Genomic DNA, 72,089 nt, shown 5'->3' with positions numbered 1-72,089 from the left:
GTGGGAGGGGGAGGGGGAGATAAGAAATGATAGGAGAAGGCAGGAGGCTACCCAGACGGAATATAAGGTGTAGTTCCTCCAACCTGATGGCATGAACATTGACTTCTCTAGCTTCTGCGAATGCCCCCCACCCGTACCCCATCTGTTATTTATTTATATACACACATTCTTTCTCTCTCTCTCTCTCTCTCTCCTTTTTCTCCCTCTGTCCATCTCATTATACCCCTTGCCCATCCTCTGGGTTTTTCTCCCCCTCCCCCTTTTCCTTCTCCCCGGACCTCCTGTCCCGTGATCATCTCATATCCCCTTTGCCAATCACCTGTCCAGCTCTTTGCTCCATCCCTTCCCCTCCTGTCTTCCCCTGTCATTCACCAGCAACTTTGATGTGTGTCCCTTCAGGTTAATGGTAAGGGTCCATGGCACAAAAACAGTTGGGAATCCCTGGATTAAATGTTACTTCCTGCAAGTTACAGACAATCCTTATTTGGAAATACACCATTGTTTTTCCATCATCTTTTCATCAAAATTCTGTAACCGTCCACCTCTATTTTGTATATTCGGTGCCAAGGGAATCCCCTTAACACAAAAACTGCAGTGGTTATTAAAAATGTGATTTATCACTATCTTTCCCAAAGGCATTTAGGGTTAGCCATTTAATACTGATTTTATGGCAATTACCCCATTTCAGGAATGATTGAGAAAGTACTATGTGAATACTTGAAATCTGAAATGAGTAAAGAAAGTGCTGGAAATTCTCAATCGGTCAAACAGCATTAGCTTATCCCTCTCCACAAATGCTGCCTTAGCTGCTGAGGATTGAAGACAACTTTTCTTGGGCTTCAATTGTTGCTTGTTTTTATTTGTCCTTGCAATTCCGTGTCCATAATTCAGATAATTTTAAGCACAATTAAAAATGAATAACATCACATCACATGTAGTGTGTATAAAATATTAATATGCATATTCTAACAATGGCTGGGCTGTTGTTTTAAAGGAGGTTCAAAACTAAAAATCAATTCAATCAAATGGAAAGATTAGCAATGAGAGTTTTATTTCCTTTCTTGGCACAGTGTAACTAAATATTAAAATATTGATTCTGAACTGGATACTGCATCTTCATAATGGAAAGTGGCATCTGCTGTAATTGTGCTTAAAAGCAATTAATCAGTTGCAATCTTTGTGCATTTAATAGCATGAATGACATTATTGTAATTTTACTGTCGATATTTCTTCCAACTGATGATTTCTGGCTGTCTTCAGTATAAATATTCATACTACCAAAAATAAAGACAGATTTATATAGCATCTTACCACAGCCTTTGTGAAATGTCTCAAATTGGTTCATGCAAATTACTCTTGAAATAGAGCCACTGCCGTTGAGGATGCTATCACAGCACCCAATTGACATACAGCAAAGATGGGAGCAAGAGCAAATTAAATAACTTCACCTCTTTTTGCCCACTTCATGGCAATCTTCATATATGGACTTTGGTAAGTTTCTTTACAATCTATTTTTTGTATAATTGCTGAATAGAAAATAAAAACCTCAGAAGAAATGTTTGTATTTCACTGACTAATATTTCAGCATCCTTAGGTTTTACTGCTTTAGTATCTCAACAAGGATAAGCTAGCCCTGCTTAATTTTTTTCTCATATTAAAAAGATGCTCAAATTCTAGCCAAATCTTTTTGGAGTATTGGTGCACAGTTTTGGTCACTTACCTGCAGAAAAGATGTAAATAAGGTTGAGAGAATACAGAGAAAATCTACAAGGATGTTGCTGGGACTGGAGGACCTGAGTTATAAGGAAAGATTGAATAGATTAGGACTTTATTCATTGGAATGTAGAAGATTGAGAGAGATTTGATAGAGGTATACAAAATTATGAGGTGTATAAGTAGGGTAAATGCAAGCAGGTTTTTTGCATTGAGGTTGGGTGAGATTACAACTAGAGGTCATGGGTGAAGGGTGAAAAGTGTGGAACGAGCTGCCAGCGCAAAGTGGTCCATGCAAGCCTGATTTGAACGTTTAAGAGAAGCTTAGATAGGTACATGGATGGAGGACGATGCAGGTCAATGAGAGTAGGCAGTTTAAATTGTTTTGTTTTGGCATGGACTAAATGGGCCGAAGGGCCTATTTGTGTGCTGTACTTTTCTATGACTCCGTTAAGTCTCTCCTTAGCCATCTGTGCTCTGAGGACTTCTCTTCCATCTCCATATCTTTTGTTGTCACTCTTCACTGCAGACTCTGATAAATCTAACCAGAACCTTTTACACAACTGAGACAATCTTAGAGATATTGGCCTAAGCACTTCTTCTCAAGAGCTGTTGTGTCCTTAACTTTATTAGTTTATAAAAATAGATGTGTCTGAATAGTTTTCACCGATAAGTCTGTGTCATCACTGGCGGGAAAGTCTGGAGCTGCGCTGTGTGCTGTCAGTGATTGTTCGCCTTAATACAACACGCTAATAGGCACCAAAGTCCTGAGCATTCATAACTGAGCAGCACTGCTGCAGAAATCACGGCATAGTACATCATGCATTAAATTCTGGTCCTTGCAATTGTTCAAACTGTGTTAGATATTTCAGTATTTGTGTTAATTACAGTGGAAGTCTGGCGCGTGCACGCACACACACAAACAAACACACACACACACACACACACACACACACACACACACACACACAAACACACACACACACACACACACACACACACACACACACACACAGAGAAATATTTACAGGAAATCCAATAGGAAAATGATCAGAAATAATGTGAGCATGATAGCACTAGATTAAAGGGATTGAATGCATGCAGTGTCTCAAAAATACAACGCTGTGAAATACAGAAACTGCTGTAAACACTCAGCAGGTCAGGCAGGGTGTGTGGAAAGAGAAACTGAGTTAATGTTTCAGATTGAGCATATTTCATCAGAATACAATTTGCGTGTTTTAATTAATTTCAGGGATTTTTTATTGTTAATTATTGGATAACTAGCCCCCTTAGATTTTTATTTCAGCCCAACAGATGCAAGCACAAAAGCATTGCTTTGTTACGCCTCTTGATACAGAGAATAATGCTATTCTACCAAGAAATCTCAACTTTAAGTTCTTTTCTATTATTACGGGCAAAAAAAATCTGCAGGAGCAACAGAAAATATTGGTGACAGAAATCAAACAGTCCATAAAAACATATAATTTGAAAGATTAGTAACAACATTTAATAGATTTATTTATTTTTATATGAGTAAATACATGCACTTTTATTTTAAAGAGAAGCCAATTGGGTACAGTATTTTCAATTATAATCAGAACTAGGTAATGTTGTTCATTTTCCATAGCACATTTAAAACTATTCCATCACACGTCACAGGATCATAGATCCCAGAAAAATACGTCTGTGCCATTGTGACCTTGAAAGACCAATTTGTCCCAATGACTTTCTTTATCCCATTCTTACATAGCTTTCTTTTTATATGAAAATATCAAATTCCTTGTCAAAAGTTTCTGTTTAATCTGATTTCTGATCTGCCAAATAAAATTACATCCTTTCCCTATCATCTTAAATTTGTGTTTGGTGCTTACTGATGTTCCAGTCTTAGTAAACAGTTCTATATTAAAAAATAAATAAACGGCTCCGTTAAGTCTGTCCTTAGCCACCTCTGCTCTGAGGACTTCTCTTCCATCTCCATATCTTTTGATGTCACTCTTCACTGTAGACTGTGATAAATCTCCTCTGTTCCCTCCACTGTAGTTATGGGCACAGTGTCACAGTGCAGCCTGTCCAGGAGAGTTCTACCTTGCATTCTGCATCTCTGTTTAAAGCCAAGACTATAATTAAATGCACGTGTTATAATAGCAACCTCCACAACTTGTCCGGTCATCTTCAAGTAATCTTGGACATGAATTCAGAAAAAGCTGAAAACACTCAGCAGGGAAGGCAGCATCTGCGGAAAGAGAAACAGAGTTAATGGTGCAGATCAAAGACCTTACATCAGAACAGTATTTTCTATTATTTCAAATTTTAAGTTTATGGCAATCTATTAATTTTCTTCAATAGGAATTGGTTGTTTATAATATATTTTAACCTATTCCATGAATACATCCTGTTCCTTCCTCCCTTCTTTATTACAACATGCAAAAACACCCCAAAAATTCTCCTTCTCTCTTTTTCAATTCCTCATTCTGCTTCCCCCCTCACCCTTTCTTTTCTCCTCTGCTGCACATCATCTCCTTCTGGTTCCCTTTCTTCCATTGTCCTCTGTCCTCTCCTGTCAGATACCTTGTTCTTCAGCCTTTATTTCTTCCACTTATCTCCTCCCAGCATCTTGCTTTATCATGCCTCCCCCACCCACCAACACACCTGCGCCCTCACCTGGTCTCTCGTATCACCTGTCAGCTTGTATTCCTTCCCATCCCTTTCCCCCACCGCCCCCACCTTCATAGTCTGTCTTCTTCCCCCTTCCTTCCCAGCCTTGACGAAAGGTTTCAGCCTAAAGGCCAATTTATACTCCTGCGTCAAATCGACGTCGTAGGTATGGCGTAGCCGTGTACCCTACACCGTACTCTTTGCCGTACCGCCGTAGCCTGACGCGCACTTACCCAAAAATGTAACTACGCGTTGCAGCAACACAGACCACAACAACTGTGATTGGTCCACTTGGTAGCGTCGCATTTCCTCCTACGCTGCAATAGCTTCCCATTGGGCGACTGAAGGGCAGGGAAGGAACTCTGGCTGCAATGCTTTCCATAAATCTTTACAGACTTCCGAAATTATGGAGGACCCTGTGCTTGACGCCAGTTTGTAGCTAGCTGCTACAGCCTGTTGACTTCCACCTGAAGCTAAAACTCGAATGGTGATTGCCAGTCTCTGAGTATACTGTGTGTACACTGATGCGAAATAAATGGTTGGAGATGATGAACCAAATCGTCAAATCTACCTGCCGTCATCTGAAAACATTTGAAATGCATTTCCTCGTCCATGTCTCTCAGTGACCGGACAAGCACAGAAAATTCACCCTCCTTCAGTTCAGTCACCATTGTTCGAAGTTTGAGTTTCTTCGTGTTGAGTTTCAACACGAAAAAACTCAACACAGTGGCATAGAAACCACACCGCTAACCAGTGTTTTGACGGTGAATTGCAGAGCGACGCAGACACACCAACGCACAAGTATAAATGCTCACAACGGCATAGCCCACTTGCGTAGGCTACGGCGTAAGCTGGTATGCACAAGATATATAGATCCCCTCCATGGATGCTACCTGACTTGTTGAGTTCCTCTGGCATTTTTATGTGTGTGGATCAAGATCTCTAGCATCTGCAGACTCTCTTGTGTTATTAGTAGTATAAGGTCTGCGTTGAATAAAAGTTGATAGTTCTGTGGTTTATATCCTGTCCGATGACTTTAAACTCAAGGAAGCTTTCTGAAATGCATGAATAGGTAACTATATGTGGTTAGCTCATGTTTGGAGCATTGTGCTCAGTTCAGGGCTCCACATTATAGGAAGGATATGGATGCTCTGGAGAAGATCAAAAAGTAGAGTTTCACCTGCATGTTGCAATATTGGATTGCTTTCTCAGGAATGTCAGAGACTGCAGTATTGTTGATGTAAAATTCTGTGCAGCCTAGATAGAGAAAATAATCATCATCATTTTCCAAGGGTATAAATGTCATATACTGGAGGGACTCAGCAGGCCAGGCAGCATCTATGAAAAAAAGTACAGTAGACTTTTCGGGCTGAAACGTCGACTGTACGTTTCTCCATTGATGCTGCCTGGCCTGCTGAGTTCCGCCAGCATTTTGTGTGCATTGCTCCGATTTCCAGCATCTGCAGAGTTTCTCTTGTTTGTGATATACTAGAGGGTATAGGTTTAAAGTGAACGAGTAAAGCTTAGATTTCGTTAGGCAGGTGTTTTTCATGCAGAGTACTGGCTGCCTTGAATATGTTGCTAGGTGAGGTGGTAGAAGCAGGTATGAAAGTGATGTTGAAGAGACATTTAGACAGGCACATGAATAGATGGGGAACAGAGGGATACAGACCATGTCCAGATTGGAGTCAGTGCTGTCCCTACCCCACACCTTGCCCCAAGTGTTTGTTCGGCATGGGACAAGCTCTGTTATGGTCGACTGCAGATTGGGCGGCATTCAATGGACCAGAGCCTCATGCCACAGTGTCGCCTGTTTACAGCCACCAGGAGAGGGGCGTCGGGACCGGTGTGCTCCACCGGGGGACGGTATGGCGTGGCCTCCAGGCTGGAGTCAGCGCTGACCACCCTCACCCAGTGTTCGTTTGACAGAAGACAAGCTGTATTGTGGTCGGCTACAGATTTCAGTGGTGTTGGATGGCTTGAGTGTGGACTCTTTTATTCAGTGGCTGTATCTTTCTAACTTATGTCAGCTATGTGTGCTTTGGGCTGTGTCTGACCATTGGTACTGTATTTTGTACCTTGACCCGGAGTAACGCTGTCTCGCTTGGCTGTATTCATGTATAGTTGAATGACAATGAAACTTGAATTGAATTGAATTGAAATGTGTGGCAGTGAAGCTTCGTGAGATAGGCAGGGCAGTCTTGATGGGCTGAAGGGTCTGTTCCTGTGCAGTAATGTTCTGTGTTGCTCTGCAAAGATGGGAGAATGTCACCCTTAATTAAAATAATGAAGTACATGCAGGAAAAAAAATAGCCTATTTCATTTATGCTGTCAGTTTGAAAAAAGCTTTTGAACTTTTTCTGACACATCAGCCTTCTCCCCTGCTAAATCTTTGATTATATCTTCTTCAAATGCATTCTTTTGGAAGCTCATTTGGATGTGAATCCACTGACTTTTCAGGAAGGTTGATTGGTGTGAAAATAGTTCTGCTCATTTCCCCTGTAGTTCATTTCACTGCTATTTTAAATCCATCAGTTCCATTTGCTGACCTACTTGCCTGAGGAAACCACTCTTCCCTATTATTTAAAACAAAACCCTTCAGAGTTTAGATTTTCTTCACTTTCTTGGTAAACTAATGAGTGTTCTCTCATGGACACCACTGATGAATTTGTATACGGTAATCAAAATCCTATTTTGGACTAGATTATACATTGTTAGGGCAAATTGCCACACTCACAACACGCTGGAGGAACTCAGCAGGTCGGACAGCATCTGTGGAAAAGATCGGTCGACGTTTCGGGCCGGAACCCTTCGTCAGGACCGAAATGTCAACCGATCTTTTCCACGGATGCTGCCCGACCTGCTGAGTTCCTCCAGTGTGTTGTGAGTGTTGCTTTGACTCCAGCATCTGCAGATTATTTTGTGCTTAGGGCAAATTGCTCTGGTCATTTACTATTGTTGCATTTTCCCAACGGCCTTCTATGTATGGTCCTGTCAATCAACCCTCCAAAAATATATTAAGCTCTATAAGCGTCTGGGACTCATGAGAGTGGGGAGAAACAGCCATGTACCTCATTGCCTAATTAATTTTAAATGTTTTTATGTACTCAAGCTTTGAATTTGTACAAATTTTGCAAAGATTGGTTTTACCTGTGGTAAATCACAAGAAGGATTACTTCTGAGTGAAATTACATGCATCACAGAATTGGCCTTGAGTAACTGTTGTGCAATTCACCTTTAAATGGCTGGCATTTCTCCGGATTGGTCATGTCAGGTTATCATGGATAATACAACATTCGTTCCCTCCAATGCCAAGGAAAACGGGAACATTTGAAGGTTATCGTAGAACTTCCCTGAGTGTGGAAAACTGGGAGTGCTGCTCAGTGGTTAGAAATGAAGTGGCAATTAAAGGGTCTACACAGCGGCACTGAAGTTGTGGACACAGTATTTGCCAGCTTCAGTTTTCAATAGCCGGTATTATGGAAAATGATTCAGTAATGATCTTAGCCTTTTTGTTCAATTCACTTTTGACTTGCATGCAGCAATTACTAATAGATTGATCAGCCCACACCTCACCGCGTGGAGTCGACCGGGCCAAGCCATTGTGTGGGTGGAAACTGAAATTCATGTTTTCCTTTATCTTCACGTCTTTTCTGCCACAGTTCTGTACCTGGCGGTGTGGAGATTCTTCACCCTTCACTTGCTTCTCAGTAACCAGTCCAGCAATGAAACAACAGTTACAAGTCCGATGCAGCCCTTAGTGGGAATCACACAGGTACAGCTTCAAGCACAGACAACTAAGTGCCACAGTACTGCTTTTTAACAGATTTACCCCCCAGTTTCATGAACTTAGAGTGTTAGCCTGGGCAGCAGCAATATATTTAGCACACTAAAAGAGGGTGAAAACTAATTTCTAGATTTCAAAGTCAAATCACAAAACAAAGTGACTTAAGGAGAGGAAATTAAAGACTGAATAGAAAGAAAGCAAAAACAAAGATGAGGGGAGGAGAGTCAAATCAGTGATTTTTTTCCATCAAAAATGGAAATCTCAAGAAATGAAACTAAACACTTGTAGAAATAAAGTTTAAATTCTGGAGTGGTCATTAAATGATAGTTGTGCCTCATCAGATTATTAACTGCATATGTAGACTAGATTGGACTAATTTTTTCTAATTACTTTACTCTACTGCTGCTAGATTATTACAGAAATGTCATGTCATCCAATGTACTGGGATGATCCTTAACATTCAGATTTGTATTTATTTATCACATATATATGGAAACGTACAGTGAAGTACATCATCTGCGTTAACAACCAACACACCCGAGGGCAGCCCACAAGTGTTGCCACACATTCTGGTACCAACTTAGCAACCTCATATGCTCAGCAGAATAACACAGAACTGTCATGGTCCTGTCCGTGAAGTCCACATTCCGGTTCACGGTCTGGTCCATGGACTCCGGACTCCGTGTCTTCCGGCTGTCCCTTGTTTCAGTTGGGCTTAATCATAGGCACCTAATGCTCATCTTGGGGCTGGGAATATAAGTGGCCCTGGGGTCAAGCATGGATGCTGGTTTGTCTTGTTAGTATCTCCTTGGAGTAACCTGCTGGTGGAAGGCTAGAGCAGCCACTTGTGATCTCTAGGCCTGGTTGGAGGACCACTGCTTCATGGAGCCTTGTTGTCTGTAGTTGGAGCAGTCATTGTGGTAGGGATTTGGCTGTTTCTGGGGCCAGCTGAGAGGCCGTCTGCTACTCCGAGCTAGATATGGATTCAGCTGTTTTCGTGGCCAGCAAAGGTTGCTGGCCACCCCGAGACTCGGAGCCACCCCGGTTTGAGCTCCCTTCCTGTCCTTGCCTCCGTAGAGTATGTCAGGCTGTCTTTGCCGTTACCCTACGGTGGGATCTGTCTTTTCCTGTCCTTGCCTCTGTTGTGTAAGCCAGGCTGTCCTTGCTGTTACCCTGCGGTTGGATCTGTCCCTTCCTGTCCTCACCTCTGTTCTGTAAACCAGGCTGTCTTTGCTGTTACCCTGAGGCTGGACTTTTCCCTTCCCCTCTCCATCTGAATACCTGACAGTTTCCTTGGCGGTTTACCCCAGTAGTCATCCCAGCCCCGCATCCTAGTAAGCATCCTGGCCCAACAGCCAAGGAAGGGGCTGGCCCTGCGAAAGCATCCTGGCCCTGCGTCCTAGGAACAGTCATGACCCTGTGCTCTAAGAAGGAGTCCTGGCTCTGTACTCAAGAGCCTAACCAACCTGAGCCTGTGTCCAGTCCTGTAGCCACGTTACATCCTCGCCTAGTTCCAGAGTCCGAGCCCGAGTCAAGACCCAGGTTTTGGGTCCTTGTCCAGTCTCTGGCTCAGAGTCCAAACCCAGGCTCTTAGTTCACAGTTCCTTGTCTGGGTCCTGCTTTCCTAGCCAAAGTCCTAGCCCAAGTCTGTTTTCCCGTCCCTAGCTCTAGTCCAGTCCAGTTCCCAGTACTTCAATGTCTGTGTCTTGCATTTGGGTCCACCTTCAGCGCCCTCCTTATGACGGGAACACAACAAAATAGAGTATATCAAGAAACAGAACAAGACCCTTTTCTCTCCCCCACTCTCCATAGTGAGTTGCTTTCGAAGTAGATAATGTCAAGCCTTATTTGTCCATTATAAGACCATAAGACCATAAGACAAAGGAGCAGAAGCAGGCCATTCGGCCCATCGAGTCTGCTCTGCCATTTTATCATGAGCTGATCCATTTTCTCCTATTTAGTCCCACTCCCCTGCCTTCTCACCATAACCTTTGATGCCCTGGCTACTCAGATACCTATCAATCTCTGCCTTAAATACACCCAATGACTTGGCCTCCACTGCTGCCCGTGGCAACAAATTCCATAGATTCACCACCCTCTGACTAAAAAAATTTCTTCGCATTTCTGTTCTGAAAGGGCGCCCTTCAATCCTTAAGTCATGCCCTCTCGTACTAGACTCCCCCATCATGGGAAACAACTTTGCCACATCCACTCTGTCCATGCCTTTTAACATTCAAAATGTTTCTATGAGGTCTCCCCTCATTCTTCTAAACTCCAAGGAATACAGTCCAAGAGCGGATAAACGTTCCTCATATGTTAACCCTCTCATTCCCGGAATCATTCTAGTGAATCTTCTCTGTACCCTCTCCAACTTCAGCACATCCTTTCTTAAATAAGGAGACCAAAACTGCCCACAGTACTCCAAGTGAGGTCTCACCAGTGCCTTATAGAGCCTCAACATCACATCCCTGCTCCTATACTCTATTCCTCTAGAAATGAATGCCAACATTGCATTCGCCTTCTTCACTACTGACTCAACCTGGAGGTTAACTTTAAGGGTATCCTGTACGAGGACTCCCAAGTCCCGTTGCATCTCAGAACTTGGAATTCTTTCCCTATTTAAATAATAGTCTGCCCCTTTATTTTTTCTGCCAAAGTGCATAACCATACACTTTCCAACATTGTACTTCATTTGCCACTTCTCTGCCCATTCTTCCAATCTATCCAAGTCTCTCTGCAGACTCTCCATTTCCTCAGCACTACCGGCCCCTCCACCTATCTTCATATCGTCAGCAAACTTAGCCACAAAGCCATCTATTCCATAATCTAAATCGTTGATGTACAATGTAAAAAGAAGCCGCCCCAACACTGATCCCTGTGGAACACCACTGGTAACCGGCAGCCAACCAGAATAGGATCCCTTTATTCCCACTCTCTGTTTCCTGCCAATCAGCCAATGCTCTATCCACGTATGTAACTTTCCCGTAATTCCATGGGCTCTTATCTTGTTAAGTAGCCTCATGTGTGGCACCTTGTCAAAGGCCTTCTGAAAATCCAAATATACAACATCGACTGCATCTTCCTTGTCTAGCCTACTGGTAATTTCCTCAAAAAATTGTAATAGGTTTGTCATGCAGGATTTTCCTTTAAGGAATCCATGCTGAGTTCTGCCTGTCTTGTCATATGCCTCCAGGTACTCTGTAACCTCATCCTTGACAATCGACTCCAACAACTTCCCAACTACGGATGTCAAGCTAACAGGTCTATAATTTCCTTTTTGCTTCCTTGCCCCCTTCTTAAATAGCGGAGTGACATTTGCAATCTTCCAGTCTTCTGGAACCATGCCAGAATCTATCGACTTTTGAAAGATCATCGTTAATGCCTCCGCAATCTCCACAGCTACTTCCTTCAGAACACGAGGGTGCATTCCATCAGGTCCAGGAGATTTATCGACCTTTAGCCTATTCAGCTTCCTGGGTACTTTCTCTGTCGTAATTGTGACTGCGCACACATCTCTTCCCTGCCACCCTTGAGTGTCTGGTATCCTGCTGTCTTCCTCAGTGAAGACTGATGCAAAATACTTGTTCAGTTCCTCTGCCATCTCCTCATCTCCCATTACAATTTCTCCAGCATCATTTTCTATCGGTCCTATACCTACTCTCACCTGTCTTTTACTCTTTATATACTTGAAAAAGCTTTTAGTATCCTCTTTGATATTATTTGCTTGCTTCCTTTCATAGTTAATCTTTTCTCTCTTAATGACCTTCTTGGTTTCCTTTTGTAAGGAATTATATTAGTGATGTAATGTCTTGTGGCAGGGAAGACTCCCTTTTTGAGCTACAATAAGGCTGAAAGAATCTGTGCTGCACCTACCTTGATATCTTTGATCAAACGGAAAAAAAAACTGCATAATTTGGTCAAGAGCAGCCGCCATGCCCTGCACAGTCCCTACCATTGAGTACATCTACGAGGAATACTGTCACAACAAAGGAGAATCCGTCATCAAGAACCCTCATCATCCAGACCATGCTCTCTTCTCACTGCTGCCATTGGGAAAGACGTACAGGACCCTTACGTCCAACAGCTCCAGATTCAGGAACTGTCAGTACACTTCAAACATCAGGTTTTGGAACCAGGGTGGATAGCTTCACTCACTTCAACACGAAACTGATCGCACAGCCAATGGACTCACTTTCAAGGACTCTACAAATCATGTTCTCAGTACTTATGCCTGTAATTAATTAATTAACTGATTGGTTGTTCTTCTCATTATCATATTTTTATTTTTCTCAGCTCAAGCTAGTAATACCTGAAGTATGGACATAGCTAGGAACTTTCAGACTATTCTAGTGGTGTTTAGTATTGTGGCTTTCTGAAGATTTTCATAAAGATTGCTGTGCATGTCTAATTGTTTAATGCTATTGTGCAGTGACTCTAGGATGATACCAACTGTATATATCACTATTGGGACAATATTCCATAATCTTTTAATTCACCATAGTTCTAGTGTTTTTCACTTCTTGATTTTTGTATGTTATGTGTGTTTGGAGTGGCTATATCTATTAAGTAAGTTATTCTTGCTTGTTTATCTTGTACTATTATATCTGGGTGGTTATTATAGATTATCCTATCTGTAATAATGGATTGGTTGTAATATAATTTGTGGGACTCTGACTCTAAAACTGGATCAAGCTTGTATTTATAGTAAGGTATGGTTTGTATTTTGGTGAATGATGTTTTCCACTTGATTGTACCTGCGTAAGTAATCAGATTGAATTAAACTGCTGCAGGCTGATTGTTTCTAGTTTCTCTTGGCATTTTCTGCATTTATTGTCTAGAATTTATTGGTCTGTTATTATGTATGTTTGATAATTTTATGTTAACCACCTGGTCCTGTATTGCCACAAGGAAGCCCTCAGTTTCTAGGATTATTATTATTATTATTATTGTTGTATTTTCAGTTTTCCTTCTTTTTCACATGAGGGGTTTGTCAGTCTTTGTGTGTAGCTTTCCATTGATTCATTGATCTAGTGTGAATGCCCACAAGAAAATAAATCTCATGGTAGTATATAGTAACATGCTTTGACAATAAATTTACATTGAACTTTGATTCTTGCAATTAAAAATACTAATCTGGAAGTACTGGAGTAAGGTGGAACTCTACAGGGATGCTCTAAGGACTGAAAAGGGTTTTCTCATATATATGTGAAAATAATGAGTAGAGTAGGAACAGAGGGGGTTTAGGGAAAAATAATTTGAGATATGACTTGGCAAAATGGTCAGTAAACCAATGAAAATAGGTTAATTGAAGAATAGAAGAACTAGAGGACACTTGATTGGAGAAGAACCAAGTCAAGTGAGTGTCTGGAGATTTGGAATTCATTGCCTGATAGGGTGGTTGGGGCAGAAAACATTAGCACGGTTAAGCTGTATGTGGGTGTGCATTTGATGTGTTGTCATCTACTGGGCTCTGCATTCCTTCAAGTAGGTCTTGGCTGGGAATGGCCCCCTTCTATACTATCCGTGCCTTTGATTCTATGAGGGCAGGACAGGATTTAGAGCTCCATCTTTGAGTCCAGAAACTCTGGAAGTCTAGGTTTCCGCAAATGTCTTCATCTCTTTGTTTCCTGGGCTCCTGGACTTCTTGGAGCTGTCTTCATCCCCAACCAAAAAACGTGTATTCCCACCTAAGAATGTAATTTTGTCCTGGGCAATTTTAGTGATTGAATTAAATCTGATCCACCCTTGAAGCAACTGTAGTCTTCCCCCTGCATCCTCTGCTTCTTCTGGTATGTCGTGAGAAATGTTTTTTTATTATACATGCGCTGGATAATTACCTAGCATTGAACTGCACTTGGTAGCTGAGAATATCCGCAATATAGTGGAAGAAATGTTCTTACAGTGATTGTTATAAGATGCTGTAAATCACCAATGTTTTCTGCAGTGACTACGTTTTATGGATGCAAGGTTTATGTGTGTCCTGGCCATACGTGACATGTATGTTATAACAACTAGAGGCAATTTGTACGTAATGTGTGCACTGCATCGGCTGGTTAAATGTCTTTACTGAGTTGGCGCCGGGCGCAGTGAGGGAACCACGACTGATTCGAATGGTTCGCTTTCCTTCTATTCCCTTCAGTTTTCTGATTGTGAATATGAACGTCAAAGGAGAACAATATATGGATTAAATATAGTATCTTCATCATTCAGTGCTTTGCAACATAATGATAGGCTCTAGTATTTAATAGCAGAATATCTTAATTAACCGAATGAAGGTAAGTCATTTTAATGAATAGCATTAGGAATACGAAAATCTACTCACTGTGCCCATCGCTACGGTAAATATCACAATTGGTATGAAGGATGCTTTGGTTGGCATCTAGTTAGTGGGCACTTTCGATCACAGTTTCTCAGTGACTCAGATGTTCATGTGATGGGCAGACCCAATAAATCTACCCCGCACTCAAGGCAGCGCGGAGGTTCAAGTGAGGATGTCAATAATAACGAGCTGACGGGACAGCTCCTCGCCAATAAGCTCTGATCACTTCTGATTGGGCTCTGAAAGGAACCCGTGAACTCGTCGGGAGGACTAGCAGACAGTGGGTGAGCCCGGCTGATCATTCCAGAGCTTCACTTTAATGCACTTCGCTAGTGCTCCATACATTAAAACCGAGCTGGCGACGTGTCACAGCCAGCGCCGCTGTTCAAATTGCAGCTCGGCTGCCAAATGTGACTGGGCTGACGCGGGTGGAAAGCGAGGACAAACCAGCACAAACATGTATTTTCTGAGATTTGGGAGCAACAGAACTGACTGCGGGAGACACTGAGCGCGTAACACGATGGGCACAGTGGAAGTCATCTTATCTTTCTTTGTAGTAGTTTTGATGATCGTGTCGTTGCTTTCCAACGTCCTGGTGCTGATCTGCTTCCTCTGCAGCGCAGAGATCCGCAAACAGGTTCCTGCGATGTTTATCATCAATCTGACCCTTAGCAACTTGTTGATGACGGTGCTAAACATGCCGTTGACTTTGGTGGGGATTATCAGCAAAGAGCAACCCGGAGTCGATACTGTGTGCCGAATAGTAGGCTTCCTGGAGACTTTCTTGGTCACGAATTCCATGTTGAGCATGGCTGCTCTCAGTACTGACAGATGGATTGCTGTCGTTTTCCCTCTAAGTTACAATTCCAAAATGCGCTACAAAGACGCTGCCATCATGCTGAGTTACACGTGGTTCCACTCCCTCTGCTTTCCCGTGGTGGCAGTCTGCCTCTCCTGGGTCGGATACAACCACCTGTACGCCTCCTGCACCCTCAGCCAAACCCGAACTGACGACCAGATCCAGTTTGTGGTTTTTACTGTAGTTTTTCACACCCTCAGTTTCCTGCTTTCGCTAGTGGTGCTGTGTTTCACCTATCTGAAAGTGCTGAAAGTGGCGCGATTTCACTGCAAGAGGATCGATGTAATCACCATGCAGACTCTAGTCTTACTGGTGGACATTCATCCAAGGTAGGCGACCTAGTGCGTGACACAGTCCCACCAGTTCCCGCTATTTTTGTGAATGTATATTTTGATAAATGCATAAATGGTTATTCATTAGATCTCATAAAATCATGTAAGATTCCTTCCCACATTTATAAGTAGGTGCGTTTTCTACCCGGTCTCCGGCGCATGACTGAGAGCCAGATAAGTGTTATATTTAAGGGTATCCATATTCTGAAAAGTTCGGGTTACCCCTAAATCTAACACACAGTACTTTACTCCGTTGTTTTTGTTTTCGGCAATACAGATGTCGGTAGCTGACGGTTCACTGGAAAAGGCATGTCAGAGAAACTTGCAGAAATGTTAAATATTTCTCCCAAGTCTACCGTGTTAATTGTATGGGATGTTTCTGTGTCAGCTGACGTAATCATGTAACCTCCGCACTCCTGATATTATCAGATTGTGAACAAGGTACAGTTTAACAGTCTGCACGTCGCATCCTGCGAAAGGATGAAAGGAAAAAGTGCATGACGCCCAGAAGCCCAAGTGTGCTCATGCAATATAAAATGATGACAGACCAATATTTAAAGACCTAATCTCTAATACGCCGATAGCACGGCTTCTTTCCACATGAATTACTCCATCCATGAGTATTTTTACTAGGAAGGGGAAGGGAAAGCTGATCATATTTCAAAATGCTTATCCTTCAAGTAATGTCGCTGAAAGAAATCCTTGATCATGCGGTGCTTTAGGAATTCTAAACCCCGATCCCCATATGCCACTGTAAGGAAAGTCGCTGCTCAGTAATGTGACTTACTCGAATATAATCTCAGTTGATGCCTTTGCTGAAATTCCACAGGGATATACCGAAACAAAGCCAATACGTTTCACTAATACTTTTCCCAGTAGCTATATAGTGTCTCCCTTCCACTTGATGCAGAACACGAAGATTTTTGAAAAATCCCTTTTTATTCCAGTGGGAATTCTTGATTTGGAATCTTGACCATGTGGTTTCCCACGGAGTGCTTTTAGTGCTAAGGAATCTTCAGTCAGCCTTTTCTTGGATAATAATCTAAGTATCATTCTGACAGAGTGCGGTACTTTTTGAGTATTTGTTCTCGCATCTTTCATCTGCCGATAATTCCTTGCATTTTTGGAATAGCCTTTAAAATCTCTTAGTACGTTCTCTTAATTTTCTGTTTCTTGGTTTGTAAAATCGAGCTTCAAGCACAAAACCATTTTATACGTAAAGGATTAGTTCTGAAGGAAGTATATTTCTTGCCCCGGAAAATGTCCATATTAGGAACAGCCAGCAAGAAAAATGTGTCTGAGTCTCTAAGCAAAAATGTTTTAGTTTTAAGATGAAATATTCTTAAATGATAGCAAACATTATGAACAGTTTTATCTAACTTTTCACCACAGTAAACTCTGAGCAGTGGAAAGTTACATTTTTATATTTATATTTTTTTTTCTGATAGAGCCCAGCTTTCCTATCACTTTGTCTCTTAAACTCTGCACCATGTACGCCTGCACATCCAATATGAAAAGGCTTCTCATTGTTGAACAACCATCAAACTTTAGCACTGTCCACAATGTTAAATTTTCCTCTGTTCAGACTTGTATGGATTAACTAATATTGATAAACATCCACGGTTGGTCACTTTCCTGTGGATGCAGTGCCATGTAATCATTTTTTATATCTAAACGTTAAATAAGAGTCCACAGGACCATAAGATGTAGGAGCAGAATTAGGCCGAATTAGCAGACTCTTCAAGTCTGCTCCACCATTTCATCTTGGCTGATCCATTTCCCTTTTAGCCCCAGTCTCCTGCCTTCTCTCTATAACCCTTTATGCCCTGACAAATCAAGAATTTATCAACCTCTGCCTTACATATACCCAGTGTCTTGGCCTCCACAGCCCATCTGTGGCAAAGAATTCCTCAGATTCACCATTCACTGGCTACGAAATGCCTCCTCATCTCCCGGAAAGTGCTTCAACGTAATCATGATATATGCTACCTCTACTTGAGTCCTTGTTAAATGTAATGGTCTTTGAGAAACAAATCTACAGTCATTGAATAACATCAGAAATTCTGCCAGTTAAATTAGATATAATGGCTCAAAGTTATAATAACAGTGAATACAGCCATTTATCCAAGGTTAAGGCATATCTCAAGATGCTTCACAGGACAGTTAACAAATAAAATTTAATGATGAGCCATCTGGGAGCATTTAAAAAGAGGAAGAAGAGGTGAAGTTGCAAGAAGAGTGAGGGAGGGAGGTGGACTGAGTAGATAAAGGTAGAGCCCTAGCGATGAAGTAATTAAAGTTAGGAATGATAAAGGTGAAGAGTGGAACAGGACAGAGGTCCCACAGGATCATAGAGGTGGAGGATATGGAGGAGCAATGCTTTGGAGGGAACGGAGAGCAAGGGACAGAATGCTAATGTTGAAACAACGCTGGATCAAAAAGCCCTGTTACTCAAGAGAACAAGTGCAATGGGTAAACTAGCTTTAGTGTGAAGTAGAGAGCAGGTAGCATAATCTAGAATGTGAGTAGATGCAACCGTCTGCCGCTTCTCAATTAATTTTCATAATTCATGACGTCAGATGTGGAACGCTGCCGATAATTACACACATTACAAATGCAGCTCTTTGGATAATGATGCACTTTTCCTTGTATGTAGTATGGATATGGCATTAAAGTGGCAAGTTCCATTTGCACTTCACAAGTGTCAGACAATGGCTGCATTCAACAAAATACAGTCTACACCTCTTATAACGAATAGCATTACAATCAATAAAACAGTGACCATTAATATCCAGGGGGAATGTCAGCGTTTATCATCAAAGTGACCAGGAAATTGATAGGAATTGCATCATCCAATTAACACTTCCTCAATTTGCTTTATGACCTTCATCACTCTGGGCAAAGGGAGGTCCACCCTATACGGATTGCTGCTTTTCACAAAGGAGGCTCACTACCACCTACTCAGAGCAGTAAGTACTGGGATGTCCAACGAGCACCCAACTTCCTTTACAGAATAACACAAGCCAAGAAGGGGCAGAGATGGATGATGATATGTAGGCACATCTGTGTGAAAATAAAATTGATGAAGGAGAAGTTACTGAGTTGAGCTTTACTTCAGTGTTACAAACAATGTCAAAATTGTGAAATCCTTAAGTCAATCTGATGGCCAGGGACAAGGACCTCTCGTTGTTTGAGTGATCGAAATTCCTTCTGCTGCATTTGAGGAGATCAGATAAACATCGCGATGTATCAGAGACAATGGGGGAGTCCAGAGAATTTCTATTGCAGAAAAGTTTGGTAGCGTTTATATTTGAAATAACTTATTAACATAATTGACATAAGCGTGGCAGAATGCTGTACTTTAGGACTAATTGTTGTGGAATATGCTATAGTCTATGACCAGTTATATTCTCTTCACAGAATGGAACATAGACCATTGCTAGTATCTTGATCTAAGCCACATTTGGTCCAACTTGTACCGCAGTAACTGTTGTAATTCTTTTAGGTTAAAGAAATGTTGGAACACTGAACGTTATGGTACAATTAAAGTCCTTTGGTCGTTTGTCTTGTGCTGCCCTTTTAACCTCCTCTAGGATCAATCTAACCCTTCCCTTCCACATAGCCCACCATTTATCTTTCATCCATGAGCCTATTATTACAGACTGTATGCACGGAGTAAGAATGACAATGAAGTAACAGGATTAAACGTTTTTACTGAGTCGCATTAGCCACTGTAGAGCTTACATCAACTGGGCCCACCTAGCCAAAAACATGCACACTTGAAAGCCTGTGGCAAAAGAGAGCGCCCCCTGCACGTAGGAACCCAATCGATTCACTGCGTGATCAATCGGTCGCAAGTGCACATGCCACATTCTCGCAATTGATCTGACATAGTTCAGCTCTCTAAAAGTTTCATAAGTGCTCCTAATGTATTTGCTTCTACCACCAGCCCTGGCAGGGCTTTCCACACACTATGTTTAATAAAAACACTTATCTCTGACATCCTCCCTATACTTTCCTCCATTCACCTTAAAGTTCTACCCCCTCATGTTCAGCATTTCACCCTGGGAAAAGTCTGGCTGTCCAGTCAATCTACTGAATGTCTCTTATCAGGAATTCTCCCAGAATGAAACATGAAAAATATATAGGCAATTGCATCTGCAAATAATCATATAACAGGGAAAACTGAAAATGTAACAAATCTGTCATATAGACATCCACATCCTTGACATGGATGGCCAATGAAATAAATTATATACAGGTAGAATCACACTGTTCTTTTCACCACTGATTAGAATGAAATACATAACAGAAATTTTTTTTTCTCTGGAGCCATATAGACAACCACTGAATTTTTTGTCTCTCATTCACTAGGTCACATAATTCAGATTTCAAGCAGCTAAGAACAAAATTTTGTGCACTCTATTTTTAGTGAGTGCTAACACATAAACCATATACATAATCTTTGTCATGCAAGTATTAGAATTTCTATATGGTATTAAATTGGAGAAAGACCAATTACTTAGGACTCCTAATAATATATTAAACATTGTTTGATTTGCATTATAATTGAAGGTCTGTCCACCTTGGCTATGATCTATTGATAACAACAAAATTTTCTGCATATACTATGCTCTTAATATTGCAAAAGCAACCCTAGGTGTTTTGCAGAGCATTACAGATCAAAGAAAATGTGCACTGAACCATGTAAGATGTTAGGCAAATGACTAAAATTTGGTTAACCAGGAAGGTTACAAGGACCATCTTAATTAGTGAAAAAAATTACATATGTAGAGAGGCTGGGAGATGAAATACCAGATGTGGGCCTTTGGCTGTCAGTAATCAAAATGATAAGTTCAAGAGTGGCCAAGAATTGAGAGTGCAGACAAACTTGGAAAGTTGTAGAAGCAAAGAACGTTACAGAAAAGAGAAGGTATGAGTCTTTGGAGAGACTTGAAAACAAAGATAACATCAAGAAATTAATATAAAGCCAGCAAGTGTAGGAGTCACAGGTACATGGGAAATGGTCCAGATTAAGGAACTGCATAGTTTAGGAAGACCTGAAGATCATGAATAGTTGACCAAGAAGACCAGTCAGTACCACGGCAGGCTGGCCATATTGAGAGCTAACTAATGCATTGTCGTGGCTTTTGGACTGGATGATATTACAGAGGTAGAAATAAGAGATCTTAGAGAACTTGGATAAAAACTGACATTAAGGCCAAAGTAACACCATGTTTGTCATCAGACTGATTCAATTTCAGACAACTGGTAGGGGGAAGAAGGTATTTGGAGTTTATGAATTGATTTGAGGAAATTTCTGTTCCTATACAACTGAATGTAACATAAACAGCATGACAATTTGGAAGTACTGTAAGTGTCAAGATATTTGGATGGATGCCATCTCCATACATGTGAAAACTGAAACCACACTTTGGATAATAAGAAATAGGAGGTGGTCAGATAGTGGCACTGTAAAATGAATATAAGCCTTTAGTGGTGATTTCCAAGCTAAGTAAGTTAGGACTGAAGAGAATATGACCCCATCCCTCTGCTAGATGGTAGAGAGATTTCAGAGGAAGAGGAGATGATCAAGTTACAGACAATTTGAACAGGACAAGGAAGCATAAATTACCTTTGTTATGATCACATAGGAAATCATTAGTGACTTTAATGAAAATATATTCATATTGTGGCAACTATTGAAACAGATTAGTTTTAGGAACAGCTTCTTTCCTTCCACCATCAGATTTCTGAATGGACAATGAACCCATCAACACTAACTCACGTTTTTGCCCTATTTCTATGTTTTATATTTTATAGTAGATTTTATGCATTGCACTATACTGCTGCTGCAAAACAACATATGTCAGTGATAATAAATCTGGTTCAATGTGATTTGGATTCAGTTGTTGAAATCTGACTGAAGGGATCGAAATAATGAATGCCAAAAAGATGGGTACAAATTTGAACGGCTATAATGCATTCAAGACTATTAAAGGGAAGAGAGAGGTTAGGGTTGGTGTGGTGGCTTATAAAGGTGAATGGGTCAAGAACTTATTTTATTGCGATTGCTGATATTGGCAGAGGCAACCTTTGATAATGAAGTGCCAAGCAAATTCATTTCTAACTCCCTTTCCTGTGAATGCAGGATAATGATTGCTGTTTGAATAATATACCAACCTAACAGCTGTTGTGGTCACTAGATAAGAAGTTTTGAAAAGATTTCTTCTATTTTTATAAATTGATATTTCATGCAAGATTAACTGTTATATAACTATATTAATACCTTCCAATGTTATGAATACTAATATTACCTCAGAAAATACTGTAATCTTTTCAGATTACTGTGTGACTGCTTTTCAGAAAAAAATGCAAATTTTTAAAGTATTTGACTCTTACAGGCAAGTGATGTTGATTTTATAGTTCGTGTATAGTTGTTTATCTATATTTCTTTGCAGTGTAAGGCAACGCTGCCTGGAAGAGCAGAAGCGACGAAGACAACGAGCAACAAAGAAGATCAGTACTTTCATCGGTACCTTTATACTGTGCTTTGCACCTTATGTAATTACAAGGTGTGATATATAAATGTGATATTATACTTTACTAATGATGAAGCACATTAATAGTCATCTGATATTGTAGAATATTATAAAGATATCAATATTTGTGAGACTCGATAAGTGGAGTTGCATAGTTCAAGATTTTATTGTTAAGGAAATGAACTTAAATCTTTTGATATTTAAACGTTGCTTCCTGTGTGGCCTTCTGTACATCGGTGAGACCCGGTGTAGATTGGGAGACCGTTTCACTCCATCTGCCAGAAGAAGTGGGATCTCCCAGTGGCCCCCCATTTTAATTCCACTTTCCGATTTGCATTCTGATATGTCTATCCTTGGCCTCCTCTACTGTCGTGGTGAGACCACACTCAGGTTGGAGGAACAACACACTGTGTTCAGTCTGAACATCAACTTCTCAAACTTCTGGTAGTTGTGCCCCCACCGCCCTCTCCTTCACCAGTCCCTATCCCCTTTTCTCTCTCTCACCTTATCTACTTGTCTGCCCATCACTTACCTCTGGTGCTCTCCTCACTTTTCCTTCTTCCATGGCCTTCTGTGTCCCCCCTATCAGATTCCCCCTTCTCCAGTCCTGTATCTCGTTCACCAATCAACTTCCCAGCTATTTACTTCATCCCTCCCCCTCCCAGTTTCACCTATCACCTTTCTCACCCCCTCCCCCCTTTTTAAGTCCACTCCTTATCTTTTTTTTCTCCAGTCCTGCCAAAGGGTCTCAGTGCAAAACGTCAACTGTGCTTTTTTTCCATAGGTGTTGCCTGGCCTGCTGAGTTCCTCCAGCATTTTGTGTGTGTTGCTTGGATTTCCAGCATCTGCAGATTTTGTCTTGTTTTTGATATTTAAACGTTGATTAATGTTATATTAATACTTTCCAACATTATGAAAACAGATATCGTAGCAGAAAATAATGTAATATTTTTAGGCCAGGAATCCTCAACCTTTTTTATGCCATGGACCCGTACCATTAACCAGGGGCTCCATGGACCCTAGGTTGGGAACTCCTGTTTTAGAGTATATTACTGGGTGACTGCCTTTTGCGCAAAAAAAATGTGCAAGTTTTTGAAGTATTTTATTTTTACAGGAAAGTGACTTTGATTTTGTAGTCTGCGTATAGCTGTTGATCCATGTTCCTTAGCAGTGTGGAGCAATGTTGCCTGGCAAAGAAGAATCTGCGTTATCAATGTATACTCAGCAGATATAAAGAACATGGCAGCATTCCAAACAATAGTTTCAGTATCTGTTGAGGACAATGATGGAACATCAGTAGTGTGAATCAACAGCAGCTCCCAAACAAATTTTTGAATGTTGCAAAGTTGCTGGTGAGACAAAGTGGATTGTGATCTCTGCTTTCTGTGGCTATTGATTAAATGATGGTGGGCCATAGAATAAAGTTTTGCAGCAAGTTTTCAATAAAATTTCCATTTGAAAAGCAAGATAATTACCAAACGCTGAAATCCTAGCTGCTTGAAGGATGCCTTACAGCGTGGGTTCCCAACCTTTATTTGTGCCTTGGACCCCCCCCCAATCATTAACAGGGGTCTGGGGAACCCCCTGCCTTGCAGTATATTCTGCCCAGTGTTTTACATTTTAAACCTGCTCTTAGGTTCCGCGTCTCTGGTTTCCCCACAGGCGAATCCCCCATCTGTTACGATCAGATGTTTTAGCTGACTACCTAGCTATATGATAATGTGCCTATGAGCTGCAACCACAAAAGGCTTGCGTTGCATAAACTCGATGGTCTCATAATGCTTTTGCGTCTACATTACTTCTTTAATCAGCTGAGATGTGGATTGGTTGACACTGGAGTGAGATGAGGCCAACTATAGATCATGAAGATACTTTGTTTTACCATTGGTTGTTTGAATGGTTGTTTCGTGGCATTAACAGATGGCAGCTCTCATCAGTTGTTTTGTCACTGCACTGGTGAGATCATTGTGCAAACTTATAAGGGGATCAATTAATCGTTGGCCACAACTGATAAATGAGGTTGTAAATATCAGTTAGTTCAACTCACTTCAACACTTTTAATTCCTTCAGAGGTATGGAGCCAACATATAACTGGTAGCCAATATTCTTATACCTGCATAGTGTGTGTAATCAAATATTCTGTCGGGAACTGCTGCTCTTTAAAGCTAAATGAATATATGATTTATACTTGATAAAGCTTGATCAGTACTTAGTCAATTCTTGTCGAGGCCGATATCAGTGACTTTTCAAGCCTTGTTGAGAATTTTGTTGTTACATTACTGAGTACAATTTATTAGTTTCACAAGTTTTAATTATTTGAAATTATACTTAACAAAGTTCAAAAGTAAAATTTATTATCGGAGTACATACACGTCACCTGAGATTCTTTTTTCTGCGAGCATACTTGGCAAATTTATAGAACAGGATCAATGAAGAAACTGTGCAAATGCAAATGTAAATAAGCAGCAATAAATATTGAAAGCATGAAATAAGATAACAAGATAGAATCCTTAAAGTGAGATCATCAGTTGTGAGAATATAGCAACTTAATGATATAACAGGATGATATTATGTTTCAGATGGAATGTTATGGTTGACTTCCTGATATACTTTCTATATATTTCATAAGCACACCTACTGAAACAGTTATTCTTTGCTTTGTAAAGCACTTTGTTGCTTCAACCTGTTGCCTCCCAGCCTCTGTTGCTACTCTCACTCTTGGTCTTCCAATCACCCCATCTTCACCAGGATCCTATTGCTTGCCAGGTCTTGTTCCGTCTCCTCTTTATCCTGGCTATCTCCACCCAATCAGTCCAGATGGAGGGCCTCAGTCCAAATCACGTCTCAGTCACGTGTCTATTTCCCTCTATAGAAGCGGCTCGACCTGCTGTGCTCCTCCAACATTTTGCTTCTTGCTCCAGATTCCAGAATCTGTGTTTGTGAGACTCAGTATGCAGGCATAGAACTTACTTCCCTTCCCAACTCTAACTGTCCCACATCAACCTATGTGATCATTGTTCAGATTTTCATTGCAGGCTACCTTCTCAACTGCTGCTCTCGGCTTCCTGATAATTTTAGTTTTCTTTCAGTCAGTTTGGCATTTATTTTGCTGTATTACTTTCTACCGGTGTTTGCTGGTACATTATACATTCCAAGCACATTTTCTCGTTCTTCCTCTTTGCTTGTATACAGCCTTCTCCTCTATAAACAAACAAATAAACCCTACCAGCATTTGGAATTCTCCTCAGGGTCCACCTACTTCCCCCATAATGTGAATACACTGGTTATATTCTGCAGAAGCCGACCTGCTTTGTGCCATTGTTAAAGTGCTGTCAATGTAATGGCCACAGTGTGATGGACTACATGGTCCGCTGCTGATGTGGCAGCACATCGGGAATCCTGTGCTTAAGGAGTGAATGCCATGGATGATGATTTAATTATGGAGAACATTGCCTCCATATTTTTCCCTAGAATTGACAATTTCTTCTGATAGGCGTGGAGAGGAACCACAGTAGTACAATTACCAAAGCCACTTACTCAAGTCAAAGTCAAAGTAAATTTATTATCAAAGTACATATATGACACCATACATTACTTTGAGGTTCATTTTTTGCAGGCATTTACAGGAAAATAAAATACGATTGAATTTATGAAAAACTATACATAAACTAAGACTGACAAACAACCAATGTGCAAAAGAAGACAAATTGTGCAAATAAAAAAGTATTAATATGGAGAATATGAATTGTATTTAGAGCCTTATACAGTGAGTCTCTATGTTCTAGGATCGGTTCAGAATTGTGGTGAATTAGATTATGAGGGCACTCAGTCCTCTTTTATTGTCAGTTAGAAATGCATGCATTAAAATGCATAATTATAACATATAGTTACAACAGTGCAAAGCAATACCATAATTTGATAACAGCAGACCATGGGCACGGTAAAAAAAAAGTCTCAAAGTCCCGATAGCCCCAGCATCTCACGCAGACGGTAGAAGGGAGAAACTCTCCCTGCCACGAGCTGCCAGTGCTGCAAACTTGCCGATGCAGCATCCTGGAAGCACCCAACCACAGTCCAACTCTGAGTCCATCCGAAAACTTCGAGCCTCCGACCAGCCCTCTGAAACCGAGCACCATCTCTGCCGAGCGCTTTGACCCCGGCCCCGGCCGCCAAGCAACAGGCAAAGCCGAGGATTCGGGGCCTTCCCCTCCGGAGATTTCGGATCACACAGTAGCAGCGGCAGCGAAACAGGCATTTCAGAAGTTTCACCAGATGTTCCTCCGTGCTCTCACTTCTGCCTCCATCAAATCAGAATCGTGCACGGCATCCTACTTGACAGAGAACAGATATTCATCACCGGAGAGGCCACGCGCACTGCGTCGTGCTGCCATCTTTTCCTCCTCCTCCCCTTATCCTTGCCAATGGTAGCATATCTCAAGCAGCAGAACCCTCTGAATATTCAGTATGATTCCAAAAGCCAGACACCTAAAATATTCCTCTTTTGTTACACTGTTGAGAGATAGCTCCATGAAGATACGGCTAACCAGAAAGTTAAGTGACAAAACAGATCTGTTCTGAACTGTGTATTAATCGGCAGGGATACACTTTCAACAAATTGGCTAATAGCAGGAATATTTTTCTATTGTCTTCCCCTTTGTAGTTTCAAAGGACCAGAATCGGAATGTTTCAAGGCCACAAAGTATCAGTTGGAAGTTAAGTTATGAAAAGGGTTTATTTCCTGAAGAATTGTTTTCATTTTAGCTAATCCATAATTACTCTATCCATAATTGAATAACCCCAGAATGATCCCAAACATACCCTCCTCTTGGCCCCTGGACAGAAATCTGTCCCATGAAGGCCAGACTTTAAGGAGGATGTAATTAAGTAGGGCAACAAAAATGTCCCTTACCTAGGGTCTTCTCCCCATGACTTTAACACTTTATTCCTGTCTTGCTGAGACATACTCTGTGTCTCCTGCACTTGCATTCTCATTCCTTTTCATTTGGAGGTCTGCTTCCATTAGGAGCAGTCAGATGTGAAGCAATGGGCTGGTGTTGCCTAAACTGTTCGTAAGTGGCGGGAATACACCTTTAGCAATCCAATATGGTTATAGTAGGAAAATTCTTCTATTGTCTTTCCCAATGCCCCACACCCACATGATAGCCAATAATATTAAAGAGGATATGAAAAGTTTCTTCAGGTACATAAAGTGCAGAAGAGAGGCAAGAGTGAATATAGAACCACTGGAAAACAACACTGGAGAGATAGTACTGGGGGACAACAAAATAGCAGATGCACTAAATATTTTGTATCAGTCTTCACTGTGGAAGACACTATAGCAGTAAGGAGAATTCCAAAGTGTCAGGAGGCATAAGTATGTGAAGTTGTATGTGAAGATTCTTGGGAAACTGAAAGTCACCTGGACACCAGGGTTCTGAAAGAGGTGGCTGAAGGGATTGTGGAGGCATTAATAATGATCTTTCAAGAATCACAAGGTTCTGAAAGACTGGAAAACTGCAAATGTCACTCCACTCTTCAAGAAAGGAGAGAGGCAGAAGAAAGGAAATTATAGGCCAGTTAGTCTGACCTCAGTGGTTGAGAAGATGTTGGAGTCGATTGTTAAGGATAAGGTCTCAGGGTACTTACAGGCACATGGTAAAATAGGCCATAGTCAGCATGGTTTCCTCAAGGGAAAATCTTGTCTGACAAATCAGTTGGGATTCTTTGAAGAAAGAACAAACAGGATAGACAAAGGAGAATCGGTTGATGTTGTGTACTTGGATTTTCAGAAGGGCTTGGACAAAGTGTCACACATGAGGCTGCTTAACAAGTTACGAGCGCATGGTATTACAGGAAAGATTCTAGCATAGATAAAACAGTGGCTGGTTGGCAGGAGGCAAAGATTACAAATAAAGTGAACCTTTTCTGGTTGGCTGCCAGTGATTAGAGGTATTTCAAAGGGGTCTGAGTTGGGACTAATTATTTTTACATCATATGTCAATGATTCGGATGGTGGAATTGATGACTTTGTTGCAAGGTTTGCAGACAATATGAAGATAAATGAAGGGGCAGGTGGTTTTGAGGAAGTAAAGTGGCTACAGAAGAACTCAGACAGCTTAGGAGAATGGGCGATGAATTGGCAGATCAAATACAGTGTTGGGAAGTATATTGTCATGCACTTTGGTAGAAGGTATGAAAGGGTTGACTATTTTCTAAATGGAAAGAAAATACAAAAATCAGAGGTGCAAAGGAATTTGGAAGTCCTTTTGTAGGATTCTCTAAAGGTTAATTTGCAGGTTGAGTCTGTGATAAGAATACAATGTTAGCCTTCATTTCAAGAGGACTAGAATGTAAAAGCAAGGATGTAAAGTTGAGACTTTACAAGGCACCAGTGAGGCCTCACCTGGAGTATTGTGAGCAGTTTTTGGGCCCCTTATCTTTGGAGAGATGTGTTGAAACTGGAAAGGGTTCAAAGGAGGTTCATGAAAATGATTCCAGGATTAAACAGCTTGTCATATGAAGAGTATTTAATAGCTCTGGGCCTGTATTCACTAGTGTTCAGAAGAAATAGGTGTGACCACATTGAAACCTATCGATTGTCGAAAGGCTTTGATAGAGTGGATGTGGAAAAGATGTTTCCTATGGTGGGAGCATCTAAGACCAGAGGACACAACCGCAGAATTGAGGGGCATCCTTTTAGAATGGAGATGGATAGTAATTACTTTAGCCAAAGAGTGCTGAATCTGTGGAATTTGTTGCCACAGGCAGTTGCGGAGGCCAAGTCTTTACGTATATTTAAGGCAGAGGTTGACAGATTCTTGATTGACAAGGCATGAAGGGATCAGGGAGAAGGCAGGAGATTTAGGCTGAAACAAAAATGGATCAGACATGTTGAAATGGCAGAACAGACTTGATGGGCAAAATGACCTAAATCTACTCCTATATCTTATGGTCTTATGCTTTTTGATTGGTTTCACAAGCCACGAAGTATCAGTTGAGTGTTAAATTGCATAGAGGTTTTATTTCCTGAAAATTGGTTCACATTTTAGTTAATCCATAATTATGCTGTCCATAATGTTGTAACCCCAGAATGATACTCCTTTTATATCATAAATATTTGTGGTTCCATGATTCCTCTCTGGTGCATTGAGATATGGAAAGGAAAGAAAAATCACCATGAGGCTCAACATGATAAAACTGGAGTGTCTTCTCTGTGTCCTCCACTTCCAGGAGACTAGATAACTGAATTATTAAAGAAAGATATTCTGCTCACATCTTGTCAGTTTTCAAATCCTACACTCTCACACCAGACACAGCTGCATAAATAAAACAGCACCTCTTTACCACTTCTTTTTGTAGACAATGGACAATAGATGCAGGAATAGGCCATTTTTCTTATCATTGTCTGCTTTCACCCATTGAAAGTATCTACCAAATGATGTTGAACACATTAATCAGGTAAAGTCAGCCTCCAGGAGGAAAATACAATTACTTGTAAGTAGCAATTCAGTCTTTGAACATAGGCTTATGAGAAATCTTCTGGTGACATGTAGAATGACAATGTTGTATCCATGAAAACTTTCATGCACTAAAAATATGTTCAGAAGTTTTAGATAATGTAGCAAAAATTGTCAACAACTTATCATTACGTGGAGAATTTATGAAGAAATTTTATCATAATTTTGCATGATTGGCCCTGATGGAAGGTCTCTGTCCAAAGCATCAGCTGTTTATTCATTTCCATAGATGCTGCCTGATCTGCTGAATTCCTCCGGCATTTTGTGCATGTTGCTTTGGATTTCCAGCATCCCCTGAGTTTTCTTAATTATATAAAGCTTTCTGAGCTGAGAAGCAGACATAATAGAAATATTCAGACTGTTGTTACTACAGTGATTCTCCTTTTGTAACAATGCCTCAGCTGTGATAATCACATTGTTAATATACGGCAAAGCTGGTTAGAGAAGAATCACTTTATCCATGGATTAATATCTCCTTATGAAATCATGCTTATTTACAACTTTAGTTGAGACAGTTTTCCTTTAACTTGTTCTCCAATCAGAAACTATATTTTGAAGGCAGCAAACATAAGAGGAGAAAATAATTAGATTAAAAAAAAACATCTTGGCAACTTATTCTCTCACCCATATCCAACAATTCCTCTTTTGATTCCTTTTGCTATTACCTCATCAGGACATCTTGCCCTGAAATGTTGACTGTTTATAGGTTCTGTAAGTTCTGCCTGACCTGCTGATTTTCTCCAGCATTTTGTGTGTGTTACTCTGGATTTCCAGCATCTGCAGAATCTCTGATGTTTATAACCTGTTTGGGTATGGGAATAAATCAGAAAACCCTCCACTCAGACAAGAAGGCAAACTCTGCCAACAGTACCTCGGCTCAGGATTGAACCTGGATCCTTGGCATTGAGAGACAGTAGCACCGACAGCTCTACCACTGTGCCATCCTCTACAAGACTGTTCCTTCTTCATGGACTTCCCTGGGCAATTAACATGAAGTTGTGGTGCTGTGGAAGGGAACACTCTTGCTGAACGTCCCATCTTTGCTATCTTTATACCAGATGAAAACAAGTCTAATATGAAAGGAAGGTTCTTTGGACTAGTAGAGTCCAGAAGTTGATGAGGTGGGTGCAGGCAACTGAAGTCCATACCTTCATCTTGATGGATTTGAATTTCAGATTAGTGAATTGCATCTCTTGTCTCCACATTAAGTTCGATGAGAACCATGGAACTTCTGCTTCTGAAGTAGACACAGCACATTTTACATGAGAATAGAGCCACTAGGACCATCACGGAGGCTACTGAGTAAGCTTCCAGATGGCTATGGATCAAGAGGTGTGACCCATGGACCAATATGCTGCTGGGACACAGGCCAGGGCCTGATCTACCCTGGCTGTGTCACGTGGGTGAGGGAGTCTAAACCGGAAAGTCCCAAAGCACCCAATCACCCCAGGTTACATCACTGTTGATGTATCCCAGCACATCCTAGATGTATCTCAGCATCAGACCAATGTAAACAACACAGAAGTAGTACTAGCCAAATGATTCCTCAAGCCGGCTGCACTGTTCATTAAGGGAAGTACTGTATATCGTAAGAAGACAGCTCAGTTATACTGAGACCTTCGCACAACAGTTTCCAGTTGGAAGCAAATGATTTCCATTATATTTTGTTTGTTCTTCAGAGTAAGCTAAACAATTTTATTGTGCTGCATCATTACAAAAGTACACTGCAGGTCTCCTGTTAATTGCTCTATCACAGGATCAACAGATCATTATTCTCAGTTGGAAATTGGGTTCCCCGGGATGAAAATTCACAAAATTGTTCTATTTTTCTGAAGGTGAAGATTAAGTCATTTTTTAGCCTCGATCCAAAATATTTTAAAGTTATTCAATACACAGTAATTAACTTGATAAAATATGCAAAAAATGTTACTACCAGCTTGGTAAATACACTTAAATAGATGTCATGGATTGTCTAGATAATTATGCAGTAAAAAGTATACATCAAGAAATAACAGAAGTGTGTAGAAAGAGTAGCATTTTAAATGAGTGATGTTAGTCCCAGTATAAATTGATTCACTCGAATTACGAGGGGTATAGATATCAAAGCAGGCTTTTCCTACTGCGGTTGGGTGAGACTAGAAGTAGAGGTTATAGGTTAAGGGTGAAAGGTGAAATATTTAAGGGGGAATTTGAGAAGGAGCTTTTTCCACTCAGAGAGTGGTGCGAGTATGGAACGAGCTGCCAGAGGAAGTGATGGACGGGTATGAATCCAAACTTTAAGAGAAGTTTTGATAAGTACATGGACAGGAGTGATATGGAGGGTAATGTTCCAAATGCTGGTCGGTGGGACTAGACAGGATGGACTAGATGGGACAAAGGGCCTGTTTCTGTGCTGTAGTGCTCTATAGCTGAGTAAATTGAAAATGGTGGCCTAGAGAATGAATTCACAGAATGCAGTTAGGATCATTTCCTGGAGCAGTACACTGTGGAAACAAACAAGGAACAGTATGCAAGTTGGATGTAGTAATGTTTGATAAATCAGGTTTAAAAAACAATCTCAGAGTAAACAAAGCTTGATAAAACTTAGCATTCAACTCAAGAGTGAGAAACTTGAGTCTGAAACAACAGAGTTAATTTTAAATAAGGGTAATTACACAGGAATGTGGAAGAAGCTGGCTAAAGTGAAGTGGCCTCGTAAGTTACCTGGCAATTGGATTTACGAACAGTGGCAAGCAGACATCGAGGCAATTCATAACTCCCAGCAAAAATATATTCCAAAGAGTAAAGATTCTCCAGAGGGAATGAACCATCCTTGTCCGGTCAAGAAAGTTAATAAAGGAGACAATGTGTAACATAGTAAAATTTAGGATATATTCAGAATCTTGTGCTAGAAAAACTAAAGAAAATTACGAGGGTAATCTAATAAGAAATGCAACAACTGATAAGAACTTCAAGTTGATAAAAAGAATGAGGCAGATCAAAGAGAATAAAAGGCCTTTAAATAGGAAGGCCATCAAAATAGTAATGGACATAGGGAGTGAAGTCTCTATAATAGAAGACCCTACTAATATATGGGTGGAATTAAGCATCATTACTATCACTTAAAAAACTAGCGTTAGCCTTTAAAAATAAAAGGCCAATAAATCCGGGGACCTGAGAGCTTCTAAGAGAAGGGTGGATTTTTTTTTGTAATCTTTAAAATGCCCTTCAATAGTACAATGGTACCAAAGGACTGGAAAAGTGCCAATGTGACAGCCTAATTCAAAAGGAGAGGTAGGCCAAAAGCAGTAACTGCAAGCCAGTTAGCCTAACATCTAACAGAAAGTCCATCTTACAGAGAGATTACCAAGTTAAATTAATGGGCAAAAAATTGGCAGATGGAGCATTATATGAAGTTATTCACTTTGGAAAGAAGAATGACTTAAAACACAAGAGATTCTACAACTGCTGGAAATCTTGAGCAACACAAAATATGCTGGAGGATCTCAGCAAGTCAGGCGGCTGAGGGGAATACACAGTCAATTTTGAGTCAAGACCCGTTATCAGAGCTCAGAATAATTTAAGTAAAAGCATTATTTAAATAAAGGGCAGCAAAATAAAAACAACAGCACCAAGGCATTTTGGAGATCCTTACATGTGAAACAAGGCAGTTGACATTCAAGTGCCGCACATAAATGGGAAGGTAAATTCAATGCTGGAATTTCTTTTCAAGTGGTTTGAAGTACAGAAATAGGGATGATTTACTCCAGCTATTTAAACTTCATTATCAGGTGCAGTTTTGGTTATCATACCACAGAAAGAATGTGGAATGTGCCTAAGAAAATAGAGAGGAGAATCACTGGGACATTGTTCTGCATTGGATAACTTCAGTTTATGGGGATAAACTGGGCTTGTTTTCTCTGGTGAAAGAGGCCGAGAGATGGCCTGATAGAAGTTCAAAGAGCCATCGATAGTAGACAGTAAAAATCCTTTTGCCTATGCTAGGGATATCAAAAACAAGGGAGCAGATATTCAAGGTGAAATGAAGGTGTTATAAAGGCAATTTGTGGAGAAGTTTTCAATACAGCTAGTAGGTGATAATCTGGAAGTAGCTGCCAGAGGAAGTGATGGGATCAGATACAATCACTACATTTAAGAGACATTTAGAAAGGTGCAAGGGAATGGCCCAGTCTGGAATCAAATTCAGGTCACTAGAGATTGTGAGTAAACCCAACTGCAGAAACCACAATGCAGACAGGAGTTGAAATGCAGATTCAAAAGCCAGTTTTACTTTCTTTTAACCAGGATGGGAAAACCGTTCCAATTCAACAATGCAATAATCAAAACACAAATTCAAATCCAAGATCTTGATGCACGAATAAGATCCAGAAATGGCAGGCGGCAAGCAGACATCAGTAAAAGTCTTTTTTTATTTAAAAAAGGACACTAGTTCTTGCTACTTACAAGATCACACTTCAAGACTGAACAAAGTACAGTATAGGAAGCAGTGTTTAAATACACAGGTGTTAATTGGGAACATGTGCATTCAATGATCAATAAGAGAATCCAATCAGTTCTGAAAAAAACTATGTCTGTCCCTGCTGGCCAACCACAGAATAAATCGGGAGTCTGAACATCCAGGCACTTGGTTAGGCAAGTCATAGAAAGAATCAACACAAACAAATTGCTGGAGGAACTCAGCACGTCATAAAAAGATACAGATCTATAACAAGCAAATGGGATTAGTGAAGATGGGCAAAGTGTTGGCATGATTGAGGTGGACCAAAGGACCAATTCCTGTGCTGTACAATTCTATGATTGTTATGTTTGTATATATTATAGATTCAGAGCACATTAAGTTGGATGGTGCCAGGTATGGAATGAATGGCTTATGGGAACAGTTTGGACATGCTAGGTCTGGATTCATTGGTGATCTTAATGAATAAAATTCTTAATAGCAAATGTTGGAAAACTGTGTTCCCTCATGGGAGAGACTAGAACCCAAGAGCATTATCTCAGAAAAGGGAATGTCTATTTAAGATAGAGTTAAGGATAAATTTTGTCTCTCAATATGATTTGAGAATTCATTAGCCAAGAAAGAAGTGTCTTTTATTTTCTTCAATATATTCAATGCAGAGGTGGATAAATATTTAATCAGTGAAGCAATTGAGTGTTATGGGGAGAAAACAGGATAGCGGGCAAGAAGAAATCCCTTTCGTATTTCTTTTTTATTTAATTAGATTCAAAGATTCAAAGTACACTTATTATCGAAGTATGTATGCAGTATAGAACCTGAGATTTGCCTTCCAACAGACAGCCACAAAACAAAGAAAATCATGGAAACCATTCAAAGGAATTGATCAAACACCCCCTTCCCACAATGTTCAAAAAAAACCCCAAATCATGTGAACAGAAAAAAAAGAGCAAAAAACACAGAATATAAAACACAGAATTGAAAGAGCCCAGGCATATTCAGTTCAGTTCAGTCTAGCCCTGTGTAGTGCATTAAGTGCAAGCTGCCCTGGTCAAAAAACACCCAAAATAGCAACAAAATAAAGGAGTGACCAGAAACCAGAAACACGACATAACATGAACTATTTAGAGGTACAGGGCCGAATAAGCCCTTCTGCCATTCAGGTTGCACTGTCTATCAACCCCCAGCAACTCTGATTTAACCCTAACCTACTTACGGAACAACTTACAATGACCAATTAAGCTACCCGGTAGCTCTTTGGACTGTGGGAGGCCACTGGAGGACCTGGAGAAAACTCACACATTCCATGGGGAGAGACTCCTTACAGAGAACACTGGGACTGAACTCTGAACTCCAATACCCCGAGCTGTAATAACATCTCGCTAACCACTACACTACCATGGTGGCCTCGTTTTGATCTCATTATCATCTCTTGATTTATATCCCCTACAGAAACTATGAGTAATACTTTTTCAGTTTTGCTTTCACACATTAATTGTCTCCAGTTGCTTTCCTGAAGCTACTGATCTCTTGCAGGGAAACCATTGTTGAACAACAGTGTATTGGGCTCAGCAGATTCCCATCCACTTCCTTCGTGATGCCAAAGCCTCCATATAAATATTTTTTATTTGTGTTTTCTGGATTTGTCTCTCCAATGACTAATACTTCTGTCTTAAATACCTTGATAGAATGTTGCTCCCTATATTCCAATGAACTTGTTATGTCTCCTAAAACTGATATAGCCTTGATTCTAACTCTGTCTAAGTTTGTAGCAAGTTCTGTTATAAACTCACTCATATATGAGGCAAGAAGCCCAGGCCATCTTAAATCCTGCCGATGACTTGCAGAGAAGTGGATGATTAAGGAAAGGAGGAAGAAAAGGAATCTGTGGAATGCAAGAACTGGAGTGTTTTTTTCTGTACAGGATCAAAGAGCATCTCTACTGTTCTTTGCCTGTATGCTGTTGCATTGAATATAGTTGGAAGGGCAAGTTGTGATCAGGTTATTGTAGCTATGCAAGTGGATATAGATAGATAAAGTGGGTGAAAACCTGGTAAATAGATTGTAATGTTGGAAAGTGTGAGATCATATACTTTGGAAAGAGGAATCAAAAGGTGATTATTTATGTGAAAGAGCAGAGGGATCGAGGTGTTCTTGTGCTTGTATCTCCAAAGGTTAGTAGGCTATGGCAAAAAATAGATAAGAATACAAATGGTGTGTTTGTCTTTATTCTGGATTCCTACCTCTTCCTTTCCAGTTCTGATGATGGGTCTCAGCCCGAAATGTCAACTGTTTATTTCTCCCTGTAGATGCTCCTGACCTGCTGAGTTCTTCCAGCATTTTATGTGTGTTCCTCTGGAATTGTGTTCCATCTGCAGAATCTCTTGTGTTTGGTCTTTATTAAGATTGAGAAGTCAGGAGGTTTTGTTACAGCTGCAGAGGGTGTTGGTGAGGCCACGTTTGGAGTGCTGTGGATTGGTACCCTAACCAAAGAAAGGATACAGTAGCATTGGATATAATCCAAAAGAAATTTACTTAGCTTATTTCTGGCATGACAGGGTTGTCCTATCAAGAAAGACTAAACAGGTTGGGTCTATATTCTCTGAAGTTGAAACTTCTCATTGAAAGGTTAAAGGGGCATAATGGTGTAAGGTAACGATGATTTCATTAGTCAAAGAATCCCACATGAGAGGAGATAGCTTCAAGAAAAGTGACCGTTTATCATTAGACTGAGCTACATCGAAATATCTTCTCAAAAATGGTGACAAATCTCTGGAGTGTAACTTATTCAAGGTACTTAATGTAGTGGTAGATGTACTTTGGAGAATCATGGAAGCTGAGGCCTAGGCTAGATCAATTATGATTTGCTAAATAGTGGGCCGGGCTTGAAGGACAAGATGGGTTCTCCTGCTTGTATTTTCTTGTGTTCTGTGTTCTTATAGGGAAAGCATAACATTTACTATAAATGGCCTGCTCTTGACTTCAGTTGCTTTCTGTTTAGACTTAACCAAGCAGAAAGAACATTGAGGCTTTCCCAATGGAGCCATTGATAATTTAACATGTGGAGCTTAGAAACATCAATCTGTTGCCTCTCCAGAACCCTGAATCCAAATCACAAAAAGAAGAATCCAAGAACTTCCATTGTGGGAAGTGCAATACCCCCATTCTGGGGCATTTAAAAAGTCCAGTGTTTTATTTTGACCATGAGACCATTAGCCATTAGGCCATTCAGCCCATTCATTAATGCCTGATTTTGTTCTCTCTGAACCTCATTCTCCTGGCTTCTCCCCATAGCCTTTGTTCTCTGTATTAATCAAGAACCAATACACCTCCACTTTAAATATACTCAATGACTTGATCTTCACAGCCATCTATGGCAATGAATTCCACAGAATCACCACCCTCTAGCTAAAGAAATTCCTCCTCATCTTTGTTCTAAAGAACATCTTTCTATTTTGAGGCTGTGTCCTCTAGCCCTAGAATCCCTCAGTATAGGAAACATCCTCTCCATGTCCACTTTGTCTAGGCCTTACAATATTTGGTAGGTTTCAATGAGATTCTCCCCCCGCACCCTTATTCTTCTAAAGCAAATATAGGCCCAATGTCATCAAATGCTCCTCATACATTAACCCTTTCATTCTCATAAGCTTCCTCTGGACCCTTCCCAGCACCAGCATATTCTTTCTTAGATATGGGGACAAAAACTGCTCACAATACTCCAAATGTGGTCTGACCTCCACCTTAAAAAGCCTCAGCATTGCATCCTAGCTTTTATATTCTATTTTTCTCTCGAGGAAGTTAAAATTGAAATGCTTAATAATAAGTATTAGTTGTTAGCATCTGTGCAGAAGCTACCACAGGACTAATTGGAAGGTTGCCTTCCTTCCTTTTTGATTACAGATGACTAAATTTTCATCTCTATTGTAGCAAGTTAGCAAATTAGATTCCTTACTTGGTTTCCTGCAGCTATAATATGTGCCTTGTTTTTTTTTAAAAATTATTTTCGAGGAATTTGCAAATTGAGAATAGAATTCATGGTAAAATGTGATATAACTTGTGTCAGTGCATATCACATGAAATACATCAACACAAAGGAATCAAAATGTTGAGTAAGGTTCGACCAATGTCAATGCAAGAAGTCTCGTAGGAAAGGTGGATGAGCTCAGGGCACGGATCAACACCTGGAATTATGACATTGTAGCCATTAGTGAGACTTGGTTGTAGGAGGGACAGGACTGGTAGCCCAATATTCCGGCGTTCTGTTGTTTCAGCTGGGGCAGAGCAGGAGGGATCAAAGAAGGAGGGGTGGCATTATTAGTCAGAAAAATAGCATAGCAGTCTCAGTCAGGACAGACTGGAGAACTCGTCTGTTGAGGTGTTGTGGGTGGAACTAAGAAAGGTATGACAATGATAATGGGGCTATATTATAGACCACCCAACAGTCCAAGGAATTTAGAGGAACAAATTTGTAGATTGTAGACTTTTGCAAGAAACATGAGGTTGTTATAGTTAGTTTGAATTTTCCACATATTGACTGCGACTCCCATACTGTAAAAAGACAAGACGAAATAGAGTTTGTCAAATATGTTCGGGAAAGTTTCTTTAATCAGTACGTAGAAGTTCCAACAAGAGTGTACAATAGGGAATAAAATAGGGCATGTGACAGATGTTTGTGAAGGGGAACACTTTTCAGCCAGCAATCACAATGCCATAGCTTCAAAATTAATATGCAGAAAGATAGGTCTGGTCCACTGGTTGAGATTCTAAATTGGAGAAAGGCCAATTTTGATGGTATATGTCAGAAACAGGAGTATGCTTGAAATCTACGTCCATTGCTGCAACAGTTGAGACTGATGAAGGAACAGATTATTGATGTTTCAAAAATCACTGGACTCTGGCATGGTGCCAGAGGACTGGAAAACTGCAAATGTCGATCCACTCTTTAAGAAAGGAGGAAAGAAGCAGAAAAGAAACTATAGACCAGTTAACCTGACTGCAGTGGTTGGGAAGATGTTAGAAACAATAGTTAAGAATGAGGTGACAGAGTACTTGGTGACATAGGATGAGATAGTACAAAGTTAGCATGGTTTCCTTCAGGGAAAATCCTGCCTGACAAACCTATTGGAATTCTTTGAGGAGATTACAGGTACAGGTAGGATAGATAAAGGGGATGTAGTGGATGTTGTATATTTGGACTTTCAGAAGGCCTTTAACAAGGTGCCACACATGAGGCTGCCTACCAAGTTAAGAGCCCATGGTATTACAGGAAAGTTGCTAACATGGTTAGAGCATTGGCTGATTGGTAGGAGGCAATGAGTGGGAATAAAAGGATCCTTTTCCGGTTGGCTGCTACTGGTCATACAAGTGGATTCCCTGTCTTAAGTGCTGGGGAATTGCTGTAGCTTTTGTGCTTTGTTGTCAGGTATTCTCATGGAGTTCTGCCTCAGAAAGGTGGTGTTCATTATTCAGGACCCCCACCACTCAGGACATGCCTTGTTCCCACTGTTACTATCAGGAAGGAGATACTGAAGCGTGAAGCAACACACTCAATGATTCAGGAACAGCTTCTACCTTTTTGCCATCTGATTTCTGAATGGACATTGAACCCACGAACACTTCCTCACTATTTTTAATTTCCTAATTTTTGCACTACTTATTTAACTATTGGAGACACAAAGCTGGGTGACAGTGTGAAATGTGAGGAGGATGTTATGAGAATACAGGGTGACTTGGACAGGTTGGGTGAGTGGGCAGATGCAGTTTAATGTGGATAAGTGTGAGGTTATCCACTTTGGTGGCAAGAACAGGAAGGCAGATTACTATCTGAATGGTGTCAAGTTAGGAAAAGGGGAAGTAAAATGAGTTCTGGTGTCCTTGTTTATCAGTCACTGAAAGTAAGCATACAGGTACAGCAGGCAGTGAAGAAAGCTAATGGCATGTTGGCCTTCATAACTTGGGGAGTTGAGTATAGGAGCAAAGAGGTCCTTCTGCAGTTGTACAAGGCCCTGGTGAGACCCCACCTGGAGTATTGTGTGCAGTTTTGTTCTCCAAATTTGAGGAAGGACATTCTTCCTGTGGAGAGAGTGCAGTGTAGGTTCACTGGGTTAATTCCAGGGATGGCGGGAATGTCATATGTTGAAAGATTGGAGCGACTGGGCTTGTATACACTGGAATTTAGAAGGATGAGAGGGGATATGCTTGAAACATATAAGATTATTAACGGATTGGACACGCTAGAGGCAGGAAACATGTTCCCAATGTTGGGGGAGTCCAGAACCAGAGGCCACAGTTTAAGAATAAGGGGTAGACCATTTAGAACGGAGTTGAGGAAAAACTTCACACAGAGGGTTGTGGATCTGTGGAATGCTCTGCCTCAGAAGGCAGTGGAGGACATTTCTCTGGATTCTTTCAAGAGTTAGATAGAGTTCTTATAGATAGCGGAGTCAAGGGAATTAGGGAGAAGGCAGGAACAGGGTACTGATTGTGGATGATCAGCCATGATCACAGTGAATGGCGGTGCTGGCTCGAAAGGCTGAATGGCCTACTCCTGCACCTATTGCCTATTGTTTATTGTCTATACTGTATATACTTATTGTAATTCACTGTTTTTTTCTCTCTATTATCACATATTGCATTGTACTGCAGCTGCGAAGCTAACACTTCTCACGACATATGCCGGTGATATTAAACCTGATTCTGATTCTAATTCTGAACCGTGTTTGAACACAAGACACAGAACACTGGATCTTGAACTTGCTGCTGTTTCTCGGGAAATGGGAGAAATTTTTGGGGATAACAAAATCTTACCTTGATTTTGCCGGCTGCATTTGAGTTTGTTCGGCAAACCACTTGGGTGACCACTGAACTGAAGTGCATATCCACTGATGATGCACCTGAGGTCTCCAGTGCCAAATCATGTACATACATGTGTAGGATGCACAAAATGGAAGCAGTATGCTGACAGAGGGAAACAATGCTCCCACAACCTGGTGCCAACTGGAGGAATGACAGCACCTGGCAAAATGGATCTCATGGTCTGCTACAAGCTAGAAACCTTGCTGCAAAATCTGTTCCATGTTTTCTCAGCTGCGTTTGAGCTCCTTTGGTAAACTACTTGTCACCAGCTGTATAGTACTACACCGAGCAGCAGGAAAATGACGATCAATGGAAGAATGTCCCCATTGAATGTTGTCCCAATGCAGTTCTATTAAATGTAGTCACAATTTTCCAATCACAGATTGATCCACATTTTCTGTCTTCCTGTCTGATTATCCAGTGCCTGGAGACTCAATTGAATGACTCTTTCCCTTCATAACAATGTAATTGAAAATCCATTCACACTTCTTAAATAGGACCTTTATAGTCATTCTGAGTAGATCCCCTGATGACATTAAAGACCTGATTCATGTATGTTATGCCCCGTGAATGAAATTTACTTACCTGCCCATCCTCAGTTATAGAACAAGCCATCTACTGAACTCCTGATCTAGGCCAATACCAACTCCCGGTAAGGTGAGGCATGGCATGAGACCATTCATCATATCGCCACCATGATGAGGCCACACTCAGGCTCGAGGAGCAACACCTTATATTCAGTCTGGGCAGCCTCCAACCTGATGGCGTGAACATCGATTTCTCAAACTTCTGGCAATTGCCCTTCCCTGTCTTCACCGTTCCCTCATTCCCATTTCCCTCGCTCACCTTATCTCCTTACCTGCCCTTCACCTCCCTCTGGGAATTCTCCCTCTTCCCTTTCTTTCATGATCTTCTACCCACTCCTATCAGATTCCCCCTTTTCCAGCCCGTTATCTCGTCCACCAATCAACATCCCAGCTCTTTACTTCACCCCTCCCCCTTCTGATTTCACCTATCACCTACCACCTTGTACTTCTACCTCTTCTCTCCCCACCCTCTTGCTCTGACTTCTCATCTTTTTTTTCCCCAGTCTTGATGAAGGGTCTCGGGCCTAAATGTCAACTGCTTACTCTTTTCCATAGATGCTGCCTGGCCTGCTGAGTTTCTCCAGCTTTTTTTGTGTGTAATGCTTAGATTTCTAGCATCTGCAGATTTTCGGAGTTTGTCATTCACCTCAATGCAGTTGAGTATCTTACCTCAGTCTGCCTGTTCTTCAGGGACCAGGATTCAGCACTTTAGACCCACGGCTTACTTTACTCCTTAACGTGCATCACAAGGCAAAATATTGACATAATGCAAAGCATGTTTCTTGTTAAAACCGTGTATAATTTATACACAATTTATATGACATTATATGCCTGTGATGCATCTGCAAGAAAACTTTGCATTGTACCTGCGCATACATGTAATTATTGACATCATCAATCATTATGTATCGTGTTGTATGACATGGATGATCATGGTCCCATGACCATGATTGTCCCTGGCAAAAATTTCCACGGAAAGTGGTTTGCCATTGCCATCTTCTGGGCAGTGTCTTTACAAGATGGGTGACCCCAGCAATTATCAATACTCTTCAGAGATTGTCTGCCTGGCGTCAGTGCTCGCATTACCAGGACTTGTGATATGCATCAGCTGCTCATACGACCATCCGCCACCCGCTGCATGGCTTCGTGTGACCCTGATCGTTGGGGGGCGGGAGCGGGGGCTAAGCTGGTGCTAAAGTGTGAGCTGCAGGCTAGCAGAGGTAAGGAGAGCCTTTCACCTCCTTTGGTAGAGATGTATCTCCACCCCACCACCCAATTTGTTAACATGACAATAAATTCAACTTCACCTTTGACTTATCACAATAGCAGGTGTAGTCTTTTGCTGAGCTTTTATAGGTACTCTCCAAATTCAAGACGTCTACCTGAACTTTAAGAAAAGAGTCAGCTCTTTAAATTAACACATGATGTGCATTTGCATTTGCTGAAATGACGATGGTCTTATTTTTTGCTCGTTTTTACTGCTTACTGACGGAGAGATGAAGGTTCATGGCAAATATTTAAATGTAGCTTCTTCATGAACTTGTCAAGTGATATATTATCAGCAATTCTGAAAGGTAATTTCTTTTATCAGCTCTTAGATTTGGATAAAATATGAATTTAATTTAGGCCTAAATCTGCTAATCCTATTTAAGCTGCTACACTTTAATAGCAGCCTCCAAACAACCTGATGTACTGGGCTTCTCAAACAATATTCAAACACGAAAGCAATTTTCTCGTAATATTTCCAATTTTTCATAAAATTGCTCAGTTGTTCAAATTATCGTTCTTCCCTTGTAGGTTATTTTAGTTCATATAGGTGTAGATGTATGCACTTCAATTAGATATGTGAGGACAGGTTGAGGGGGCTCATGCTTTTCTCTTTTGGGTGAAAGAGGTTGATGGAGGTGTACTAGATGATAAGAGGCATAAGTGGATAGCCAGAGACTTTTTCCCCAGAGTGGAAATGGCTAATACAGGGGACATAACTTTAAGGTAATTGAAGGAAAGTATTGGTGGGGGGGGTGGTTCAAAAGTATGTTTTTTTCACAGAGTGGTGGATGTGTGGAGCATCTTGCCAGGGGTGGTGGTAGAGGCAGATATATTAGGGACAATTCAGAAAATCTTGGACACATGGATTATAGAAAAATAGGGCGCGATGTAGGAGGGAAGGGTTAAATTGATATTAGAGTAGTTTAAAAGGTCATGAGCCTGTACTGTGCTGTAATGTTCTATAATCTATGTTCTATATGCAATGTTTAATTTGTGAATTTACAGTGTTGGTGATAATATACCACTTGATGGTTGATAGCCCCATTGGCCTTAATTAAGGAGTACCAGTCCAAAAGTCAATTAGTGCATGGGCATTAGTGTCAACACACAACTAAATTTCCATTTATCTTTTAACAAAATCCTATTTTTTTTGTTATCGTCCCTAAGATTATGATGGTGGCAAAGTATTCCATACCAATGACAATATCATTTTACGTTCATACAGCTCTTTTATTTCGGAAAACTTGCTTCAACATGAGGAAAATGTGCATGAGTTAAAGAAGTCGAGAGCTGTATGGACTGTAGCCCAACGGTGAATGTATTAGGGCTAAAGGAGGAAAAAAGGTTCCCCAGAAGGATGTTCAGAGAGATGGGATAGAACAAAGTTGTGATGAGTGAAAGAGAGCAGAGGGTTGGAGGAAGTTGCTGAGGTAAGACAATATGAGCTCATGGAAGATCTATATACAAGGGGGAGTCTTTGGGAGACTCTCTGACATTGACCAGTCAGGTGATCTGAAGTTTGGAGGGAGGAAGGATGGAAAGCTATTTACATGCACTTAAAGTGCCTCACTCATTGACGTGATATACAGTTATCATCATCATCATTATGTGCCTTACTGTATGACGTGAGTGATCATGGTCTTTCAATGATCATGATTGTTCTTGGCAAATTTTTCTACAGAAGTGGTTTATCATTGCCTTCTACTGGGCAGTGTCTTTACAAGACAAGTGACCCCAGCCATTATCAATAGACTGAAGAGATTGTCTTCATGGTGTCACTGGTCACATAACTAGGACTTGTGATATGCATCATCTGCTCATGCTTCCCTGGCTTCATGTGATCGTGTTCTGTGGTTAAGCATGGATCTGCAAGCTAGCTGAGGGAAGGAGTGCCTCGCACCTCCTTTGGTAGAGACAAATCTCCACCCCACCACCCTTGATGATATACAGTAAACTATGAAAAAACAGGCTATAGAAACACAAGGAGAGGCCTACCAAATATCTTTTGATAGATGCCTCCAAATTTTGTGTGAGTGTCTCCTAACATTAATCCACAAGCTCAAGAGAAATGAAATGGCAAAAATGATGTAAATGGCTTCAATTTCTTATTGAGTTAACCATTAATAATGAGCCTCCAATAGAACCACAACCTTGTCATAGGGTTTGGAGGCTTATATCCTTTAATGACCCAGAGAGCTATGTTGGCTAGAGTCAGGGCCTTGTGCCTTGGCTTTTGCTAGTGTTACCCATGCCAAACAGGTCAAAGGGTAGAAACCAAACTAAGAGTGGTCTACTAGTCCTCTGAGTTTGGGGATTCAGCTAAAAAAAAATTGTTACAGAACAACAATGAAGCATCCTTGTCTAGCTGTATACATCACTATGAACAGACAGAGATGAGGGACCTTCAGTCCTGCCCTATACGCTAGTGGTGTTACAGGCAGTTGAGAAAAAATTAATCATGGGACACTGAGGGAAACCTGTGGTAATACTCTGTGTGAACTATCACCAACATTACCAACACTCTGAAATAGTAAGAGGCAATAACCTCTTGATGTTGAATTTCCTCTTCTTCCCCCACCTCCTAATTAATGAATACTGTAGTTGGATTTGCAATGAATTTCATAGTTTAGTTCATTGAAAGCAAAACTAACAAATGTGACTCTTCCTATAAGATGTGTAAGACAGAGTGACTGGAGTTATCTTTCAAAACTATATGAAGCTAACTAAGCCACTTTTTTTTTAAGAGCTTGTATTGAAGTGAAAAAAAAATTGACGGGAAGGAGGCTGTTTACAGATTTCAGCAGAGTGTAATCTCTTAATTTTGCAGTAGAAGATTCCTTGTAACATTTTGTTTTTTGACAGGCTGGTGGAGTTATCTGAGACAATACCAATCAATCCATACTGGGGAGTTCTTTCCAAATGTCTGGCTTACAGCAAAGCTGTCTCAGACCCCTTTGTATACTCTTTGCTGCGACATCAGTATAAGAAGACATGGATGGACATTATCAATAGGCTACTGAAAAGAAGCTCCTTGAACTCCTCTGCACTAACAGGTGAAACACAAAATAGCAATTTTGTACAAACAGATGAATGAAATAAATATCATGACAAGAACAGTGCGACGAACATGTGTATTTGGATTTTTATTGAAATCTATGTTATGGAACTTTTGACCTTAATCTGCTTTCTACTACTTTAGACAATATTTTAATTAATGTTTAAAGGAATGGTTTTCACAGATCACCTTTACACTTTTGTAATTTTTTTTGTCTCTTAAGTGTTCTTGGATGATTGGCATGTGTTTTCAGTAATTTTTTTTGAAATTTCCCCAATAGAGTTTGTGAGTGGGTATGCATATACCAGTAAATGAATATACTGTACCTTAAGCTAAAAGATATGAATAATAGAGAAGTATAACTTGATCTCAGCCAATTCTAATATCAGTATATAATAATTGATTATGTTTTGGTTAAATCTGAGCCTTCAACCAAGAATGTCATCAAACATTACGACTGAGAGTGAAACCATTACCTGCCCAGTTATTTTCTGAGAATTTGATATACCCATCTCTGCAATGAGGACCAACTTTTATCTCTATATAAAATACTTTGTCACATCAGTCATATATTCATTATCATAGATTTGTCACTTTTATCCATCGATTCTTGTCTCCAAATGGTTTCTACTGTTGATCTCAGTAAAGAAAAAAAAATCCACAGATCAGTCATTAGGTTCGGATGGATAAGATTCCCCTTTCTCAACATGAAATGCTGTGAGGGAATTTCTGTAAGAAATGTGTGGCACCCAGTACCATTGCTGTCTTGACTAAGCAACTAATTTGATGAACAACATATAGCAAAATAGAAGGTAAAAAGCTTTGATTCACAAACATTCTGCAGAAAGCAAAATAAATATTGCTAATTACACACATATTATGGAGAAGCTGAAAAATAAAAACAAAATAAATATTTTATCATTTTCTAATCCAAATAATTTAAGACTAATTATGCAAATTAGTATTGTAAAAGTCATAAATTTTTCAGAGTCAGAGAGTTGTTTAGCCTATCACTCAATATGATGTTTAACTTTTCACCTTTTTCAATGCAGTGCACACTTTTCAATGCTTTTATTGAGAGGAAAGTACGTATAAAGTTCATAGCTATGACTGTAGCCTGTGGAACCATTTTCAGCAGATTCTGGATTTCCACGCTTGACTACACCAGTGATCTGAGAACTCTGAGAAAATTCAATTTCATTATAACACATGTTCTGAGCCATTATATTTTTTTTCCCTGTTAGGATAATGGAATGTTGTCAGGTATTCCAGTGAGTAAAAAGTTGGCCGGGAAGTAGATTGATGAATAAATGGGGAATCAATTTCACTCTTCACACCTTGTCTAATATTTGAAATTTGTAACTGATATACCAACATATGCCCCTCATTTTATCTTTCATCAACTAAAGAAGTCACCCAGAAAGTGGTAAAGCAACTGCACTATCATTTTCATTTCATTTCATTTTTAAATTTTTTTATTGATATATAATCTTCTACAGCTATAAAATACAGAAATTCAACAAATTAGTATATATATAATTAATAAAGCTGAAGAAAAAACATATGCTAATGAAAAAAAAATTATAAAAGAAAAAGGAAAAAAGAGAACCCCAACTAACTGAAAAAAACCCCACTAACTATAAAACAAAAAAAGGAGAAAAAAAACCCATTAGAAACCAAACCCGGAGCAATACGTCTTACAATCATTTATATATAAAAGAAGGAAAAGAAAACAACGACTGCCAAATTACATTTATATAACATAAAATTGGAAGGAAACCATATAAATGAATTCAAATTAAATGATAATATTTAGCAAAAGAGCCCCACCTTCTCCCAAAATCAAATCGGGGATCAAAAGTTCTACTTCTAATTTTTTCCAAGCTAAGACATAACATTACTTGGGAAAACCATTGAGTTAGTGTAGGAGCAGAGGTATCTTTCCACTTCAATAAAATAGCCCTTCTTGCCAACAATGTAACGAATGCAATTACATGTTGGTTTGAAAATGAAATACCCTGAATATGATGCGGAACTATTTCAAATAGAACAGTCAATGTATTAGGTTGTAAATTAATTTTCAAAGCTTTAGAAATTGTAGAAAAGGAAGATTTCCAAAAAGATTTCAATGAGGGACATGACCAGAACATATGTGACAAAGTAGCTACTTCATTTTTTGCACCTATCACAATAAGTATTTATATTAGGAAATATTTTGGTTAGTCTCTTCTTTGTTAAATAATAACAGTGAAGAATTTTAAACTGAATTAAACAATGATTGGCACATATCGAAGAAGAATTAACCATTTTCAGAACTCGCAACCAATCTTCATTAACAAAAGTCGTATTAAGTTCTCTCTCCCAATCTTGTTCCATCTTTAGTGAGAGGTGCAACTGCACTATCGACATGCATCTTAAGATATTTGATTGAGAAGATTATATAGATTTTGATTTGAATAGAAATTAATGCAAAAATAAATTTACATGAGACCATAAAATATAGGAGCAAAATTAAGCCATTTGGTCATTGGAGTTCACTCTATGTATACTAGAGCAGAAATTTTGGTGTCCTAGAATCACAGTCTGCCTTGCTTCTGTATAACTAATTTCAACATCACTCCGGAGTTCCCCTTCCACTGGGAACCGAACTCCAAGCAATTTAGCATGGCTCATGCAGCACAGTGCTTTTGTCAGCCCAGAGAAATACCCAGACAGATGATACTTTAAAGATGAGTGGGACGATTGAATGTCATTGATATTCACAGACATTCAGACATGTAAAATCATATAATATATATATATATATATATTTATTTTTCTGTTATTTAGTTGTTTTGCATTCAAGTGAAGATTGTTTTCAACTTATGTGGTATCAGTGTGCAGGTTTCCCAGCAAAGGAGATGTGAGGCCAATTAAAGAATGGCTTTCCTCTCTGAGTTCTTGAGGATTCCACGGAAACAGTTTGTGATCAGCAAGAGATGGCAGCAAGTACCCCTACCACCATGACTGATATCAGTGCTGGCATCAAGTCCCTGCAATAGTATTGATGGAAGAAAGCAGATCTACCCCTCTCTGTTTTCAGAAACAGAATCAGGTTTAATATCACTGCCATATGTTGCGAAATTTTTTAACTTTACAGCAGCAGTCAATGCAATACATAATAAATATAGAAAAAAAATCATTGCTACAATTTTCCTAAAACACTTACCTTCACACCAGACAGGTTAGTCAATCTGCATAAAATTAGCTATGTTATAGGTTGCCAAAGAGTCCACAATAAGGGAAATATATAATAATATCAAATTTCATGAATTTAGAGCTGATTGGTAGGGTGAAAATCCATGGTTTATGAGCTCCTCTCCTGTGAGCTATGAATGCCTTGGAATGGACAATATATATCGATCATTCATTCCAATGGATGAACTTTTGACTATTTCAAGAGATGTAATTTTTCTCTGAAAAACTGCTGCATTGCTATGTTTGCTGAAGAGATCAGTCTCCAAAGTAAAATATATTGCTCAACATGGACATATAAAGATTTTCCCTTGAAGTACTCCTCCAGTTAGTGCATCAGGTTGAAGTTAAAAAATCTCAGATCAGGTTCACACTGCTAAACATTATTCTTCCATTGTCACTGGGCTTTAAATTTCTTTTCTGTTGATGAAAGCAGATTTTAGAAAGCATCAGAAATGAAATTGTACAATAACTTTGCATTATATCTTGAGGCTGTATTGATAACTACATGGTGCATAATGAATCTGTCTGCCAAAGGAGCAGAGTGACATACAACAATATCTCAAAAACGAATGAATTGCAAAGGTTCCACATTCATCATTTCGTGAGAACAATTTTAACTCCATGGGCTGGCAGAAAATCAGCAGGTGTATTGGCTGTCCAAATAACCCCAGATGCTTAGTTATTCTGGAGCGGCTGGGTACTGATCTTCAATGATTGGCTGGGTACTCTTCTTCTTTAATCCAGTGTCTACAAATCACCTTTTTAACTATTGGTTCAACAAATTTCAGTTGTCTGAAAGTAATAATAACAGATTTATTTAGTGAAGAATGACATCTGGTGTGCGCTGGTAATATTGGAGCCCAAGTGCAGAGGAAAGACAGTCTCCAATGTAGAGACAGCTTCCAGAGTTTATTCATAAGAATTCACATAGAACATTGGAGCCTCACCGCAAGATGCAACATTCTCAAAACTAGAACCCTAAGATTAGCACTAGTTGGGTGTCTATTTAAATGTTACCAACATTCCTGAGCCTATCAAAATAAAGTTAACAAGTTTAAACAAAAAGCACCAGGAGACTGCATTACCAAGGGTGAACACAAAATAATCTGCAGATGCTGGGGTCAAAGCAACACTCACAACACGCTGGAGGAACTCAGCAGGTCGGGCAGCATCCGTGGAAACGATCAGTCGACGTTTCGGGCCGGAACCCTTCGTCAGGACTGTAGGGGGAAGGGGCAGAGGCCCTATAAAGAAGGTAGGGGGATGGTGGGAAGGAGAAGGCTGGTAGGTTCCAATTACAAAGGGCGAGTCGCTTGGGAAACAGAAGGAGCTCTAAATGATTAACGATCCTCGGAGAACAGCATTTAACCAATTCAGGTTGCTCTGAAAACTTGGAGCCCAGCACTCTCCTCTTTCCTGAAGAGCTCATTACATCTGGCAACAAGATCCTCCTTCATACATATAGACTTGCAACAAAACTATCACCTGAATTCAACTTAAATTTTTTATCAAGAAGCCTTAACGAGAAGAGGAAGTTCGTTCCCTGCTGGACCAAGAGCTCCAAAGCAAAATATTGCAGTTGCTGAAATGCGAAAAGAAAAATAAACAAGTGTTGGAAGTTATCAGCAAGTCAGTCTGCATCATTGGAGGGAGAAAGAGGTATTTCATTCAGATCAATGACTTTATTTCAAAACTCATAGTGAGAGAGTTTTTTCTTGTTGGATTTGGGGGAATAGGAGTACCCTACTCATTTACAACCTAGAACTTCTCACACTAAAATTTGCTCCTCACAACTTTCCCCTGCTGGCTGCATCTTGTAGCTAACTGTTCTTGGGGTGTGACTCACGTTCCTGTACACTGAAAGGGTAGCATTCAGCTGAGAGGTTTCAGAGGAGAGTCAACGTTATAATTTCTTGCTATCTAGAAGTGTTGATTAGGCAGGCCTAATTGACTGAGTATTACAGACTACAAATATGAATAAAGGCGTTTTTTTCCCAGCATGGAAATTGAATCAAATCTTATTAAAAGCCCATTGTCATACTTCATATTTAAACCTTTAAGATATTAACTAAGCTTTGTTGTTGACTAATCAAATTGTATTCCTGCTTATTCTTCTCTGCAAAGATTATATTTCTTTTATTAGTGTGGTGGTGGTTGTCCATCATGTCTAACAATGACTGGGAACCTTGTGGAGAGTTTTTAAAGTGGAAAAGCCACTGCACTGGGGCAGTTCCACTCTCCTGACCTCAGAAGTCCAAGTCCAGTGGTGCGAACAAGTGTCGCAAACTGTTCCAGTGGATGCGGTGGATGACCACAACATTTTATGTACATTGTCATGCCCTTCGCTCTCCATGAAGCATTGTGGTACTGCCTTCCTCACCGTCAGATCTCTCTGCAGATCTTATCCGCCCAGTCTGCCAGAGCATGTACTGTATGTAAAAACAAATATATTTTCATTATAATACTATAGAGGCAAAATAGAAATCCAAGAAGAATTCAGATGATGGAATCTAATAAAATTAGAAACTCTGAGCAATACAGGAAGCATATGTTAGGAGAGAAACAGCTAATGCTTCTGGTCAGGGACCCTTCATCAGATTCTGACCTGAATTATTAACTGTTTCTCTTACCACAGATTCTGCCTGATAGAATCAGAGTCACAGAGAAGTACAGCACAGAAACAGGCTCTTTGGCCCATCTGGTCCATGCTGAAACCACTTAGACTGCCTATTCCCATCGATCTGCACCGGGACCATAACCCTCCTTATCCTACTAGCTATGCACTTGTCCAAACTTATCTTAAATGTTGAAATCGAGCCCGCATGGACCACTTGTGCTCGCAGCTCATTCTACACTCTCATGATCCTCTGAATGAAGAAGTTTACTCTCATGTTCCCCTTAAACTTCTCACCTTTCACCCTTAACCCATGACACACCCAATCGCAGTGGAAAAAGCCCACTTGCACTTACCTTATCTATACCCCTCACAATTTTGTATCCATCTATCAAATCTTCTCTCAATCTTCTACACTCTAAAGATACAGTCCTAACCTACTCAATCTTTCCTTATAACTCAGGTCCTCCAGACCCAGCAACATCCTTGTAAATCTTTCCTGTAAACTGATCATTGTCCGCTCAGTGTTTCAGCATTTTCTGTTTTTATTACCGTTGACATAAACCAATACAAGGCTGCTTACTGACTTGCCAAGGTCCTTAATTTACAAACTTTGAAAGGTTAATTGGAATTTGAAAAACTACATTTATAATAGATAAAGCTAGAAAAACCACTGTTATATAATTTATATTTTTCTCTCATTTCAAACAATATACTTAAAATTATTTGAATTCTATGAGGGTGGAATGTATTTTTCAAGCCAGAGAGCTAAAGGATAAAGAATAGTTCACCAAATCCCCACAGCTCTCTAAATATCTAATAAAATATTAACTGCAATGGCCAAGAAGATAGGTTTGCAGAGTAAAACATAAATCCATTATAGTTATTATTCTTTTTTAATAAGCTTCACTTCAGCCCCAGGAAAATCAGTGTAAGTACAATAATAGTTTAACTGTTTGAAAATGATAGGTTCTAAAACGCAGACAAAGGAATTAGAATCATGGTGGTATTAATACAGATAGATGCTGCAGCAATGAATTATTTAAAGACTTCCCATCTTATAGAGTACTCTGGTATAATATTGCATTGCAAATCTTTTCTTTTGGGGGTTCTTTCATTCATTCGTTATGTGCCATGTTGTATGATGTAGGCAATCATGGTCTTTCCATGACCATGATTGTTCTTGGCAAAAATTTCTACGGTAATGATTTGCCATTGCCTTTTTCTGGGCAGTGTCTTTACAAGACGTGTGACCCCAGCCATTATCAATACTCTTCAGAGATTGTCTGCCTGACGTCAGTGGTCGTATAACCAGGACTTGTGATATGTACCTGCTGCTCATACGACCATCCACCACCTGCTCCCGTGGCTTCAGATGACCCTGACTGGGGGACTAAGCAGGTGCTACAGCTTGCCCAAGGGTAACCTGCAGGCTAGCGGAGGGATAGACCACCTTACACCTCCTTTGACAGAGCCGTATCTCCACCCCGCCGCCCCAGGTTTTGGAAGTATTTCTATTGAAAACATCAGATACAATGTATTTCTGGACACCTTTTAGGAAATGAAACATCAGCTGCTTGGGTCAAACTGAAAAGCCAAAATGTCAGATTCAATTAAGAATTATTTAATTCCCTTACATACACTCTAACTATCCCCTTTGTAACTTTGTGCAGTGAAAGTAAAACCAGACAATTCTGAAGAAACTCAGCATGTTAGTTAGCATCAAGTTATCATTTCCATACAAGAAATAAATTTTTTAATTTTCCCTTTTTGAATTAAAATTTCAATTTCATTAGGTTTTGGCAAAAACATTGTTTGACCCAGCTTACCTTTTAAGTAAGACCTTAATTGAAAGTAACAAAAGAAAGTATTATTAGATATTTTATATTTATCCTTTAATTGTTCAAATGACATCAATATACCTCGTTCAAAACAATCTCTTATAAATTTAATCCCTTTTTGGTACCAATTATATAAAAGTTGATTGTCCATTGTAAAAGGAATAAGTCTGTTTTGAAACAAAGGTCTCCTTGCTAATAGAGATTTCTGTGTTTCATTATCATCATTTATCTTATTCCATAAATCAATCAAAATTTATTTCTTGTATGTATAATTTGATTCAAGAACAGACAATTAAACAAGGAACCCATAAGTCAAAGCAAAAATGGGAAACAGATTTGAATATTAATATTGATGAAACAAATTGGTCAAGACTCTGTCTTAACAGTATGACAAATACAATAAATGTTCGACTTAGATTAGTACAATATAATTTTTTACACCAATTATATATTACAGCACAAAAAATCAATAGATTAAATTCAAATCTATCTGATAAATGCTTTTTGTGTAATCAAGAAATTGGTACTTTTTTACATTCTACTTGGTCTTGTTTTAAAATTCAACCCTTTTGGATAAATTTAAGAGTCTCATTGGAACAAATTACTGGAACTCAACTTCCACATAACCCTGTATTATTTCTATTAGGTGATATTGAAGGGATAAAACCGAAACTTAAATTGAATAAATATCAGAAAGAATTTATAAAAATTGCATTGGCAGTAGCTAAGAAGACTATAGCAGTTACTTGGAAATCTGATTCGTATTTAAGTATGGATCGTTGGAATAATGAAATGGTTAGTTCTATTCCACTCGAAAAAATTACTTATAATTTAAGAGATAAATATGTAACATTTTTGAATATTTGGCGCCCTTATTTACAAAAGATAGGATGGCATATTTAAGTGCTCCGATAAAGACCTTGGTCCCTTGGGGAAAGTAACGAATAATTATACCAAATTTATTTTGAATCCCATGGAGCATGTGGAAACCTTCCAACATCCAGGCGGTTCTTTTCTTTTTTCTCTCTTTTTTTCTTTTTAGGTAGGACTATATATATTGGGGGGGGGGAGGGTTAAGGGGAGGGGGAGGGTAGATTTTATCTTTTCATGTATTCTTTTTGAAAACTCAATAAAAATTATATTTAAAAAAAAGTTATCATTTCCGGTTGATGAACTTCATCACATCCTGTTTCATTCGGATATTTTAACAGTAAGGCTATGTTGACATTTTATGAATAGGAAGAAAAATTCCATGCCATTGAGAAAGTTTGAGTTGATCAGTCAGTACAACTTTGCTACAGACTGCAAATGAGGACTTGGACTTGGACTCCTAAAGATTAAAGGTGTTAACATGAGTTCACCTAATATCTTAGCCACAGCATAGAATAGCGTGGTAGTTAGTGCGATGCTGTTGAAGCTTGGGCCAGCAGAGCTCAGAATTCCTGTTTATTCCCGTGTGTGCATTGCTTACCTCCGGATGATCCGGTTTCCTCCCACAGTCCAAAGACGTACTGATTAGTAGGTTGATTGATCATTGTGAATTGCACTCTGACTAGGCTAGGGTTAAGTTGGTGGGTAGCTAGGCAGCGTGGCTCTTTGGGCCGCTAGGGTCTGTTCTGTGCAGCACCAGCCTGTAGCAATTTTATGTATTGCACTGAACTGCTGCCACAAAGAAAACAAATGTCATAACATATGTGACTGATGATAAACCTGACTCTGATATGTGTCTCTATGTGGACTGAGAGTGTGAAAGGGGAGGGACAGGGGAATCATGGTTGGGAAAAGGGGAAAGGAGAGGGGAGGGAATGGAAGCACCAGAGAGACATTCTTTAAGATTGATAAACCAATTGTCAGGAATCAAATTACCATGCCTGGTGTCTCAGGACTGGGTGAGTCTACACCCATGCCACTCCCTGCCCTGGCAATCCTTCTCTGCCACCTGTCCCACACCCCTCCCACGGCACTCCATCCTTGGCATTCCCAACATCCTTTGTTCCCACCGGATTTACAACTCACTCTCTGCTCCACAGTGACAAATACAGTACAGTGCAAACGTTTTAGGCACTCTAGCTATATATAAGTGCCTAAGACTGTTGTACAGTACTGTATTTTATAAATGAATAAATTACTGTATACTCAAGCTTCAGTAATTGATTATTGTAGGTTACTTGTTCACTTGTAATCATGCTTCTAGTTTCACATGCTGATAGTTTGAGTGAATAAGCAAAGCAAAGGGTATTATTTAGTGCATTTTTTACATCCTTCATGTGCTGTTTCCTTGGAGTCATATTCGGTTTGGGAGTGACTTGTTTCCACTTTAGAAATGTGAGGAAAGGAAGCCATCAGTTACCACAAAAACAAGACAGTGAGAACTTGATCCAGTGGCAAGGAGGACAAGGTGCTTGGGCCTTTGGCTCTATTAGCATACACATATGGACACCCATCCCCTCTTCACCCACTCACCTTCAGTCATCACCCTCCCTCTCACTGCCCTCCCCCCACACACTTGGCATAACTCACTCCATTTAATACACCTTCCCTTTGCCTTGTATTGCGCCTTGTAAGGCATGAAAATGCCCGACGCAGGCCTCTCACAGTCTGAGTCGACGTTCCCTCCCTCCACACCTCCTTCCCTTTCCCTCTTCAAATCACTTTGCTCTCTGCAGTTAACCCCTATTCTACAGCTGGTAGCTTTTTGAACTCTGCCAAGAAAAGGCCAACTGTTTGCCCTCTGTCTAACTACCAATTGTGCTCATCCTAACTCCTCCGATGATCCCAGCAGCTTCAGTCTGCTGCTGATTCCCTAGAATATAGGCATTTTACTAACATAGATGGAAAGAAAGGTCAAGGCTTGGATTTATACAGCCTCGTAAAAGGCATTGTCACCCAAAAATGATTTACAGCCAATGATAGTTTTCAAGTATTGTCATTGTAAGTGACAATATGCAAGCAACAATTCCAGAATCGGGTTAAACTTCATCGGCATATGTTGTGAAACTTTGCGGCAGTAGTACAATGCAATACATGATAACAGAGAGAAAAAATGTGAATTGCAGTAAGTATATATATATATATATATATATATATATATAGTTAAGTTAAATTAGTACAAGAAAAGAAATAAAAGTATAGTGAAGTAGTGGTTATGGGTTCAATATCCATTCAGAAATCAGACGGAAGAAGGTGTTCCTGAACCATTGAGTGTGTGCCTTCAGGCTTCTGTACCTCCTCACCGATGATAACAATGAGAAGAGGGCATGCCCTGGATGATGAAGGTCCTTAATGACAGATGTTGCCTTTTTGAGGCATCACTCCTTGAATATGTTCTGAATACCATGGAGGCTAGTGTCCATGATGAAGCTGACTAATTTTACAACTCTCTTCAGCTTATTTTGATCCTGTGCAGTAGCACCCCCCCCCCCCCATATCAGCCAGTTAGCTAAAACACCATTGTGATCGTTGCTAGTGATCTGTTTTGGTAGATTGAATTAAGCATTTGATTCCTTTTCTAGAGATTTTACTTTTACCTAATATGTTAGCTCATTTTAATAACTCCACTGAAAGACAACTCTTCTATCATCACAATACACTCTGCAGCTTTGAATTCAAGTGTTAAGTGATGGGTCCTACAAATGAGATTTGTGAAAACAAATCTATCCCATAATCTTTCAACTCATAATTGAAGTCTTTCCACTGTGGAACTTTAGTTTCAGACCCATATGGTTTCTGTAATTATATTATTGATTTCTTCTCTGTAATATAATTTCCTGTTAATTTCACTGTCCAAAGTGTCGAGTTAGTAGCACATACGCAAACTTCTTGTTTTTTCAAAGTTAGTTAAAATTGCTTTCTGAAATTAATACAAACATTTCAGAATTTAAAAAAAACACCTTCCAACATAATCCCAAAGCACGTCACAACTAATGAAAAATTTATTTTAGCCATATAGTAATGGTGGAAATAGGAGAACACAATTACATTAGCAATGACAAGGATAGTACAAGTCTCCATCTACAATATATTAGCATGGAAGTGTTAAAGTCTATTTTAGAAAGACAGCTGTAGCTAAATTAAATTTTAGTATTGAATGACTGCAATTTCAATAGTGTAGAACCACCCTCCTCACCCCATCATTCCAGCTTTTGCTACAACTAACACTTAAGGTGTTAAGGTCAAAAGGAGATGATTTGGATACGCTTTTGTATTCATATTTTTCATTATTAATATATAATGTAGTCTATTTAATCTTCTCAATCTCAGAAGTCATGTCATGGGCTCAAAAAATAATTACCTTAGTTCCCTTCAATCAAATGGAAAGAGGAAGTCAATCAAAAAATGTTCAAGTAGTCAAAATTCTTATTATGAATAAAGCTCACTTGGAATAATGATAAAGTCAAACTAAACCAGCTGCCAAACTTTACTGACATTCGTTGCAGTTTCCATAATTTATAGTCAAAAGATTAAAGCAAAGTGACGGAAAAAGGAACTTTTTGTCCTTAATAGTATTCAACCAGAGCTCAGAATGCCTTCAGAGCCAAATGCACTAATAGAAACTCTATAACTTCTGTAAACTTGACTATTGTGAAATAAGATGGAAATCAAAATTTATCCACAGAGTCCTTATAATATTTGTCAACATTTTAATTGAACAACTTAAAAATGACAAGTAGTATAATTGAAAATTAGTTAATAAATTTCATCATCACTGCAATTGGGAAGCAATTGATCAATTTCAATTTTTACCCAACTGCATTAGGTTTCAAAGCCCTGAGTCAAACTTCAGTTATTTCATCAAGTGACATATTAACGGTTAAATATTATCAGTATTTGCATTCATCCGAATGTTTGCCACACATTTTCTTTACAATACACCTGGTTTTTAAAAATTAAGTCAGAAATATCTTGTAATCCAGTATACCACAGAAAATGTTAGGGACTGCTGCCACCTAGTAGGACATCCTCACAAACTTCGTTTGATATCTATTAAGTGATGCTGCATTGATTTCCCTACAGATTGACTTGGAGTTCCTATTTTCTTCTTTAAGTAAGTTTTCAATTGGATTAAATAAATGATGAATATAAGTGCTGTCTTTTTCAGTTAGCAGGAAAGCAGTGAATGTGTGTCTATGATTCTAATTTTTCATAGGTAGCCTAGCAAAGGTTAATACTTGAGGAACACAATCAATTCAAAGGTTCATCTAATATCAGAGAATATATATACAGTATACAACCTGAAATTCGTACTCTTCACAGACATCCATGAAACAAGAAACTCCATAGAATGGATAAAGTGCTTTCTCCCCCTCCCTTCGCACAAACAGCAGCAAAAGCATTGACTCCATCCCCCCAATTTGTGCCAGCAGAATCACCGACCCCCACCCCCTCCACCCCCTCCACCACAACCACCACCCCAACAAGCAAGCAACAGCAGAAAATCCCCAAAGAGACCTTGATCCAGAGCCCATCAAAACTACCATCCATAACCCAGAACTTCAGTATCTCAGACAGGCTCTCTCTGTCCAACAAGTATATCAAGTACAGTGCGTTAAGAGTTCTCTGTTTTGTATCAAGGAATACATTCAATTGACAGAGATACTTGGCTGCAGTAATGCTATAATTCTTCAACAAAGGGGGAATCTACTAGATTAATAAGGAGTGAGGTTTGCTGACTACATATCTCACTGAGTTTCATTTAAGTATATAGAGATTTTTTTTTGATTGACATGCACTCATAGATGTCACTTAATTTTGTATTCACCTCTTCCTAATTTTAATGATAATCCAATAAACATGGAATCAAGTACATTGTTTCTGAGAAATGCACTCGATTTGCAATCTGTGCAATAATTGATTAATGCTACACATTGGACTAGAATCTGAAAACTAACTCCCCTGAGCAATCAAACTTAACTATAAGGCAAGAGTTATTACTCCCACAGGAACTGGGGAGAAGCATTAACTTTCACTGTCAATCTTAATTTAAAGGTTAAATCTCCAGATTCTGTCTTAATTTTGGGAATATTAATTTGCAAATCTTATTGCAGTATGAAACAAAAATAGAGTTAGTAAACTCACATCACGGGTATTTTTCTTCCTCTCTGTATTTATTTTCACTCTGCATTTGTTTTTAGTTGTTCTATCTCAGTAGCTTGTTCTAATAGTACACTGTCTAATGGCAGAGCAAATCGGTAACCCTGCCCTATTTTTAATGGACTTAAGTCACACAACAGTTCATAGTGTCCTTGAACTAAACAAAATAATTATGTATTCTTCTAATATATACAAAAATATTGAATTCCTGTTCAGTGATCTTCAAGCTGATATGCATTGTGAGCCTCAGTGTGACCTGATTTTTGTTTCTAGTGTTAAGTAATTGTGTCTGGATCATTAAGGCTTCCCTCAAGTGACATGACTATTCTATTCCATATTTTCCTGCAATATGAAAGGACACCCTTTGGCCCATTAAGTCTTTGCTAGCTGCCCAACCAGATCCGTTACTCCACTTACTTCCCTGGAACAATTGAAGATTACAGCAGCATGAAGTTTCCTGAAGTCTAGTATTTGAATAGTGCCTGTGCAACCTTTGCTTTCAGTGAGACAATAACGTCTACAGTATGCTTAATGGATTTTTCATTCTATTGACATATTGTTGGGGCAAAACATAATGATCATTGATTATCCAATATAGGTGGTTTAACAGATTTTATTTGCCACTTAACTTTGAGACTTAATCAAATATCCCTGTTAGTTTTATTTCATTATATTTCATGTATAGCTTTAGATTTCTTGATTAATTATGACTTTAAAAAACACTTGAAGTTTATGACAAAGATGGCTCACGTACAGTAATGTTTTTGTCTCATTATTTGGCCAATTAGCTAACGCATCGTCATAAAAATTCGACTATGTTTCTGTTTGTGAAAAGTTTATGTGCAGTGGCGCATTTTCCCTTGGCAGAGCTTCTACAGTGGTCGTCCGAGTGATATCTGCGGCTTAATGTGTTTTTTTTTCAGCTAACAGTGCTGAAAAATGATCTTGTTCATAGTGACCAATGCATTTGAAAGCCTGTTTGTGACTGCAGCAACAGAATCTATTGCTAACATTGCAATGCCAGTGTGGCAGTGCATTCATCTAAAGGCACGTTGAAACAGTGAACAAACTTTAACTGCCAAGAACCAGGCTGGAAAGTGTTTAACACAATATGATGTATGTTACATCTGTGATGTTAAAAGTGATTCTGTGTGTATGCATAAAGAAATATTAGATACTGTATTCTATTTTTCATATATGGCAATGTTGTTGGAATTTGCAAAAAATATTTATTGGGATTTTATTAAATTAAATCAATGTTGAACAATGAAAATACTTGCTGTGTCAATTAAATTATTCCCAATCACTTGACATGCATTCCACTGTCTTCAATGTAGCTTTACTGCTGTAATGTGAGCAAAGTCACTGGAGAAGCACTAATGCAAATGGATATAGAAATGTTTTATTCAACAAAATGAGACACTCTCAGGGGAAGAGGCCTGTTTGACCCAATATTAAATAACATTTTATATGCTAAAGAACAAAGGTAGTGGCAGGACAATTCTGTAGTGATAATGTATCTACAATGCTTCCTTTGAATTACATATAATTTTCATACCTCTTTCTTTGCATCCACTTCCAGACACCCAAAAAGAATGTTAATCAGCATCATTTGGTTTTCAGTTAACTGGCGTCCACAGCACCAGGAAACTATTCGCCAGGGCTGCATTTTAAATTTAATCTACAATCCATGTTCAGGTCTAAAGATTGGTTGCTGAAGTTAATATTCTGCTGTATACTCTAACTCCGGAATATGCTCTAAAGTTTACCATAACCATTGAAATTTATTTTTGCCTGGGTGTATATAAGTCACCTATGATTTAAAAGAAAATCTCATCTGAGTGTTGACTGTAGAGCAAATAGTAATTATGTAACTTTGTTTTCGCGTTTCTTTGGGATCACAGCAGTACTGTGACAGAGAATGTTAGAACTTGTACTGCAAATCACACAATAACTTCAGTGCTAAAACAATTAACTTGTTACGGTCTGAATCTGCAAAAAAATTTTGTGACATGCAGAACTAGGAATGTAATTTAGAACCTGCATAATGAAATTTTCATGACAGGCTGATACTACATCTGTTGAATATTTATTGGAAGCATAGCTTAACTTGAAAGACTAGAAAGATTAAACACCCCTTTGGCTTTGAACAACAATGAGATCATTTGACATTTCCCTAAACTCTAGGGTTTATAAAATATTATCCCAGTACGAATGTCAGTTTCAATCAGATGAATTAGAAAAAAAGGCTAACAGATTCTTAAGCAAACTTCATGGTCAAAATAATGAAGCTGTTGATTATATTCAAATTTTCTACTTCTGAAAAATATGCACTGACAGTAGTCATTAGTGAAGTGTCAAATGTATTAGGTAATCAAAATGACTCCTCTAAATTGTGGAGAGTCGCCTTGGTAATGGTTTCAAAAAGAATAGTCCAATATTCATGAATTGAAAACTGGAAAATCTTCTACTGACACTGCAGTCCATCTAGCAACCCAATAGATCATGCTGTCTCTTTGGTTTGGGAGTCCTGGTCCTAATACATCAGCATGAGCCAGTACAGAGGATTACAGTGCAAAGTTCCAAGTTTAATGTTATCGGTCCTTGCAGCTGTACCTGCTGAATGCTTCAGTCAGTGATGCCCGGCTTCCCAAGAACCTGAGCTACCTGAGCCTGGGGTTTTCAAAAACCCCAGGGCAGTAGTAAAAAATAAAAAGTGCTCATATTACTGCTTATTTTTAACATAAAATGTTAAAAAAAAACTCACTACTAAATAGATTGACAATAACTGTATAAAATAAAAATATTGACACCATTCTCCCAGCAGCAATTTCCTAAAAGTTTTAATGTGAGACTGGAACTAGAGGTCATAGGATAAGGGTGAAAATTGAAATATTTAAGGGGAATATGAGTGGGCTGTTCCTTGCTCAGTGGGTGCTGGGAGTGTGAGAGCTGGGAGCTGGCAGCGGAAGTGGTAGATGTAGCGGTGACTAGTGGGGTACCGCAAGGCTCAGTGCTGGGACCCCAGTTGTTTACAATATATATATTAATGACTTGGATGAGGGAATTAAATGCAGCATCTCCAAGTTTGCGGATGACACGAAGCTGGGTGGCAGTGTTAGCAGTGAGGAGGATGCTAAGAGGATGCAGGGTGACTTGGATAGGTTGGGTGAGTGGACAAATTCATGGCAGATGCAATTTAATGTGGATAAATGTGAAGTTATCCACTTTGGTGGCAAAAATAGGAAAACAGATTATTATCTGAATGGTGGCCGATTAGGAAAAGGGGAGGTGCAACGAGACCTGGGTGTCATTCTACACCAGTCATTGAAAGTGGGCATGCAGGTACAGCAGGCGGTGAAAAAGGTGAATGGTATGCTGGCATTTATAGCGAGAGGATTTGAGTACAGGAGCAGGAAGGTACTACTGCAGTTGTACAAGGCCTTGGTGAGACCACACCTGGAGTATTGTATGCAGTTTTGGTCCCCTAATCTGAGGAAAGACATCTTTGCCATAGAGGGAGTACAAAGAAGGTTCACCAGATTGATTCCTGGGATGGCAGGACTTTCATATGAAGAAAGACTGGATGAATTGGGCTTGTACTCGTTGGAATTTAGAAGATTGAGGGGGGATCTGATTGAAACGTACAAGATCCTAAAGGGATTGGACAGGCTAGATGCAGGAAGATTGTTCCCAATGTTGGGGAAGTCCAGAACGAGGGGTCACAGTTTGAGGATAGAGGGGAAGCCTTTTAGGACCGAGATTAGGAAAAACTTCTTCACACAGAGAGTGGTGAATCTGTGGAATTCTCTGCCACAGGAAACTGTTGAGGCCAGTTCATTGGCTATATCTAAGAGGGAGTTAGATATGGCCCTTGTGGCTACGGGGGTCAGGGGGTATGGAGGGAAGGCTGGGGCGGGGTTCTGAGTTGGATGATCAGCCATGATCATAATAAATGGCGGTGCAGGCTCGAAGGGCCGAATGGCCTACTCCTGCACCTATTTTCTATGTTTCTATGTTTCTATGTGGAATCTATGACAACATTTAAGTGGAGCTTGGATGAGAGTGGTATGGAGGGCTATGGTCCAGGTACAGGGAGATGGGATTAGACAAAATAATAGTTCATCATGGACTTGATGGAACAAAAGGCCTGTTTCTGCACTGTAATGCCCTATGCCTCCATGACTCTGTGTGGCTGCAGTACTTAATGAGGCACAGCATCAACTGGCAGACCCCCACCCCCAGGCAAGGAATTGTACAGAAGATCAAGTTCATGGGGAGTTAATTAGGAGAATGCAAGGGAGCCAGCAGAAGAGCTGGTAGAAGTTGCTACTGTCAACAAAAGGCCCTTTGTGCATGAGAAAGTCTGCTGATGCTGGAAATCCAAAGCGACACACACAAAAAGCTGCAGGAGTTCATCAGGTCAGGCAACGTCGATGGAAATGAATAAACAGTCGATTATTTGGGCCGAGGCCCTTCTTCAGGACTGAGAAGGAAGGGGGAAGATGCCTGAATAAAAAGGTGGGGGGAGGGAAAGGAGAGTAGCTGGAAGGTGATAGATGAGGCCAGGTGGGTGGGAAAGGTCAAGGGCTGGAGAAGAAGGAATGTGACAGGAGAGAAGAGTGGGCCACAGGAGAAAGGATAGGAGAGTGGACCCAGGGGGAAGCAATAGGCTGGTGAGAAGTAATAGGTCAGAGTGGAGAATGGGATGGGGGAGGAATTTGTTTACCAGAAGGAGAAATTGATATTCATGCCATCAGGTTGGAGGATACCCAGATGGAATATAAGGTGTTGCTCCTCCACCCTGAGGGGTGGTTCCATCTTGGCACAAGAGGAGGCCCTTCCTATCTGGACCTCAGGACTACCCTGTGACAAGACCACTGGTTCTCAGACTTCGTAATTGTCCCATTATAAAGAAACCCACAGCACATCTGTTCAATATCATTTACATCTATCACTGACTGCTTATTCTGTGTTATCTGGTTTTTCTTTTCTTGATCGATTTGTCTTTCATGTTGGTTTAACGGGCCCACTTTGCAGTCTTCATTTTATTGTAAGAAAGATTTATTCTATCTCTACGGCTAAAAGTTTGGGAATATGGAATATAAATTGCCTGATTAGAATTGATAAATATAAAGCTGGGAGGTCTGTGTATCGTATGTATGTCAGCAATCAATTCCTTTCCTTTGTTTTAATTATTAATCTCATTTGATTGACAAATATCCCGTTCCAATGATACTATTTTGCATTTCGTTTCTCCAGTTAATTATGACTAAGAAACAATCACCTTTCATGAAATTCTAATTGGATGGCTACATAAATAGGTTCCTTTGCTCTAAGTGTTACAGTGCTTGTAACACTGATATTTTAAAATCACTGCTCTACCCCTGAGGATATTTACATTACAAACACTAGCATATGAACTACAGTTGCCTGGAAGTTTCAAAATTCATACAGATTCAAAGAATGTCTGTCCAGTGTCAGAGCATCCCAGTATCAGGAATAAGTTTAGAAGTTCAGAACAAAGCTGTCTTTATATTCTCGCTATCAATGAATGTTACACAATCCTAATTGAAAAGCTGCTAATGTACAATTTTTAACCTCGTGCATAGTCATTTTGTGATCTTTCTGCTATCTGTCACTGCCCTTAAAACATAAACCATTGAGGAGTACAGTACAGCACAGAAACAGGCCTTTAGGCCCACAATGTTGTGGCAAACCAATTCAATTAATAATCAAATGGACAAGTAAACTAATCTCCTTTGTCTACACAAAGTCCCTATGCTTCCATGTTTCTCACATTCATGTGCCTATCTAAACGTCTCTTAAAAGTCATTTATGCCACCACCCAAGATAGGCATTCCAGATGCTTGCCACTCTCTGTTTAGGAAAAAAGTTGCCCCTCAATCTCCTTTGAATTTACACTCTATCACCTCAAATAGATGCCCTCTAGTATTGGATATTTCAACGCTGGGAAAAGGATACTGTCTGTTGCTCTGTCTGTGGCTCTCATAACGTTATAAACCTCTGTCAGATCTCCCTTTAGCCTCTGCTACTCCGGGGAAAACAACCCAAGTTTGTCCAGCCTCTTGTTTTAGCACATGTCCTCCAATCTAGGCAGCATCCTGGTAAATCCTTTCAACCCCCTCTCCAAGCCTCGACATCCTTCCTATAATGAGGCGACCATAATTATACATTAAATTATGAGGACACGCAGTCCTCTTTTATTGTCATTTAGTAATGCATGCATTAAGAAATGATACAATGTTTTTCCAGAATGATATCACGGAAACACATGACAAACCGACTGAAAAACTGACAAAAACCACATAATTATAACATATAGTTACAACGGTGCAAAGCAATACCGTAATTTGATAAGAACAGACTATGGGCACGGTAAAAAGTCTCAAAGTCTCTTGAAAGTCCCATCATCTGAAGCAGACGGTGAACCTCCAGCGCCGCAAACTTTCCGATGCAGCATCCTGGAAGCATCTGATCACAGTCCGACTCCGAGTCCGTCAGAAAACTTCAAGCCTCGACCCAGCTCTCCGACACCGAGCACCGAGCACCGTCTCTGCCGAGCGCTTCGAACCCGGCCCCGGCAACAGGCAATAGGCAAAGCCGAGGATTTGGGGCCTTCCCCTCCGGAGATTCTCAATCGCATTATATGCAATACTCCAGATGTAGCCTAACTAGAGTTTTATAAAGCTGAAACATAACTTACTGAGTTTTGAACTCAATGCCTCAACTAATAAAGGCAAGCATAATATATGTTTTCTTAACCACCCTATCATCCTGTGTAGCCACTTGCAGGAGGTTATGAACTTGGACACCAAGACCCCTCTGCTCATCAACACTTTTAATGGTGTCTTTGCATTTGACTCACTTAGGACTCAAAAGTGGACTAATGATCTGTATGTTATGTTGACATCGTATTCTTATTTCTATTCTTTTGATAAATGTGCATGACGCACCCATTATATAATAAACAGATAGATTGCTGATGGTGGATGAAAGGTGACATGTGTGCTCGTCATCAAACCTGTATGATGCAGAGAAATGTCGATATGAGGATTTTATAGAATGTTAATATTTACATTCTGCAATAATTGTTTTTAAATTAGCAAATGTCTCCCAATTATTCTTAATTTGCATAAAAGAATCAAAGAATGCATATTTTTTATTTATTGCCGTGTTATATAAGGTACCAGTAAAATGCAAATTCATCAGATAAATAGTATTTTTCTTTTGAAAATCAAAGATCCCATAATGGCTGTGATCAGATGTATATTTAGAAAACTCTTAGAATGCTTTATCTAAAAGCAGTTGAAAGAATCCATGGCAGGCAAGGCTAACAATATACAGAAAAACTAGTGTCATAGATGTACAAGCAATGGACACCAGGGCAGAGAATTTCATCCATCCCCTGGTCTTTGTTTAAGGGGTAGATAACAATTGGAAATAGGTTTTTAAAAGATTAGCTTTATTTGTGAAATGCATCATTTTGCATGAAACCAAATCAGCACTTAGCAGCTTGAAAGCGTCACCATGCATCCAGCATCAGCATCAGCATAGCTTGTCCACAACCCACTAACCCTAACCATGTGTTATTTTGGAAATACAAGAGGAATCCTGATCACCTGGAGGAAACCATTGTGGTCATGGGGAGAACATGAGCGAGGAATTCGTGCTCATCTTTTGGATACAACGACACAACAAGTAAATATCCATCTGTTCAATTTCCTGGTAAGCTGAGGTTATTTAACATCTCCAAACTGGTTCCCTCTATGCCAATCAGAAAACTTCAACTGGACTTTGACAGCGATTCATTGTTCCAGAAAGAGTCCTCACCTACAGCCCCACCAGCCTCTGTGCCCAGCACATAATTCTCCGTAACTTCTGCCATCTCCAATGGGATCCCACCACCAAGCAGATCTACCTGACTCCCTTGTCCATTTGTCCCTCCCCATTGATCTCCCTCCTGACACTTTGCCTTGCAAGTGGAACAAGTGCTTTACCTCCTCCCTCACTATCATTCAGGGCCCCAAACAGTCCTTCCAGGTGAGGTGACACTTCACCTGTGTGTCTGTTGGAGTCATATACCGTGTCTGGTGCTCCTGGTGTGGCCTGCTGTATATTGGTGAGATCTGGTGTAGTTTGGGAGACTGCTTTGCCAAGCACCTATGCTTTGACTGCCAGAAAAAAGGGGGACCTCCCAGTGGCAACCATTTTAATTCTACTTTCCATTCCTATTTCGATATGTCAGTCCATGGCCTCCTCTACTGCCATGATGAGGCTACACTCAGGTTGGAGGAGCAACACGTTATTTTCCATCTGGGTAGCCTCCAACCTGAGTGTAGCACGAACATCAGTTTCTTGAACTTCAGATAAAGCACCCCCCATTCACCATTTCGCATTTCCATTTCCCTCTCTCACATTATCTCCTTACCTGCCTATCACCTCGCTCTGGTGCTCCTCCCCCTTCCCTTTCTTCCTTGGTCTTCTGTCCTCTCCTATCAGATTCCCCCTTCTCCAGCCCTGTATCTCTTTCACCAATCAACTTCCCAGCTCTTTACTTCACCCATTCCCCTCCCAGTTTCACCTATCATTTACTAACTTGTACTTCTTCCTCCCCTCCCCCCACCTTCTTGTCCTGACTTCTCATCAGTTTTTTCCAGTCCTGATTAAGGGTGTCAGCCTGAAATGTCAACTGTTTGCTCTTTTCCAAAGCGTGGCCAATGGATCTTTCTCAATGAGAAAACCACTGCTGCTCACAGTGTTGAATTTCCTGCCGCCTTTTACTGCCACCTCCAGCTATGTTTGCCTATTTGACTGAGGGATCTAATTTCCAATCTCCTGCTTTGCACAGGTGGTGTTGAAGTTATACATGACAATGGAAAATAAATTGGGGTAATGCTAATCAGTTCATTTAGGGCCTGCTGATTTGTGACCCCATTTTACACTGTATTTAAAATTTTAAGGAATCTGACTTTAAAAGTAAATCTAATACTATGTAAATTAAATCATTAAAATACACCAAAATGAAAGAAATACAATAATTAGCCCTTGGAAATGTGCCTGTGAACTTCTTGCTCATGGAACACCTGCTTCCTCCCTGATCATAGTAAATCATAGGTAATTTGGACACAGATCATTTATGGCTCCGATCTAGCTGAGGAATCTGCACAGTTTTAAAATATCAAACAACAGGAATTCTGCAGATGCTGGAAATTCAAGCAACACACATCAAAGTTGCTGGTGAACGCAGCAGGCCAGGCAGCATCTCTAGGAAGAGGTACAGTTGACGTTTCAGGCCGAGACCCTTTGTAAGGCCTGAAACGTCGGCTGTACCTCTTCCTAGAGATGCTGCCTGGCCTGCTGCGTTCACCAGCAACTTTGATGTGTGTTGCATCAGTTTAAAATATCTCCTGCCTTGATTATTGCTGAGAAAGAACACGAGAAAAAGTTTGATTCAAGCCAAGGCAAGAACCACCAAAAAGGTCTGTACTTAACAATTTCAGAGACAGCAAGAGGCTTGTATCTTGGGAATTCCTTGGATCACACAGTGCTGATATAAACGTACTGCACCAATCCAAAGCATATTCAACACCATATTGAAGTGAAGGCTGAGTTCTGAATTTCAGAGATAGGATCATTTGCACAGGAATGAAAGTTGGACATTTGATGCAAGGGCACGTCAAATCTAATTGCCTGGCCTGAGGCTAGTTCAACCCAAAGTGTGAGCCTTCTAAAGCTTGCACAGGAACATCTGCTGTGCTGAGGCTCTGCATGTTGCAACCAAGGCCCAAATGGTCAAAGCAAAACAAGGTATTTAGAAGTCTGACTTTTATTGCAACCAGTCTGGACTGAACGTAATCAATTCTTTTGTTCCTGTCAGCAGGTAATGCCAAGAACATCAAGGCAGTAGGACATGCACACAATATTTAACTGCATATGGAGACGATCAATAAGCAGCACTAACTGGGGACACAGGGGTACAGTGCCTTCAGTAGGTTGTTAAACACGAGACTTCCCTTGCACTCCTCAGCAGCGATCACTTTCCTCACTAGTGCAATCATGGAATAAATTCCTGTTTTTAAATGGTGCAAGACAGGGCTTAGCTCAGGAAGCATATTCAGCAGGATCTTACAATTCCCTCTGACTCTGAAAATACCACTGAACAGTTACTTATATCTTCCATTCACGAAGAAGTACAACTGAGTAGCTGAGAACTAGACACATAACAGGATACTGAGGAGGATCTGGAGAAGAAAATGTGGCATTGGCACCTCTTATAATGGAGGTGACAAAACCTGGCAGTACCACAAACAATTTGCAGGCTAGATTGTCCTGTCATATCGAAGATAATGCTGAAATCCTGCCAGTTGATTATTGAGATTCTATTTCAGCTTTCCAGATAACTTCAACCCATTGCAATTTTCCTGCTGTTGAAACAAGTCTACAGTGGATGTCATCTCCCTGGCCCTGCACTCATCTCTGGAGCATCTGGGCAATAAAAACGCCAATGTCAGACTACTACAATTCAGCAGATCAGGCAGCATCTATGAAAATAAATAAACAGTCAGAGTTTCAGGCCAAGATCCTTTACTCAGTCCTGGTGAAGGGTCTCATCCTGAAACGTCACTGTTTATTCCTTTACATAGATGCTGCTTCAACTGTTGAGTTCCTCCAGCGTTTTGTATATTTTGCTCTCAATTATCCAGCATCTGCAGAATCTCTTGTGTTAATATCAGACCATTGTTTATTAACTACAATGCTACCTTCCATACTATTATTCCATGCAAACTTACTACCTCACTTTGGACCCTGGGAGTTAATGTCTCCTTCTTCAGCAGGATCCTTGACTTTCTGACCAACAGATTGCAATCAGTAAGGACAGAGATCAACACCTCTGACACAATAATTCTCAACACTGGTGTTCCATAAGGATGCATATTCAGCACCCTACTGTCCTCCTTTGACTGTGTGGCCAAATTCTTCTCTAACTCCGTCTACAAGTTTGCAGTTGATACCACTGTAGTGGGCTACATCTCAAATAACCATGAGTTAGAGTACAGTCAGGATGTAGAGAGCTTATTGATATGGGATATGGACAACACCCTTTCCCTCAATGTCAATAAAACAAAAAGGCTGGTTATTGACTTCAGAAGGGGTGGGGGCAGTGCACAATTTCCATTGACATCAATGGTGCTGAGGTTGAGAGTGTTGAGACCTTCACACTCCTAGATGTAAATGTCACCAATAAAATGGCCTGATCCAACCACGTTGATGTCACGGCCAAGGAAGCTCACCATCACCTCTACCTCCTCAGGAGGCTAAAGAAATTCAGAATGTCACATCAATTCTTCCAAATTTTTATCAATGCACCATAGAAAACATTCTACCTGGATGCATAAAGGCTTGGTATGGCAACTGCTCTACACGAGACCGCCAAGAACCCACAGAAAGCTGTGGACATAGCTCAGCACATCACAAGAACCATCCTCCCTCTATGGACTCTATCTATATTTTTCGCTGCCTCAGTCAGCATAATCAAAGATCCCACCCACCCCGGATGTTCTCTCTTCTCCCCTCTCCCAAGGAACTGAAGATATCAGAGCCTGAAAGCACATACCACTGGGCTCAAGGACTGCTTCTATCTTACTGTTATCAAATTCTCCGATGGACCTGTTGTATGATAAAATGGACTATTGGCCTTATGATCTACCTCTTTATGATCTTGCACTTTATCATCTACCTGCACTACATTTTTTCAGTTGCTTTTATGCTTTATTTTGCATTGTTATTGTTTTACCCTATTCTTGCTCAATGCACCGTGTAATGATTTGCCATATTTGCAGGTGACACCATTGTTGTTGGCCAAATCAAAATGGTGATGAATCAGCATATAGGAGGGAGAGTGAAATTCTGGCTGAGTGATGCCATAACAATAACCTCTTACTCAATGTCAGCAAGACCAAAGAGCTAATTACTGACTACAGGAGAAGGAAACTCAAGGTCCATGAGCCCATCCTCATTATAGGATCAGGGGTACAGAGAGTCAAAAACTTTAAATTCCTCTGTGTTATTATTTCAGAGGACATGTCCTGGGCCCAGCATGTTAGTGTGATTACGAAGAAAGTACAATATCTCTACTTCCTTCGGAGTTTGCAAAGATTTGACATGGCATTTAAAACTTTGACAAACTTCTATAGATCAGTGGTGGAGAGTATATTAACTGGTTGCACCGTAGTCTTTTATGGAAGCAGCAATGCCCTTGAATGGAAAATCCTACTTAACTTAGTGGTACAGGCCAGCCCAACATGAGTAAAGCCCTCCCTACCCTTGAGCACATCTACAT

The 72,089-nt window shown here is 40.0% G+C and overlaps 1 protein-coding gene across 1 annotated transcript; it reads left to right on the top strand.

Annotated features, from left to right (window-relative positions):
• The first annotated feature begins 14,994 nt into the window (after positions 1–14,994).
• Positions 14,995–60,921, top strand: LOC134358744 (G-protein coupled receptor 26-like). Its single transcript, XM_063071208.1, has 4 exons — positions 14,995–15,662; positions 22,127–22,240; positions 45,751–45,941; positions 60,082–60,921. The coding sequence occupies exons 1-4, from the start codon at positions 14,995–14,997 to the stop codon at positions 60,099–60,101; spliced, it is 993 nt and encodes a 330-aa protein (XP_062927278.1). The 3' UTR covers positions 60,102–60,921.
• Positions 60,922–72,089: the final 11,168 nt, after the last annotated feature.

The sequence above is a fragment of the Mobula hypostoma genome, chromosome 19 (assembly GCF_963921235.1).
Source record: "Mobula hypostoma chromosome 19, sMobHyp1.1, whole genome shotgun sequence".
Taxonomy (NCBI): Eukaryota; Metazoa; Chordata; class Chondrichthyes; order Myliobatiformes; family Myliobatidae; genus Mobula; species Mobula hypostoma.
This window is presented reverse-complemented; position numbering and strand designations above follow the sequence as displayed.

Coding starts and splice junctions, on each gene's coding strand:
- LOC134358744 (XM_063071208.1), top strand. CDS start 14,995: ATGGGCACAGTGGAAGTCATCTTATCTTTCTTTGTAGTAGTTTTGATG. Junction 15,663..22,126: donor CTGGTGGACATTCATCCAAG/GTAGGCGACCTA, acceptor ATTTCTTTGCAG/TGTAAGGCAACGCTGCCTGG. Junction 22,241..45,750: donor GCACCTTATGTAATTACAAG/GTGTGATATATA, acceptor GTTTTTTGACAG/GCTGGTGGAGTTATCTGAGA.